Source organism: Myotis lucifugus, unplaced genomic scaffold (assembly GCF_000147115.1).
Source record: "Myotis lucifugus unplaced genomic scaffold, Myoluc2.0 scaffold_1, whole genome shotgun sequence".
Taxonomy (NCBI): Eukaryota; Metazoa; Chordata; class Mammalia; order Chiroptera; family Vespertilionidae; genus Myotis; species Myotis lucifugus.
In genome coordinates this window covers 22,124,982-22,197,070 of record NW_005871049.1, presented here as the reverse complement: position 1 = coordinate 22,197,070, position 72,089 = coordinate 22,124,982, and the positions used below count along the sequence as shown (strand labels likewise).

The following is a 72,089-nucleotide window of genomic DNA, read 5'->3' as shown; positions in this document are numbered from 1 at the left end:
GACTGCACCTGAAAAGGGATTCTGACAAACAGCAGCTTGGAGCAAGTGGCCACTGTGCACATTCCCCTGCACAAAATCTGACAAATCTAGGTGAAGAGGCTGTGCTTCTTGTTTTCTCCTTCCCATATACGTCAAATCAAAAGAAGCACAATGCATAACATTTCCTCCTGGCCTGACCTTAGACTACCCATGGGGTCTCTGCTCATTGCAGAGCAGGAAGATTTAAGGAGATGGCTGAGAAGATGAAGTTACTTGTGGCTGATTCCTATAGCACTGTGATGATTTGAGATTCATTTTATTATCATTACTAGCGGCCAGGTACATGGATTCATGCACATTAAAAGGAAACTAATTAGAAGAAATATTTTAATATTGCTATTTGCTCTTTCTCTATAATAGAAATGTCAGAGGTGAAAGAAAATTAGTAAAATGTATATGAAAATAATATATAAGTTGACTAATAAATAAACAATAAAATAACAACAAAGACATGATATAAAAAACATAATATAAAAACAAAAGCATGATATAAAAACATTGATAAAAACAATGACTGATAAATTAAACTTATTCTAATATCTCCCTGTATACCACGTTAAGAGTAAAAACACTTTCAGAGTGCTTGAATAATTTCCCTTGTGATGAAGTATTTACAACTTTAACGTCAAATGCTCTTCAAACTCAAGAGACAGCAACATATAACTGACCATATCCAAAAACAGGTTCAGGTAGAAATATGCCTACTCTGTCTAGAGTTTGTCCTTGTGATTTATTAATAGTCATCACAAATGCTTGCATCACGGGAAACTGTCGTCGAATTAATTTAAATGGGAGGCCAATGTCAGACGGGGACAAATCAATTCTTGGAATCAAAACCTCTTCTTCTGCAGAACCTGTTAATACTTCAGCTTCGATTATGTTAGGTCACAATCTTTTGATAATAAATCTAGTACCATTACAAAGACCTCATTTACTATTAAGATTTCTCCGTAGCATGATGATTGCACCTACATTCAATTTTATAATGTGGCATTCCCGAAGGAGTAATACTATTAAGAAATTCGATGGTAAAATTTTCCTTTTCTACATCATCCATTGAATCAATGGAATCATCACTCAAATAGGTGTGAAAATCTCCATCAAGTATATAAAAAATTTCTTCATTTAATTTATGAACATGCTCATTTTGGGGGGAAAGAATCACACATTTAGATATATTTTTATATTATCTATAGATATACTATTTCTAAAGGTAGCTTCAATAATAGATGTTACAAATCATTTCACGGGGCATTTCAATAATATCCATTCCTAAATGAAAACTATCAAGTTTGCCATCTCCAAGTTTTACTAACTATTCACTATAAGCAGAGTCCTCTGATTTCATATTTGTTTTAAGAGACAACTGTCTGAAACATCCCCAAACACGACAGTACTTTAAACTCATTTGTACTATGGCCGATCCCATAGCATGCGGCACAACACTGACATTGTTGGAAATCCCCTCTAAGAACTTTCCCACCAAATGCAACATTCAAATTCGTAATTTCTCTAGTAATCTATCTATGGCATTTATAGCATGACTGGATGCCATGGTGCATTCATCAATGAGAAATTAGGCTTTTTTAATGGTTTTAGCAACTTCACTCTCTATATCAAGTCTAGAAATTGAAATTTCATTTAATGGAGTTGGTAATTTATATTGGGAATGAAAGCTTCTTCCACTGAGAAGTAAATTTGCAGCAACTCCTGTAGACACTGTGGGTAAAACAGTACCACCACGACCTCTAATGTAATGTATTAAACTTTTATAAAGATGTTTTTCCACTACCACCTGGACCATCCAAGAAAAAGCATTTGAGGTGTATAGTTTTATCTTTGATGGCTGAAGTTATAGTCTGAAAGGCTGCCAACTGTTCATAGTTCAGAGAATTGATCAAAACCTCTGCCTGTTGTCACTCATATGATTCATCACGTTTTGTATTCGTTAATAAAGGCTAGTCCAGACGTTTGAGCTATGTTGTGCCAATAGCTGGTCTTCAGACATATTCTGTCGACGCTGCCACTTTCTTTCAACTTCAAAAACAACCAAATTCACAATCGACAATGACAGAGCAAAACACATGCGTGCGATTGGTGTTGGCATCAGCAAGAGCTTTATATGTATCGCGCATGTGCAAGTCAACGTTTATTTTTAAATTGCCAGTGGGTGTCATATGTACCAGCCGGTTGATCGGTTTGTCGGTCGGTCACTTAGCCTTTTATATGGATAGATAGATTCTCCCATCTCTGAGTGTACATGTTTATGCATTCAACTTTTAACATTTTATTTGTCATGCACTGGGTATTTTGTTTTGATGAGTCATATAAAGTAAAGGTCTAATGATATTTCTTTTCCAAAGTTTAAGCATATTTCCTAGATATATTTTGACATTTCATCTACACTGGCCTACACAGGTTTCAATCTGACAGCTAATTTCTTCAAAGATTAAACTGTCAAATATTCAGTGAGTAATGAATGTAACAGCTTAGTAGAGGTGGCTGCCCCATACCAAAGAAATGCTCTCCTACACTTGGTACAGAAAACAGAAATCATTCTGGATATTTCAAGCAGAAAGAGATTTAATACAGGAAAATCTCTACATGCTGTGTTGCTTCACAACATATATTATTTGCATATATTATTTTTCTAGCTGGAATAATATGTCCCCCCTTCTCTGCTTAAAGAACAATTTTTCCTAGTTCATACAGTTTATTATCCAGAATTACTCATGTGACACCCAAGATCATTAATCACTGTGTAGGACTTCAGTGATTGTAAAGAAAATTTAAAAGGACAGAGAACAGCTACTCAAGTGGAATTGGCATAGGACAACTAGCACCCAGTTTGAGTCAAAGCTCCTTTGATGAATAACAATTTGTTTTGCATTCCTCTCTCTAGTGTTCTCTGAATGTTGCCTCTTAAACAATAGCTATTGTAGAACATTCTAAAGAGCCCTTTTATAATAGAGTACATAGTTACATAATCAGAGTTGCGGTGCCTTACCTTAACATTTATGCTATGTAGGATTTGTGCAATCTTGAAGTTCATCTTATATAGTGAATTCTGGATACTGGTGTGGACATTTAGGGTTCTTAGTAAGATCTGTTATTAAGCAATCTAGAAGCTTTGACCTAGAGCAGTGATTTTCAACCCTTTTCATCTCATGGCACACATAAACTAAATACTAAAATTCTGCATCACACCAAATAATGTATTTTTTGCCAATCTGACCCAAAATAAGCATAATTTTGATTCATTCACAACAGACAGCTATTATTGTATTGGCTGTTGTCATTTTTAAAAAAATTTTACAATGTAAAGGAAAAGAGGTCAGTGACTCTAAGTAATCAGGTAGTGTATGTTTTTAAAATTCTTGCAGCACACCAGTTGAAAATCACTGACCTAGAGGAAGCTTTTATATAGTGGTCTGTCAGTACAGTCTACTTACTTACATCAGCTTACACAGAAGCTGTCTTACTTACATCTTATACACAGAAAAATACAGTATCTACATAAGAGACAGAAAAGAAAAACAATGTATACTCATCACTGTAAACCCAACATTAATTGTAAAAACAGGAACGAGCAGGAATAAGATAAACATCTGCAGAATGAATGAATATAAGGGGTCTACCCATTGACTACATAAGATCCTCAAATTATGAGTAAAAGGTGACTTGTAGCCTATTGTTCCTATTTTTCCTGAGAATAGCTTCTATTGCTTATTTTAATGTTGTCTCGTGGCATAAAAGGTGATTGTAAAGGTTTAAACATGCAGAGAGACACCAGACTAACCTGTTTTTTACTACATGACCCTGGAATTCTAGTTTCAGTAACATCTATCTATGTTTTCTAAAATTTTCTGGCTACACCATGTCATATTTTATTTTTTTATGTTAATTTCCTCTATAGTATTGTGATTTCCTTCAGAACCATATTCAGAGGCATCTTTCAAGAACCCAGCACAAAGGCTGTGTTCAACAAATACTTATTGATTTAACTGTAAGTAATTCTCTCTTTGGGTTATTATCCCTGGTGATCCACTTTCCAGCTAGTCATGAGTCCTCTACATCCCTGAAATAATGAAGCAACTGAGACTTTCACTGATGTTTTCTTTGTAAGAGCTTTTTTTTTTTTTGGTCTGAGAACTTGACACAGCCAGGAGATTACTTTGTAAGCTTGTTTCTTGGTATAATTCTTTCCAACTTTATGTAATACCAAGTCTTATCTAAGCAGGATCTAGGGCTGAGATCCTTACAAAAAGTGAATTCAGGTGTATAAATCACTGGTTCAAAGAGGGGCTATTTCTTTCTTCATCTATAACATGTAGCATATATTGTACTCTTATAATTTGGTTTTTCATTTAAACATATCCCAGACATTACTCTATATCAGTTATTAGAGTTTTTTCTAATTCTTTACAATTGCATAATACTCCATGATGTGGATGTGGCAATTTACTCGACTGGTTTTCTATGTATGAACATTTAGGTTGTTTTCCATATTTTACAATTACAAATTATGCTACAACAGAGTTGCACATAGGTGCTTTTATTTCCATTTGCCTGTTATACATTTGCCAGCCCCTTATATTTTGCCTTTATGAATTGCTTTATTTTGGGTCTGTCTCTTATGTAGATACTGTATTTTTCTGTGTATAAGATGCTATTTTTTTCTAAAATTGTTAGACTGAAAATCAAGGGGTCTTATACACTGGTCAGCTGAGGATGGAGCCCTGGAGGTGCATAGCTGCCCATATCTTGTCAAACAGGCTTCCTCCAATCACGAGCCTTATTGTTACAGACATCAGCTGATGCCTTAATTGGAGGTGGAGGTGGAGAGTGCGCAGATGCAAGAGGGACTGGAGTGTTTGAGCCCATACAGATGTCAAAAAATAAAAAAGATAAATACTGGTAAGTGATTGTCTTACTCTGAAAAACTCAAACTGAATGTAATCAGCTATGTAAAAGAGCATGGAAATAGAGTTGCAGAGAGACAATTTGGACCTCTTCCCACTGAGTGTATGATCAGACAGTAGAGAAAACAGAAAGAACAACATCTTAAGATGCCAAAAAAGAAGAAGGCCTTAAGAGGAAAACCAGCAAAATGGGCAAACTTGGAGCAGAGGCTTAAGATTTGGATTATGGAGCAGCGCCAGAGTGGCTTATTTGTGTCAACCAAGCTTATTCAATGTCAGGCAAGAATGTTTGCAAGCAAAATGAACATTGTTGATTTCACAGGAAAGGCAAAATGGTGCTTCAATTTCATGAGGAGGGAAGGGTTGGCCATGAGAACAGGAACAAAGTTAGCTCAGAAAATACCACCAGTTTATGAGGATGATCTCACATATATAGACAGTGACTAAGAAGACAGCAGTATTACAACAGAAGTTGAAGAAATTGATATATCTGTGATATATCTATATAATAGTGATGAAGAAGAGAGCAGTGATGCAACAGAGGCTAAATAAAGTGATATCCTGCATAATATCATAGTACTGGTATGTAAACATTACCTGCGGTAATTATTAAATAAAAATGTATTGTTTTATGTTTGAAATATTGATTTCTTAATTTTGGGTTGGAAAAATGGGGGGGTGTCTTATACATGGAAAATATGGTAATATAGTTGGAAGTGGTTTTGTGAGCCAATGTGAGATAAGGCCATTCACAACAATCTTACTATTTTAGGATATACTATAATTCCTATGTGCATTGTTATATTTATGGTTTTGCTTTTCTCTACAAAATGTGTTTTCTTTGTTCTTTTTCTTTTTATATTTTAGAAGGTTTGTAAGTCTTCTCTGATGGTTATCTTTTTACTTACATCTTTTATAAGCTTTTAGTCCCTGTTTTCTTGACACTTTACAATCTGGTTTAGCGTCAGTTATTAATGGCATCCTCTGAGTGCTACCTATAATTTACACTAAGAGCTTATTTTACCTTCCCCTTTCCCTTCTCCAAATTTTAGTATCATTTTTTCTACTTTGTTACAATATATAATATCTATATATATAAAAGCCAAGCGACCGGAACGACCAGTCACTATGATGCACACTGCGGCTGGCCAACTGGCCCGATGGGGGTGGGGCTGGCTGGCCAACCTCCTGCAGCCCCTCCCTGCATCCAGCCTGGCCCCCGATTGGCACCCCCCCACCCTGATCTAGGGTGGGGCCAGCCGGCCAAACTGTCGCAGCCCCTCTCCCCAGCTGGCTGGCCCCCATCGGCCATGATCGGGGTGGGCCAGCCAGACTCCACCGGTGCATGAATTCATACAATGGGCCTCTAGTAATATATATTATATTATATTATATTATATTATATTATATTATATTATATTATATATTATATTATATATTATATTATATCATATCATATTATATTAATTATATTATATTCTATTATTATATTATATTATATTATATTATGTATATTTATTATATTATATCATTATATTATATTATATTATACTAAAAGCCCGGTGCACAAAAATTTGTGCACTGGCATGGGGGCGGGAGGGTCCCTCAGCCCAACCTGTGCCCTCTCACAGTCTGGGACCCCTCGGGAGATAACCACCTGCTGGCTTGGGCCCACTCGCCTGGTGGCAGATGGCACACCCGATCCCGTGGTGCCTGCCCCATCTCCCAAGGTCACAAATAGCAGGCCCAGGTCCTGCGCTGGGTCGGGCGGCGGCTCGGTTTGTGCTGCCACCCACCCCACCCTGCACACGGCAGGCCTGAATCCTGCGCTGGGTCAGTTGGTGGCTCGGATTGTGCTGCCACTGCCCCCCCCCCCCCGCCCCGGGCCGCACATCGCAGGCCAGAATCCTGCACTGGGGCAGGTGGCAGCTAGGGATCACACTGCCGCCCACCCAGCCCATGGCAGGCCCGGATCCTGCACTGGGGCAGCCGTTGGCTGGGGATTGCATTGCAGCCAGCCCCGGGCAGGGCGGCACAGCGGGATCTGCCTGCAGTATGCAAATTTAACGGCCATCTTTGTTGGGTTAATTTGCATACTCTTCTGATTGGCTAATGAGCATAGCGAAGGTACGGTCAATTAGCATCTTTGTCTTTTATTAGTGTAGACTAGAGGCCCGGTGCACAAAAATTTGTGCACTCAGGGGGGGGGGCCCTCAGCCCGGCCTGTGCCCTCTCGCAGTCTGGGACCACTCAGGGGATGACCACCTGCTGGCTTAGGCCCGCTCCCCGAGGGATTGGGCCTAAGATGGCAATCAGACATCCCTCTGGCAGCCCTGCAGCCCTCGGGGAATGTCCACTTGCCAGCGGGGAGCAGGCCTAAACTGCAGTCAGACATCCTTAGCGTTGCTGAGGAGGCAGGAGAGGCTCCCACCACCACCGCTGTACTGGCAGCCATCAGCCTGGCTTGTGGCTGAGCAGAGCTCCTCCCATGTGAGAGCGCCCTGACCACCAGAGGGAAGCTCCTGCATTGAGCGTCTGCCCCCTGGTGGTCAGTGTGTGTCATAGTGACCAGTCATTCCCAGTCCTTCTGCTATTAGGGTCAGTTTGCATATTACCCTGTTACTATATAGGATAGAGGCCTGGTGCATGGGTGGTTTGCCCTGAAGGGTGTCCCGGATCAGGGTGGGGGTCCTGCTTGGGTGCCTGGCCAGCCTGGATGAGGGGATGATGGCTGTTTGCAGCTGGTCACACCCCCTTCAGGGTGGGGGTCCCCACTGGGGTGCCTGGCCAGTCTGGGTGAGGGGCTGAGGGCCGTTTTCAGGCTGGCGGGTGACTGAAGCTCCCAACCTCTCCCTTTTTTCTTTTTTTATTCTGGGATTTATTTACCTCCTATGGCTGTCACTGGAGCTGAGAGCCGGCTTTAGCTCTGAGGCTTGGCTCCAGCTCTGAGGCCTCACCTGCTGAAAGCAGGTATCTGGGCTTTGTTTAGCTTCTATAATTGAAACACTGTTGCAACTCCAGCTCTGAGGCCCGGTTGGCTGAAAGCAGGTTTCTGGGGATTGTTTAGCTTCTATAATTGTAACATAGTTGCTTAGAGTGCAGCTCAGAGCTGGGCAGCGGCAGGTTGGCTTCCTCCATCACTGGAGCAAGCAAGCCTCCTTTTCGCTTCAGCTGCCTGACTACTGGCCGCCATCTTGGTTGGCAGTTAATTTGCATATTGCCCTGATTAGCCAATGGGACGCGTGTCAGAGGTACGGTTAATTACCATGTTTGTCTATTATTAGATAGGATTAGCACTCTTAGCCTCACTTTTTAGCCTCAGATCTACAATTAAATAGATGAAACACTCACCATCATTGCTTTTGCTAGTTTCCTTGGTCATATAATGGGTAAAAACTCATCATGCAGAAAATGCCTCAAGAAGCTTCAGGAGGACATTCCCTGAGTTGTTACAAAGTGGCTTTTGATTTTCCTCGAAAATGCCAAATGCTTGAGGATATTTCAGTTTAGAGTGGGGGTCCTCAAACTATGGCCCGCAGGCCACATGCAAATACAAATATTGTATTTGTTCCTGTTTTTTTACTTCAAAATAAGGTATGTGCAGTGTGCATAGGAATTTGTTCATAGTTTTTTTTAAACCATAGTCCGGCCCTCCAACGGTCTGAGGGACAGTGAACTGGCCCCCCGTTTAAAAAGTTTGAGGACCCCTGGTTTAGAATATTGTGTAACTGTTTTCTGCTATTTAGTGTTTGGCTTTTTAAGAAAATTTTTATCAGCTGAGATATTTTTTCATTTTCTTATAGTGGCTTTGCAAAGAAGTAGATTGCTTGTGTCTATTCACTTCATAGATAGGGTTGGCACTTTTGAGTGGTTCATAAGATTCCAAGTTTAAGAAAGCCCTCTGATCTCAGTGTAATCAAGCACAATTTCTCTTAACACATTGTTTGCGGGTAGTTTTTATCGCGCGCTAACAGGTGGCTCTACTACTTAGAGTCAACGTAAAACGTATAAATACGTTTCCCCGCATACAATGTGTTAATGGATTGTTTTTGTCAGTGCTCCAGGTCAGATGCCTTTTCATTTTGTGGTTCTCATTTACCTCACAGGATTCTGAAATTCCCCTTTTGCTGTTTTTTTCTCTCTACCACACAGAATCCTTTTGGCCCTCCTATCCCAGAAGAGACTGCCTGTATATACCAAGTATTTCCCCCCCTCACTATTTCACAGTTAAGAGGGACCATTAGCTCACCCTTAAGCCTCCTACTCCTATTATTTTCTATGCAGTTTTCCAGACGCCTCAACACATCTCTTCCACTTCACCAAGGCATGCATCAAGAGCTCAAAAAATAGCTCTTCTGGAAGAACAAAATTGCAGGCATCATGCTTTCTGACTTCAAAATATATTACAAAGTTATAGTAATAAAAAATATGGAATTGTCATAAAAACAGATACATAGATCAATGAAAACAGAATAGAGAGCCCAGAAGTAAATCCATGAATATATGGTGAATTAATTTACAACAAAGGAGCTAAGAATAAGCAATGGGGAAAGGGCAGTTTCTTCATAAATGGTTTTGAGAAAACCAGACAGCCACATGCAAAAAATGAAACTGAACCAGTAACCTAATACAAGAAACTATTATCAGCAACAAGACAAGGATGCCCACTCTTACACTCTTATTAAAAACTAGAGGCCCGATGCATGAAGATTCATGCAAGAATGGGCCTTCCTTCCCCTGGCTGCCGGCACTGCCTTCGCTCAGGCTGGAGCCGCCTTTCCACCTTCCCACGCTGCCCAGAGGCCCGGAGCGGCTGGGGCGGTGTGGAAGCCTGAGTTGTCGCCATAGCAACAATGCAAGGGTCCCGCCCCTGGCTGCTTGGTGCCTGCGAATGCAAATTAAACTGCCATCTTTGTTGGGTTAATTTGTATACTCACTCCTGATTGGCTGGTGGGCGGCGCAAAGGTATGGTCAATTTGCATTTTCTCTTTTATTAGTGTAGATAGTACCAAAAGTCCTAGCCAGAGAAATTAGATAAGAAAAATAAGTCATTCAAATTGGAAAAAACAAAAAGACCATTTCTATTTGCGTATTACATGGTATTTTATATCTACACTAATAGAGAAATATGCAAATTGACCATCACTTCGCGGTGCCCACCAATCAGGAGTGGGTATGTAAATTAACCTCATCACCTCCATGGAGACTGACAGCAGGGAGGAGGCAGCTCCCAGCATGGCCTGCTTGGCCGTCGCCGTGGCGACCCGGGAGCAGGGAAGCAAGGCCCACCGCCAGCTCCCAGCACAGCTTGCTTGGCCATTGCTGCAGCGACCAGTGAGCAGGCAAGTGCGGCCCACAGGCAGTCCCAGCACAGCCTGCTTGGCTGTAGCCGTGGTGACCCAGGAGCAGGCAAGTGCGGCCCGTAGACAGCACCCAGCACGGCTTGCTTGGCAGTCAGCTGCAATGTGGAGCAGGCAGGCCCTGCAGAGAGCAGAGAACCACGGGGAGTGGGCCTACGCCATCAGTAGGACATCACCTGACGGCTCCCGGACTGGAGAGGGTGCAGGTCAGGATGAGGGACACACACACCCCCACTCCTGTGCACGAATTTCATGCACCAGGCCTCTAGTATGTATATAGTAGAGGCCCGGTGCATGGGATTCATGCACTGGTGTGGGGCGTGGCCTGTGGGGATGGCCTGCTGTGGGAGTGCCACTCATCCCGGTCAGCAGAGCAGTGCTCCCACTGTGGGAGCACACTGACCACCAGGGGGCAGTTCCTGCATTGAGTATCTGTCCCATGGTGGTCAGTGCATGTCACAGCGACTGGTAGAGCAGTTCTGGTCATTCTGCCATTTGGTTGCTGGGCTTTTATTATATAGGATAGGATAATTCTAAAGACTCCACCCAGAACTGTCAAAATAAATGAATTCAGAAAAGCTGCAAGATATAAAATCAATATACAAAAATCATTGCATTTAAATACACTAAAAATGAACTATTAGAAAGAATAATTAATAACACCAGTTACAATTGCATCAAAAAGAGTAAAATACTGAGGAATAAATTTAACCAAGAAAGTGAAAGACCTATACACTGAAAACTATACAAAGACATTTATTAAAGAATCTAAAGAAGACACAAATAAATGAAAAGATATTCTTTGTCATGGAAGAATTAATATTGTTAAAATGTCCATACTCCCCCAAAGCCATACACAGATTCAATGCAATCCCTAATCAAAACAGTATGGTACTGGCATACAAACAGACCCATAGATCAATGGAACAGAATAGAGAGCCCAGAAATACACCCATACATGTATGGCCTATTAATTTACGGCAAAGAAGCCAAAATTATACAATGAGTAAACGATAATGTCTCTAATGAATGTGTTTGAAAAACTGGACAGCCACATGAATAAGAGTGACATTGGATCATTATCTTACAACATACACAAAAATCAACGAAAATAAAGACTTGAATGTAAGAACTGAAACCATAAAGCTCTTAAAGAAAACCGTTAAGCTTCTAGACTTCAATCTTGGCAATATTTTGGATAGAAAGCCGGATGCAATGGCAGCAAAAGCACAAATACACAAGTGGGACTATTTCAAACTATAAAGTTCTGTACAGCAAAGAAAACAATCAACAAAATAAAAAGACAACCTATGGAAAAGGAGAAAATATTTGCAAATCATGTATCTTGATAAGGAGTTAATACTCCAAATACATACTCATATATTTTTATATAGACTTATACAACTCAATAGAAAAAAAACAAAGATGATTTTTAAAATGAGCACAGGATCTGAATAAATTTTTTACAAAGATATACAAATGACCAACAGATACCTGAAAAGTTGCTTAACAGCACTATTGATCAGAGAAATGCAAATCAAAACCATAAGATATCATATCACACTTTTTACAATGGCTATCATGAAAAAGACAACAGCTAACAAGTGTTGGTGAGGATGTAGAGAAAAGGAAACGATATACACTATTGGTGGAGATGTAAATTGGTGCACCCACTACAAAAACAGTATGGAGATTACCAAAAAATTAAAAACAGAACTACCATATCATCCAGAAATTCCACTTCTGGGTATTTATATGAAGGAAATGAAAACATTAACTTGAAAAGATATACGTACCCCTATTTCATTGCAGCAATATTTACAACAGCTAATACATGGAAGCAACTTAAGTGTCTACCAATGGATGAATGAATAAAGAAAATATTATTTATATAATATATACACATATTATAACATATAAATTATATAAAACATATATAATTTATGTTATAATATAAAGTGTTTATCACCATTTACAGATGTAAAAGTATGTCCAAGTTCAAAGAGCTGTTACTTGGCAGAAGTGGTGATCAAATCTGATATTAAAGTTTCCTATCACATTACCAAGGATCTCTAAATACACAAAGTGGTTGGTATGGTCTCTCAATTGTTTATTTTTCAAGGTGAAAAAGCGATGTGGGAACTTGTAATTATTATGATTTGGGCCATTCCAAACATTCCTATGAAAAATTAATGTCTTTTTCTTTCGATTTGGAATCTGAGTCACCTCTGTATCCTAAGGATATTACCATAGTAACTGACATTCATTGTATGTTTGTTGAAGGGTGATATGAACCTGAGCCATGATAACTGTAAAATTCATGCAATTCACACAGAAAAAAATTAATGTTGATTAAGTACAGCATATATGCTTATTTAAATTAGAAAACCTAAGGTAGTAATCTGGAAAGTTAAGTACTGCATTTGGTTATATGAAATGGACCTTCTTTAGAGGATAAAAAAATGAGACTAATTATTCTGCATAAAACTTCTGCTAGAAACTATTAAATTTCTCCTAAGGAGAAATATTTGTAACCATTCAATATTCTATGTATGCAAACCCTGTGTCATACAGCTACACAATGAGCTGATCAATGAAGTTAATGTCAGTTATCAAAGTGTATTTTTGTCTCTATTGATGATACAAACCATTAGAAATTCATTATAAATGTACATTACTAAAATATTAAACAATAAAATGACCTGATTCATTATTTATAAGTAAAAGAGGGAAACTTCACTGGGTTCATCAACAAAATATTTCCATTGGCCTTTGAAAAGGAATTTTATCACTGTATTTCATAAGACCAACAATTTTCTGCAATATCCTACTTTGGTTCGAGGAAGACACAGAGCCTATGACTGTATACCCAGTAAAAACTCTTCTCGAGAAAAAGTCAAGTTGATTGTGAGAGCTAATTTTTTGGACATACTAATGAAAAAATAAAACACATGCATATTCAAACATCACGTATTTAATGTCAAAGAATTTGAATTCAAGTACAAAAATTAAACAACACATGATTTCAACATTAAATAACCATAACACTTATTACTCAAACAACTATACAGTGAATATCAAAAACACAAGTGAAGTATAACTATAAAAACCTTAACTATATTAACAGCAAAATTATAATTTATTTCTAAACAAATAATTAACAAAAATATTAATAGTTCAAGGACCACAATGGTAAATTGCTTTTTTCTTTAGTACTGAGTAAAATTTGTATCTCTTTATCCCCTTCATTTCTTTCTACATAATAGTTAGATGCTTCTAGTTATATAACTGTTCTCATCTCTAAGACATATAGTGATCCTTGGTAATAAAATCCAATGTAACCATTGTCTGCAAGTGCTTTAATATTGCGAAATGCTATGTAGCAAAGTTATTATGCAAAAATTTAGCATAAACTAATGGGTTCTATTGCTTACTCATGAATTAGAAGTATTTAAAGTGGCAAAAGTTTACATTTTTATAAGTTCTACACAATGGTGGATTATTCTGAATTATGGCTCATGTTTGTTGAAATATATATTTATCATTTTAAAACCAAAAGTGCAAACCCAATTCTAAAATAAAACAGTATTTTAATTAGCATGCTTTACAAAGAAACTTTCATACTCATGTTTACAGTTTTTCTTCAGAAGAATGAGGCCTGATTGGAGATATACAGTCGCTGTCCAACATGGCTGCCATTAGCAAGTGATATTGTTGGTGATAAGGGATAGCTTGGATAAGAATAAGGCCTTGAAGTATAAGGAAGCACGCTGGGAGTCCCAGAAGAGAGGGTAGCACTAACAGGGGAAAGACTATTTATTGAGCTGCGACGGAAATTGTAGTCTGTAAATAAATACATGAACAATTATGCTGCACATCTTTATGGATACAAATTTAATTCAAAGAGATAAAGCATTAAAACTATAATCACCATTTAACATAATGTTCTAACCTTCAAAATCCTGGCAATACTATATTGCTGGTAAAGACTGTGTCAGTATCCACTGCATGGCAAATCCTGACTGTTTTATCAGTCAGTATTATGTTTCTTTCACTGACAGTGCTTCAGAGATCTTACTAAAATACATTCTCGGATATCTATTTCTTGGATATCTATTAATTGTTTTGTGTCTTTTTTATCACAAAAAAGCTCTGATTTCTTAAGATAAAAATAGCAAATTCATATTTGCTTCTCTTTTGGAAACTGTATTAGGCATCAAACCAGCAAAAACATTCACCCCTGGACTATAAAACTAACTGTCCAATATTTCATTATTTAAATACTAATATAAACATTTATATAACTCAACACATCAATTTAATATTAGCATCCTACTGGTACCATAAAACAGTAAAATGAATCATCTTTATAAAATAAACTTCAAAAAACCATTATCAACTTATAGTATAGAAAAATCCAAAAATTTAACCAAATTTTTTAAAAAACAATTACATTTGAAATATTACTGCTTCACAATAAACATTCATCTTATGCAGCAATAATTTCCTGCTTCATTAATTGTAATGTTTATAGATGTGTGTAAATATTAAAGACCAAATTTGTAAATCCCATATTTTCCAAAAACTCAACTATGTTCTTTAGTACAGAATAAGCCATAGGTGTGACAATATTATAAAATGATTATTTATAGAAGTTATGGTGTTTTTAAGAATGAACAAAAAGGAATTAGGTCATTTAATATACAGATAAAAGTTTGTTTCAATATTTCCTGGAACTATATATGAGGCCTAAAACAAATGAGCATTAACTTAATGTTGTCATGGGACTTAATATTTAGCCAACAGGAATGAGATCAACTGCAGAAGAATAAGCTCAAGCAACATCAGAAAGGACCTAGTTAAGAAAAAAAATGGAAAAATAAAAATCAATTAAACATTGGTTTGATTTCCAGCATTATAAAACACTAATTAGAATAATTTTATAACCTTCGTATTTTTATTAATGGTACAAGATTAATAAAAGCAGTTTGTTCCAAGAAGACATAAAGACATTAAAAGCATCCAGTTCAAAATATTCCTAGTATTTTAAAATTGGATAAAGAATTACTTGGATACCAAAGTAGGGTAATTGCAGGTATCACAGAATTCTTCTCTTAAAGCAGGGGTCCTCAAACTTTTTAAACAGGAGGCCAGTTCACTGTCCCTCAGACCGTTGGAGGGCAGGACTACAGTTTAAAAAAAAACTGAACAAATTCCTATGCACACAGCGGCGGCAAAAACACCCGGCGGGCCGGATAAATGTTTTCGGCGGGCCACATGTGGCCCGCGGGCCGTAGTTTGAGGACCCCTGTCTTAAAGGATCCACTTTGCCTGAAGGGTCATGGTATTAAGTATAAACAGAAAGTTAGTGCTCTTATAATTCAAATAAATTGCTTTAGAAAAAGTTCTGGTTCTCTCCTCCTAAAGATAATTACGCCAATACAATCAAATTCTTTTAAGCCATGTGGCTATGATACAACTAAAAGCTCTTTCAATTTCAATAGACAAGACTAAAGAAGAGCAGGTCTTTAGTAGGAAGGGAAATGTTTCCCAGAGAAATCACTTTCATTTTGGGTTTATATCCATTCAAGAGCTAATGCAGCCTATTATTCATGAAATGTGGACAGAAGAGATATCTTCAGAGGAAGACTTCACAAACATAGCCAGAAAACTGGCTAATGGCATAGTGCTTAGGTCTGAAAATGTGCATTTCTGATAGTACCATACTGTAAGCCTTTAATTTTAAAAATATTCTACTCAACTGTTTTATTCTCACATTTTTAAGGAGACTAAATCAAAATAAAAAATTAGAAATTGACACTGATGACTTTATTCATACAGGATAAATCCAGAGAGGAAAATCTTCCCCAAATACTACAAAGATTAGAAAACAAAAAGCTTCGGATGTTTATAAGATTTATAAGTATTTCATAAAGTTGTGCAACCCACACCAATATAGAGAATACTTTCATCACTCTAAACAGAAACCCAGTACCTATTAGCAGTCACTCCCCATTCCTTCTCCCCCAGCCCCAGCAACCACTAATTTTTTCTGTTTCTATAGATTTGCCTATTCTGGATTTTTCATATAAATTGAACCACACAATTATGTCATCCTTTTTAACTGGCTTCTTAGTATAAAATGTTTTCAAGGTTCATCCATGTTGTATTATGTACCAGAAGTTCTTTCCTTTTTATATTCATTGTATGTATACTATACATCATCTTATTTATCCATTAACTAGTCAATGGTCATTAAGTTTGTTTCTACCTTTTGGCTACTATAAATAATGCTGCTAAGAAATAATTTGTACAAGATTTTGCATGGACATGTTTTCAATTCGCTTGAGTGAATACCTAGGAATGGAATTGCTGATACATATGGTAACACTATATTTAACTTTTTGAGGTACCATCAAACACAGCTTATACCATTTTACACTCCCAACACCAATCTATAAGAGTGAAGCACCCGATATTTTGCTCTATGCAACATATTTCCCATACCTCATATTTTAATATTTATTTCCATTTTGATGGGACATTAAAATTATTTTAATGTTATTTCACCATTTTATTATTTCAATTGCTAATATTCAAATAACCATGATTGAAATAATTCAATAGTTTTTCTTCACTGGGCCACTGAATTTCATCTGAAAAACAAAGTGTTTTTTAAATAACACTGTACATACCTAGAAGGTGAAGTACAGCTGGATTCAAACACTGAGTTAAAAAAATTCATCTATATTATAAAATATAAATAACATTTATCATACTTTGTACTTTCCATCCTAGTACAGAAAATCAAAAGCTAAGTGTAAAATAGAAGCGAGATTTTTTAGAATTGCTAGTTATTAAGCAACTTAAACCTATGAAATATTTAAAAAGCATTAACTAGAAAATTTTAAGTGATACTTTTGGCTGAAATACATTAGTATGATCAAATTCACTGATTTTTTAAATATCATTTACTTTCCCTATTACAATTATATTTTGACAAAATTTAAAAAGATAATTTTTATCCTCTACTTAAGTTTTCCTATCAGACAACTGACAGCAAAGGACAAGAAGTAGATAAGAAATAGCCGATGTTTTTTTGTTTGTTTTTCTTCTAAGAAAAGCCCAGAGTAGTTTAGGTCAGTCTGTTTTAAGATGATTTAGAGGAGGCTTTGAGTATGCTAATCTTAGTAATGGATGGCTGGTTAAGAAAGGAAGTTACTGTCTCTGGTTTCTTATAACGTTCTAGTTGGTTAATTCTCTATTTTTACTAGAGTAATGATATTTTTCAGATTCAAATTCAGAAAAAATTTCATCTGCTTTTGATTTTAACTAAATGGTTTTTTAAGTTTACAATATACCATCCCATGTAAGCTTGAAACAGTGATATCTATAGGTTTATTTTTAAGAAACTGATTTTAAATTATCTGAAGATTATAATTTAAATCTTCAAAAACAAGGGTTTGAAATTCTAAAAAATGCAAACCAATCTATAGTGACAGCAAGCAGATCAGTGGTTGCCTGGGAAAGAGAGGAGGAATGAATTACATTAGGGGTGATGGAAATGTGTTTTACTGATTGTGGTGTCATTTAACAGATGAATATATGTCAAAACTGACCAAAGTGTACTTTTTTTTTTTACGATTTTTTTATTGATTTTTAGAAAGAAAAGGGAGAGGGAGAGTGAGAAACATCTGTGTGAGAGCAAAACACTGATGGGCTGCCTCCTGCAGGCTCCCTACCAGGGGTCGGGCCCACTCTCACTGGGAATTGAACTGGCCACCCTTCAGTGCAGGGGTCCTCAAACTACGGCCCGCGGGCCACATGCAAATACAAATATTGTATTTGTTCCCGTTTTGTTTTTTTACTTCAAAATAAGATATGTGCAGTCTGCATAGGAATTGGTTCATAGTTTTTTTTTAAACTATAGTCCGGCCCTCCAACGGTTTGAGGGACAGTGAACTGGCCCCTGTTTAAAAAGTTTGAGGACCCCTGCTTCAGTGCATAGGATAACACCCAACCAACTGAACAACACCAGCCAGGGAAAGTGTGGATATTAAATATGTGCATTTTTTGTATTTCAATTATACCTCAATAAAGTTATAAACAAACCCAAGTGTTTCTCTTGAGTTAATTCCAGCGTTTCCCAAACTACATTCCATACAGTTGAAGTACCTCAAAAGAAGAATCCCTTAGCAAAAAAAAAAACTTGGAAAAATTTAGGAAAGATAAGTTTGACAGTTAAACAGATTGCTACCACAATTATTCAATATGCTAATATGCATTATGATTTCCCCAGGGGAGTACACAGTACAGTTTTTCCCAAATTTGTTTGGCCTTAGAAACAGTTATTTCACGGAAGAACTTTATAAATCAGTTTGGCAAAAACTTTTAATAGGAATAATATATAGTACTTTAAAAGCAAAACAAAAATTCTTGAAATATAATAAAAACAAGTGATTACAAACTGAAATACCTTCAGAGGCCAAGATGTAACAAACAAACAAAACTCAAAAAGAACCAAATGGAAATCAGTAGGCATCTAGCTATTTGTACTGAAAATAAGCCTAGTTGCTTTCCTTTCAAAAAGCTGACGAGGCCAAACAAATCCTATCTAGAGCTTCTAGTTTGCTCCTTTGTATTAAGAGATTAATTATGTCAAATTTCTTTTAATGCTACTTTCTAAACCACTTGGAAAGACAGTAATAGAATGGCAGAGAAAAAATTATGATCTGAACTGCAACAATCTAGGCTTCAATAATAGCTCGAAAACTGTAGCTCACTAGAAATAATATCTGGGCAAAAGTGAAAAGAAGATAAAGCCCTTAAAAAAAGATAACTCTTTTCAAGTTTCATTTCTATAAGTAAAATTAGTCCTCATAATTCAAAATTTCAAATATAAAAACCTATAGGAAAAGGTAAAGCGTGTCCCAAAATTCACGCAAGAAGTAATTTTGATAGAAAAGACAGGTTTATAATTAAAAATTGTACATTTTTTATTGATTCATAAAGTATACAGTATAGGGTTATATATGGAATAGCATATCGGGTATATGGCCTCCACGGCCTTGCTGGCACATACGCACTCTTTTGTTGAAATTTTCCATGACTGTTTTGCATAAATGTGGCTGAATTTTGTTGATACAGCGCTCAATTTCCTCCTTCAAGGCGTGGGTGGTCATGGGCTTGTTGGCATAAACCTAGACTTCAACCCCCCACCCCAAAAAAAGTCCAACGGCGTTAAATCGCATGATCTGGGTGGCCAATTCTGATCACCAAAACGGGAAATTACAGGACCAAGAAAATGACTCATGCAGTAAATGAATTTTTTCTCGGGCTGTATGGCATGTGGCACCGTCTTGTTGAAACCACATGTCGTCCACATCCATATCTTGCAATTTAGGCACAAAAAACTGGATTATCATGTCACGATAGCGAGCACCATTAACTGTTATTGCCTGAGTAGCCGCATTTCAGTCATGGAAAATTTCAAAAAAAGAGTGCGTATGTGCCAGCAAAGCCGTGGAAGCCATTTACCCGATATGCTATTCCATACATAACCCTATACTGTATACTTTATGAATCAAAAAATTTACAATTTTTAAAATTATAAACCTGTATTTTCTATCAAAATTACTTCTTGCGTGAATTTTGGGACACCCTTTAGTTCTGGGAATAGCATATATTGGAATTTTTATGCTAATATCTATAAAAACAGTTATGTCTAAAGCGTAACAAATATCTTTCTTTGAATCTGCAGCATGATATTAATAAAAGCTATTATATGCTGAGCACTTACTATGTGCTAAAAATAACTATACATTATCAACACTAATCCTCACAAGGTAAGTACTATTATTTTACTCTTTAACAGGATTAATTGAGGCACAGAAGGGTAAAGTAACCTATTCAAGAACACAGAACTATGGTTTGCTACCCACACAACCACAACAGTTTTTGTTGTTGTTAATCCTCCCCCGATGAAATTTTCCCATTGATTTTTAGAAAGAATGGAAGGGAGGGAAAGAGACAAGAGAGAGAAACATCAGTGTGAGAGAGGCACATCAAATGGTTGCTCCCGTATGGGCCCCAACCAGGGCTGGGAATCAAGCCTGCAACCAAGGTATGTGCACTTGCCCGGAATCAAACCCAGGACCCTTCAGTCCAAAGGATGACGGTCTATCCACTGAGCCAAACCGGCTAGGGTCACAACATTCTTTTTGCCTCTACATGTAAAAAGGAGTTTAGATAGTAATAATCTTTACTCAAATTATAAACTACTTGTAATTTCCTATTAAAGCTTATCCTTCTCAGTTCCATGTTGAAAAAACTATACAGTGAATCCTCAAAAATATAACTTTTATTCTAAATCCTATCAACAATAATTTTAGATTACTAAACTTGAAAATAATTAAAGTTCTATTTTTGGGTAAGTTTGAGAAATGCTAGATAATCTATATACATAACATACCCATTTGCAACTACGACTTTAACATACAATTTACCATCTTGGTGATTTAAAATGTACACTAGGCATGTTAAAAGTTTTGAGAAGACCTGAAATACGGAAACCAGTTTAACTTTTTAAAACTTTGCTTAATGGGTTTATAATTAATAAAACTATAATAATAAAAATATTTCATAAGGTTTTATTGGAGAATTTTATTTCTCCTTATAAGAATAACTTAAAATTGGCTTTCTGAAAACTAAATATATCATTTAATATTCCTAAGAGACTTTCTCTTACCTGTTTATTTTCTCCAAATTCTTCTACATAGGTCCAGGCTGAAGAGATTGTGTTCCCTGTCTGTAAGCAGTGAAGACAGAAGAGAATTGAGTCTTTAGATTGATGTTATCCCTATCTTGGGAGTGCATGGAATCCTTGAGAATTTTAGTTAAAACCTTTTAATCAGTAAATAGGAAAATAAATTTAGAGAAAAGGCAACAGGTGACAAATAGTTATCATTTCTGAAGTTCTGTGAAGATGGAAAAAGACAACAGTATACTGCTATTTGAATGAAAATTATGAGTTAATACATTACCGGAAAAAAACCATATCTTTCTTTATAAATCAAGTTCTTCTTTGTTTGTTTTTCTAAGGACTACTATACTAATAAAATAAAGGATTTTAAAAACAAATGAAATTACCTAGTTTCTGTAAGCAGATAGCCAAAGAATCTAAATGAATTTGATAAATATCAGTACCTTTTCCTTCGGCCTTAAAAAGAGATGGATGGCCCTGACCGGTTTGGCTCAGTGGATAGAGCGTCGGTCTGCGGCCTCAAGGGTCCCGGGTTCGATTCCAGTCAAGGGCATGTACCTTGGTTGCAGGCACAAACCCAGTAGGGAGTGTGCAGGAGGCAGCTGATCGATGTTTCTCTCTCATCGATGTTTCTAACTCTCTATCCCTCTCCCTTCCTCTCTGTAAAAAATCAATAAAATATTAAAAAAAAAAAGAGATGGATGGATGGCAAAAGTAACACTAAACTTAAAAAGCATTTTTCTTTTTAACAGCTAAACTTTATTTACTTGAAGCCTAATTTAACAATATATAGTACAACTCTGGACAGTCATCCATTTTAGGCATTCATCTCTTTATGTGCCTTAAAGCTTTCTAGTAGAAATGTATATCCAAGTCTATACTGAGAAACTGTGCCTAAAAGTATGAACAAATGAAAAATATTTGATAATCCACAGAAAAGTGTAGATTTTTTAGACAGTCATCTTAAAATTATAACTCAGTAGAAAAAAGTCACAATATTCTTTTTTATTTTTACATGATCAAATAGGCAACTAACTAATCAATCCTCCCAGTGAGAACTTGAAAATGTAGACTATTATAAAAGCAAAAATATCTACATGAAAGCATTGAGAATGACCTAGGCAATAAAGAATTATGGGACTGAGGTCCTAAACAAAGAAGAAAACTCAGAGAAGTATGCACATCTTTTGAAGGAGTATTTATTTCCCCTAGAAGGACTGGCAAATTCTGAAGAGGGATCTTAGAAGCAAGAAAAGATGACAGTAAAAAGATTTAACATATGTGTAATTGGAGTACCATATAAAGGAGAATGGGACAAAAGTAATACCTGAAAACAGAATAACTTAGAACTTTCTAAAACAGGTGAAAAACATTGATCTATAGATTTTAGAAGTAGTGAAAAGTTCCAATTAAGATAAAAACTAAGAAAGTACACGGAAGTCCATCATAGTAACATTTCTGAAAATCACAGATAAAAAAATATTAAAAGTAACAGAGAGCAAAAAAAAAATAGTTTATGTTCAAAGGAATAATAAGTAAATATCAGCTGACTACTCAACAGAAATAAAGGAAGCCAGAAGAAAATTAGTGGAAGTATAACCTCAAAGGGCTAAAGGAAAATAACTGCTTATCAAGTAAAAATACCATTTCAAAAAGCAGGTAAATTAAAGAAATACTCAGGCAAATTATACTGAGGTTATTTGTCATAAACATATCCAAAGGAAAATAAAAATTAATGTCCTTTGGCCAGAATAAAGAAACAATCATAATGGAAGCTTGGAAGTGTAGGAGGAATAAAGAGCAAAGGAAATTATAAATATGTAAATGGTAAATGAGTATAAATGTGTATTAACTAAAAACTATTGTCATTCTATATAGTATCTGATGGAGAAAAACACGTATCACCTGCCATGTTGACACATATGCCTTCCAGTGGCAATGCTTATCCAAGCGCAAACCTAAAATCCCAAAGCTACCTTGTTAACAAGATTATGTTCATAAGATCTTTGTAACTTATAATGATTCATTTAGGATTCAATCAGATGTCCTATGTTCACATTATACTAGAATGGTCTGGTTTACAAGTTTGATGGGGACAAAACTGTTTCTGAAAAGGAGGTAAAACATTGGGGGGGTGGGAATCCCATCTCAGTGTATTTTAATTGTTAGAAAAATAACTTGCCAATAATGTCCCACATGTTCACCATGTGTTACCAAATGTTTAACATAAGACAAAGGTCAGTTTTTCATTGGAATTATGTGAAGGTAGAGAGAGTAGTAGTTAAGAGCACACCTCTTAGCTAACTGGGGTTCCTAGGCGAATTAATCTAGTGAAGTCTCAGTTTCTTTATTTGTTAAAAAAAAAGTATAGACATTAAAATAATATTCATCTCTGATATCATCAGGATAAAGTATTAGATAAAGGCATTTAGCACAATGCCTAACATATTAGTGCTCAAAGAATCTTAATTATTATAGTAGTAATAATATTTATTGTTAATTATTAGAAACTCCAATGTTTTGGCTTTGTTTTCTGAATACTATTCTTCAGTACTTATATGGCACATTTTAAAATAAAAAAGGCAGTGTTGTGGGCCTTTTACACAATTTTAACTAAGTACATGTAATTACCCTATGAAATAGTTAATATTCCCATTTTACAGATGAAGAATCTGAAGTACAGGAAGGTTAAAGTAACTTTTCCAAGTAAGTAATAAAGCTGAGATGTGAATCCAGGAATTCTGAGTCTATGTGCTGTACTAAATTTAAAGTACTAAATCTCCTTTTGCTGAAATTATTTCTAAAATGCAATATTCTAGTTCCTGACCTTCTCATCTCAAATTAGGTCAGATCATCTAATTATACATTTTCAAACACCCTGTACACTTCAGTGTTTATCTGAACTGTAACTGAATAATAGTCTTCCTCAATAGAATGTATACTCTATGAAAGTAGCAACTGTGTCTGATTCACTACAGCGATCCTCTGGACTGTATACAAAGTAATATTCAGTATTTGTTAACTAACTTATATAGAACATGGGGCAAAAGTAGATTTATCATTGTTCATATGGAAAATAATACAAAAATTAATAAATAATACAAGAATAAGCTCTGTGTTTTATGTACTGGAAACCTACTTTCGTTCCACTCTGCATTAACAAGGATTAACAATCAGCCAGCTGCCAGTTAATAACTAACAATGAGAACAGAAAGACTAAAGGAGTAAATAATAAACAAAAGAGTCATGAGAATAATGCCAAAAACAAACTTCCTTAAATAACATTTTCAAAAAGCAATTTTTCAGAGGACTTCAGAATAGCAAGACTAATACAATATACTCCAAAAGGTGTAAGGAAGATAATTCTGAATTTTAAGAGTCTAATACAAAACCTTTTCTTCTCCTATGTATTTATTTAACAACATAAACATATTTAAAATAAATCATAAAAAGTTAAAGTTTTGTTTAGTAGTAGTTTAAAAGCTTACATGGTCTGGGTTATATAAAAGCATAATCTACCTCCCTGAAACTTTCCTCAATTAGACTAAATTCCAAACCCTGGAGCTTCATATTAGTCTTTTTTCCATGTGCCAACTCTTCAAACATCTGAAGATAGCAATCATATTCCCCCTGTAAATATTAGTATGTACAGGTTAAACATCCCCAAATACTTCAGTTGTTCACTGTCCTACTTCATATTACAGTTTCCAAGTCCTCCATAGTTGTCAAGGTTTAATTAAACTCTGATGCCCAAAGCAAACATAATCTTAGACAACCTTGGCCAGGTAGCTCATCTGCTTGGAGCATCATCCCTTACACCAAAAAAGGTTGCACATTTAATTCCCAGTCAGGGCACATACCTGATACCCTGGTCAAAGCTCATACAGAGGCAACCGATCAATGTTTCTCTCTCACATCACTATCTGTGTCTGTCCCTCTCTCCCTTCTCTCTCTAAAAATAAAGTAAAAAAAAAAATTCCACAGATATATACTCTATGCAGAACAAAATTTAGTCTGAATACTACATAACTTTTTTTGCATTTAATTATTAAAATATGAGAATCTCTAGAGTAGAATGACTCAATCTGGCTTTGATATCCTAGATTCATTTCAATGCAAAAACTTAAAAATCTTGAGTCTGCTATTAAATAAATCATAAGAAATGAAAAAAAAAATCATGGCTACCCCATGTATTTGTAAATACCCCTCAGAAGCTAAGAGAATGCTTTCACAGGGTAATTCTACTCTTGTTTAGTATCTCCTCTTTCCCTCTAGTTCACAAGACAAAAGAAATAACTTTCCAATGCTCTGTCATTACTATTTCTATGTATGACATACCTATAGTTCATACCAAGGAATCCCTCAAGGGACTCTTGATCATTCAAGGAAACAATTTGTGATCTTTCAAGGAAACAAATGTAGAAACATAATATACACAGGTGAGACTCATTTAAATTAATTAACATTTACCTGCTTGAATTATTTAACTCTTGCTTTTGGTAAAAATTATAACTATATAGTTCAGAATACAATTTTAAACCTTTTTCCCAAAGATTCATAATGACTCACTTGGAGCCTTATAATTCTGTGCCCAAAATAATCCAATACTTTCATAAATCAACTACAGATCTGATCATCACTGGACCGAAAATTAATATAGCAGAGGCAAAAAAAAAAAAAGCCAAACACATATATGACACATATACTGCAAATTGATTTGTTTATCCCATATTATAACCAGCAAACAAGCAGATTAGTACAGACAGCCCTCGGGTTACATCGGACTCGACGTCGTTTCGTGGTTATCGCCATCTCCCATTTATTTATAAAAAAAAAAGTTCGTCATTTCGCCGTATATACATATGTGCTTTATGTTTTTTGTTATTTATTTGCCACAAGTAAAGATCAGGAATTGTTATCTTTCTTTTAATTTTTTTTTTTACTGTTTCACTTCATTATTGCTGTGTATGTGCTCCATGTGAGTGACATAGGTGCTTATGTAGGTGGGTTCCGACTTATAGCGAAAATTGCATTATGTCGCGCCGTACAAACGGATCTCCGACGTAACCCGAGGACCTACTGTATATTGCTGAAACAAAGGTAACAAGAAAAAAGTTAATGACCTTGCAGTCATAATTATAACAATCTATCTAGAAAATAGAATTATAAAGGTTTTAAAAAAGTGAAGTATCTCTAGTAATAATATCCTTAGAAAAACAGTAAAAGAAAATCAAAAGCTAAAGAAAAAGTGAAGGTCACCATGGCTGGGTGGCTCAAACTATTGGGGAATTATCCTGTACATCAAAAAGTTGTGGGTTCAATTCCAGTCAGGGCAAATACCTAGGTTGCGGTTTAATCCCAGTCAGGGCATATAGGGAGGCAACTGATTGATGTTTTTCCCCCTCTCTTTCCCCCTCTCTCTAAAGTTAATAAAAATATATCCTCAAGAGAGAATTAAAAAAAAGAGAGAAGAAAAAGTGAAGGTCAACATAGATATCTATTAAAGAAGCTGGAGTTGTACATAACAGTTTACATTTTTTATTTATTCAAGAGTCAGAGTGTCAATAGAATTCATTTTTTTGTATAAAAATCAAGCTATACTGTTTAAACACACAACAAAAGAGGGATTTCAGAGTAAATTCACCAAAATATCAGGCATTACAGATTGATGTTTCTAATGATTGCATTCCTATATACTTTTTAACCAAAGTCATAGATACAATTATAGTATAAACTAGAGGCCCAGTGCACGGGATTCATTCACTGGTGGAGGGTGTGGCCTGCAGGGATCAGCCTGCTGTGGGAGCGCTGCTCATCCCGGTTAGCTGAGCGGCACTCCCACTACTGCACTGAGTGTCTGCCCACTGGTTGACCAGTTGTTCTGGTCATTCCACCATTTGGTCACTGAGCTTTTATTATATAGGATCATTATCAGTGTTGTATACAGATTATATTTACTGAATCACAGCAATGCGAGAAGGTATATAGCTAGTCAAATAAACCATTTTCATAAAATATGTATTGTGCATATAAAAGTCTACATACAGGCCATTTTTAATAGCTCAAATATCACTTGCCATGAGATAATGGCACACAAATAACTAATATATGTTTAGCCAAATACTACAAATCTAAGGAACAAGAAAAACCAAGTAGTTATTAATATTCTGGTTATTTAAAGCTTCTAATTAGTTGAGGAAACTAACTTTTATTATTTTGTTTGTTTTAAATCACCAAGGGAAGTTCATCATTCTTGGAGGGACTGCACTACCAGGTCTTAGATAAAGGATGTATTACTCCAGGATATATAATGTAACTGAAATTAGCTAATAAAGAGTAGATTCTATATTTAATCTTAACCGAAAGGCATAGAAGCAACTGACATGGAGTAATTTTAAAGTGGTTAAAAGTACAGACAATCACTTGAATAAATTTCATCGCAGTAAAACCAATTTTTCAAAACGACTTCTGTCTCCATTTACTAGTTCATTCACTAAATTATACTGCTGTAGTATAAGCAATCACTGTCTACTAAAGTAGGAAGCAGAGATAAAGGCGTAATAGGCTGAAGGTTACGTGCAGCTTCTCACAGAGACTTTACTGATTCTAAACCCCCCAAAATAAGCAAACCAAAGGAGAGAAAAATCAATACAACACTGAAATTCTATTCATAGCCAGGCTAAAAAATATATTTAGGTGACACCATGTGGCAAAATTATGAATTGCTACTGATGTATAAGAATGGAACATACAAGGCAAATTTTATTGTGACATTAACTCAAAAGGGGAAATTTTACAAAGTATTATTTTCTAAAATATTAAATGACAAAATCAGATGTTATATTTGTAAATTAATAAAGCAGTAGCAACTGTTAAAACTGTTGTAAAACTGTTGTATTTTAGAAAAGTATTTTAGAAAAGTATTAGCTAAAGATGTTGAAAAAATTATAAGATAATAGAGAATCAAGCATGATTAAACAAATGCATGTAAGTAAATGAAATCACATGATCACTTTAGCCAGTTAATAACAGCTATGGAAAAATACTGGTCAGATGATATGTTTTAATATACATCATTTTCCTAGATTCTGTTATAAAAAGAAAATTAATTTCAAAACTTTTAAGTAATTAAGTTTTATAAAATCTTGGTTTTGATTACAATTAACAAATTCAGGTAAGAAAATAACCAAAAAGCAATTACATGTGCATACAAATAAAACAGGTGACTGACTGAACCTTTTATTTTTAATCCAGTTGTTCTGCTGTAAAGTAGACAAATATAAGCTTTGAATTGTATAAAGTAAGGAATATTAAATTGAGAGTTAATTCATGCAGAAGTAGCTCTTAATTTTCAACTATTTGAACGTAAGTATGTATCTTGGTAGACAAAAAAAATTCAAGTATTATTTTTGGTCCTTCATAAGATTTTTAACCATATTTTAAACAAAACCATTAATTGGGAGGATAAGAGAGTACTTAAGTTCACCAAATAAAACCCTCATATTTGAAGGCACTGAGGTCCACAAAGAGTAAATGATTCATTTGCCATTCCAAGGTCACAGTTTGTTGGTGGCTGAGACTGTAGGTTATTGTACTTCTACTTGATTACTCATTAATATCCTATATAATAAAAAGCTAGTATGCAAATCGACCGAATGGCGGAACAACCAGTTGCTATGATGTGCAATGATCATCAGGGAGCAGTTGCTCAAAGCAGGAGATGCCACCTGGTGGTCAGTGAGCTCCCACAGGGGGAGCACCGCTCAGCCAGAAGCCAGGCTCAGTGGCGGGAGCCTCCCCCACCTCCACGGCAGCGCTAAGGATGTCTAACTGCTGTGGGGAGTGGGCCTAAGCCATCAGTCGGACTTCGCCCAAGGGTTCCCAGACTGCAAGAGTGTGCAGGCCAGGCTGAGGGTCCCCCTCCCCCAAGCACACAAATTTCGTGCACCAGGTTTCTAGTATTAAATAAGCTGCTTCTCTCACAGTACTAATCTGTAATAATAAAAGGGTAATATGCTAATTAGACCGGACATCATTCCAGACATCCTGCTGGATAAAGCCGAGGCCAGAGGGAAGCCCAGGGAAGGAAGGCCTACTCTTGCACAAATTTTGTGCATCGGGCCTCTAGTTCCATAGTAACTATGGTCTGTTAATACAAGTGTTAGTAGGATAAAAATTATAAGGAATACCACATGATGGCCTGTTAGAAAAAATATTTAAATTTCAAGAGGAATAGAAGTATATTTTCACAAATATTGGGCCCTCATGGAGGGTCAAAGACACATAGTTGAGTTAATGGAAATTTCGTCTCACCACTTGATCATATGAAAACTAAAGTATAAAATGTTGATGCTGATGCTACTTTTTATTTATCTAAGTGAATTTTAAAGCAGACTTAGCAAATTTTGTTCTTTAATATATCAGTCTGAAATACTATCATGATAGTCAAATCTATAATTAAAACTGGAAAGGAAAGAATAACTTTCTAAAACTATCATTTTTCTTCTAATAATTTGTAATTAATTTTTTCATTATAATACAGTACCATATATGGTACCTAGCTTAAGAGTCTCCTAAATTTATTTCTTAAATTTAAAAAAAAACCAAACACTGAAAGTTTCTCTTTGTTTCAAAGCAATTTATTGGCAAATTTCTAAAATCAAAATTTGATTTTTTGTATTTCTGCCCATCAATCTGGAAATAATGACAGCTCATAAGAAAAAAGCACCTTATTTTTCACATTAAAACTTCTCAGAATATGATTCCTTCATTCTGCTGTCTTCTATTTTGTAACTTTCAACCAAGTTATAAGTGATAACAGAAATCAAAATCGAATTTAAATATTAAAAAATAGAACAAATAGTGATTATCATACTTGGTAAATACTTTACCACTCACTGTCCAGAAAAAAGTAAAGATTCTAATAATGTATGTAATTACAAGGTCAAATATGAGAAGCAATATGCACGTCAGCCATAAAATGAATATTGAAAAAATACAGGAAAATATTAAAAAGATGAATATTCACACATAAAATGGTCCACACAAACCAGAATAGATTAATCTAGAAAAAAAAGTACTTGCTCAGAGGAAAAGCAAGTAATATCAACATAGTTGTAATAAAAAAAATACAGTACTTGCAAAGTTTTAAAAAGCAGAACTGCTGAAATTTTAATTAACTAAAGTCTACTTACTTTCAATTTCCAATTATTAAAATCTAACTAAAATTACCAAAACAAACATTATATAGAACTCTGCCATTAACCCACCACCATGCTGTTTTTCTAAATGTTCGCTTATGTGGTGTCCCCCTCTGACCATAAACTCTTCTTACCATTTACAACACAGATCAGGTGTGAGGTGTGCCCTTTCTTTGTACTCCCAAGATACCCTATGCTTGCCTTCTTCAGTAGACTGTGACTCCGTAAGAGCAAAAACAATGTTTTATTTATCTTTAGCTACAGATTGCTTAAGAAGTACACTTAGCACAGGAAAGGCATTCAAAAAAGATTTGTTCTTTAATTAAACTTCATCAGTCATGGCCAAAGCAATAGAATACTCAGATTAAATTAAATCAATGGCATAAGCTGGTTTGTAACAAGAGGCTCTTCATCCCTGTCTTAAAACTTTAGGTGGTCATCCAAGTAAAAAAACAAAACAACAACAACAAAAAAAACCTCTTCATCAGCATTACAAACATAGAAACAAGAAAATAAATGCCTTGCCTGAATGAGATGTTAATAAATATCTCTCAAGGTGAATTATCAATACACACTGAGGTGACCTCCCTCCTTCCAGTAAGTATTCTCCAAGACTTTCTTCTTCAAAATTATAACTCTCCAGAGCTTTTCTTTACCTCCTTGATTTTGCTTATTCCAGTCCTAGATGATGAATAATCCTCCAGGAGAAAGTAGTGGCAATAATGGAAGGCCCCAATTCAAAACAGAGGCAAAATTTTAAGAATAGCAGAATTATTCACACTCATAGTCTGATCTATTATTAAAGATACAGTATTTTGAAACAGAAGTCTTATTTAAAAAGATGATATTAAATGACCTAAGAAGTCTCCATACATCAAATATTTGGTATAGAGCTATCTATCTCCTGTGCCCCAACTCTGTATTCCACCCATTAAATTCAATGAGTATCCCACTTATTACAAGTTCCTAAATATAACCAGGTAACACAACTTCTTATCCTATGGATTGAGGTTAGGGAGGTTATTCTCTGACATTATGAGGATGAAGACAGTCTCTAACTTTGAAGTAAAAGAAAAATGAGGGTTCAATTTTGGCATTAATTCCAGCTTTCCTCCTATTTAAGGGCATTTTGCTTAAAATAGAGCTCACTTTAAATGGGAACAAAAAAAACCCCAAAATATTTTAAAAATTAATGTTAAGGGACTATATAACAAGTGTTTCTGGGATTCTGGTAAAAGCACTAAATGGTCACTAAAAGTAAACTCTCAGATTTCTAGTACTCATTTAGATGCCTAGTGCCCCTTTAAAAAACTTCTATTTTCATGTTTCTCTCCCATCGATGTTTCTAACTCTCTATCTCTCTCCCTTCCTCTCTGTAAAAAATCAATAAAATATATTTAAAAAAAAAAAAAAAAGAAGTATAGTCTTAAAGAGCTCTGAAATAAAAAACTAAATTAACAAAGATCAAGGTAAGATTAAATAATAATGTTCAAAATAGCATCAAACTAGAAAAAATATCAAGTTGAAAGAATTAATAGAAGTATATTAAAGTAATTACTACACTCAAAGAGATCATCCTATATAATAAAAGGCTAATATGCAAATTGTCCCCTCGACCAGGAGTTTGACCGGAGTTCAACCAGGGGGTGGGGCTGGCCTGCCAACCGCCCATGGCTCCTCCCCCTGACCACCCTCCCCCGCCCCACTGGGGTGGCCGGCTGGACCCCACCCATGCACAAATTTGTGCACCAGGCCTCTAGTCTTAAAATAATAGTTAAATTCACTAATTAGAAAATTATATTCAAATTATTTAATAAAATAGAGCCAAAGGTTATTTAATACTTGACGAACTCTGTTTGAGGGACTCCACAACAAATCAATAACCTCTCAAGATCTTAGAAAAATCTAAGGCTTGAAACATGTAAATATTTAGCAGGATAGCAGTAACAAACACAACACCCTTTCCCCTCTAAGAACACAACACTACCACCATGATCTCAACCCTGAACCATCCAATTAAACCCTGCAAACTTTATCTAAAGGAAACTTCATGTAAAAACACATCAATTTTTTAAAAGTCCAGACACTCAATTAATAGAAGGTAAAATCACATCAGATCATCACCACAATGACATTAACTCTATCCTTAACCTGCCATGTGGCATCACATAATCTCCTGGCTGTCTACAGCACCTGACATGACTTAAATGACAACTGAAAGGCTGACATTTGTTTTTCGATCATAAATTCCTAGACCCCTGATTTCTGACTCTTCCACATCCTGAATTCCCTCTCTCCTTCTCCTAAGTTGCCTCTAACTCAACCTTCACTCATATTTCTAGACAATTACAATAAGGATTTTTCTGTTACTGTCTGTAGACAAGGCCTCAGGCCTTGTATACTGCATCCAAGCAAGCCCGTAGAGTTTAATTGAAAATTTTGGCTTATATTTGGCTTAGCTCTTTTTTCTGATGGTGAATAGAAACTGAAAAAATATATAAAACACAAATTGTTCCAGTTTTTATTGTAAGAAGCTTTAATATGAAGGTGATAAAATCTGAAATAGATGGCTATAAAGCAAACTGCCTGTGCCCTCTTAAGGATTTAATTTATTGAAGTTTATTTTATTCCTGATTAACATAATCAAGCAAGGAATACTGTACCTGAACAGGGGTTTTCTTCGGGAACTAAAAGCTATAACAAGTTAACTATGGCCCTAGTACTCAAGTAAAAAAAAATCATTTTAATATTAAATTAAAAGCTGATGAAAAACCTCCGGTTTCATTTAACATCTGATCTTCTTTATGGGAGAACCAGATGGAGAAACCATGTCTAAACAGAAAAATCTAACATAAAATAAACTAAGAAGACTATGTTTTAAGAATCATATTTAAGTTAAATTTGTAAGGGAAATAAGTGAGGATAGAAATAAATTATATTTCAGCATTACCATGTTGGATCAGATACAAGTATCCTGGGAAAATCTTGCTCAGCAACTAATTATCTATATTTACTCCAAAAGAATAATTTGATCCATTTTTCTCTAAAAACCCTAATTTGAATTATTTGCTACCCACCTAATTTTATATTTAACTTTGTCTTTATTAAAAGAAAAATGGAAGGTTTCTATTATGTACTTTGATGGAAACCATACCTAATAATTTATTAACTTAAATGACTAAAATTACCAAATATTTCCAAAATAATAACTAAGGACAGTACTGAAAAGTTTCTTTGAAGGGAACTCTACCTTCAGTCCTAAAGTTATGACCAGATCTCCAAATCAGAATCTCCTAAAAATATTCATAATACCATGGGAGTGGCTATAATGGATAAGCAAATCTAAATAACATGTAAAAATTACTTTCTCTTTTGGTAATGTTTTTCTTTTATTATCTTAACAATTTTAAGAATATCAATTTTAAATGGATATAAGCGTCAGTAGTACAATTCTGCAATCATATAACAAATCAATTTTAAGCTTAGCGAGTTTGACTACTGCAATAAAAAAACACAATTATAATCCTTAGTTTGTAATCTTTCCTTTTTATAGTTGATTTTCAAGAAACTACTATTCTTCTAATAAATATTATTTGGGGCACAAAGTCATCACCAACTGAAATATATAGCTGCAATTTAAAAAATGAGACAAACTGGTGGGAAGGGGGTAGCTAACAAAACACCAAAAAACAGAAAGTAGGAAAATACCAGAGCAGTATTACACCTCTTCCTTCACAATGTTTAGTTAGCATATGGCCCAAAGTCTTTCTTTTTTTTATGTCAGAGGGAAAGTGTGCTGAAGATGTAACAAGGTTTGTGGGAGGCACATCCCACATAAGAGTGTGAACACCCAATCATCACGCTTATGAACTACAAAAGGATCCAAAGCCTTTCTTAACTATCCCTCAAATGTTTTAGAGAAAGTTACTTTTTTCAAAGCCTGAAATTAATGGTCATAAACATCTTTTAATGCTTTTTGTCTTTCATGAGTAATTTCCAGATTGGTGAGCATAAGGCTGTGTCTACAAATGACCCATCTGAAATGCCTGATTTTACCAACTTCCTACCCCTACCCTCAAAAAAGATTACTGGGTAGGCTTTACCAAAGAAAGTGGTTTAAGTAACAAACCCTGTAACTTATATAGAAATTATTTCAAATTAGGATCAGTCATTGCAAAACAAACTAATGAAACAGAATCATAAACTCTAAAGTAAATACGTAATGTTTTAAAAAACTAAATAGCCCTGGCTGGTGTGGCTCACTCAGTTGGTTGAGCATCCTCCCATGCACCAACTGGTCTTCATTTCCATTCCAGGTCAGGGCACATGCCAGGGTTGCTGGCTTGATTCTCGGTAAGGGGTGTGCAGAAGACAACCAATGGATGTTTCTCTCTCACACCAATGTTTCTCTCTCTCCCTCTCACTTCCTCTCTCTCTAAAATCAATAAAAACATATTTTAAAAAATAAATAAGCTAAACATAGAAGTCTCTATAGGAGGAAAGTCTCAATGAAATTTACCACAAATTCATAAAACTGAGGTAAAATTTATGTTAAATACTCACCCCTAATGTTGAATTCAAAATAATTTATAAATAATCTATAATATTCCATATTCTACAATATTATTTAAAGTATTTTTAAACTTACCCAAATGAAGTAATGTAAACTGGGCTGCCAGTTCCTTTGCATCTTCTAACGTAGTACAGAGTTTGTCTGGCATGAAGTAACTCTGGGATCCATTTGCAATAGCAGGAATAACGATTTTATATACCAAGAGTACTTTGCCATCTTGACTTGTTGTTGAATATAAATAATATTCTGGTGGTGCCCAATTATTTTTGTTGCAGTAATAATCCAAATGCATTACTGCAGAATTGAAATGATTTGATTTTAAAGAATACATACTAATTGGAGTAAGCTTTGTTCCAGGAAAAAATGGGTAAGTGCATCTATCAATTTCAGAGGGGCCTGGGCTATGCTGACCATTGAGACGAGCTGGAAGAGCTGGTGGCTTGCCTAGAGTTTTTGGATGGTTCTCTTCTTTGTTAGCAAACACAATCAAGTTTTCAGAATTGGGGCTAATCTGACCATTAAGATGCTGTCTCCAAGTATTTTCTTTATTTACTGGTTTTGCCAGTGTTACCTCAATACTTGCTCCATCAATGCACTTCCCATTCATAACAGACATAGCAGCCACTGCATCTTCTCGGTTGAAAAAATGAACAAAAGCGTAATCTCTAAGTTTCTTTACTCTTTCAACTGCACCAGGTTTGAATTTATTGAATTCTGCTTTAATTGTTTCCTCTGCAGTTGAGATCATTAAATTTCTAACATAGAGAACTTTAACTCTCTGCATGGTTTCCTCATCAACCTCTTTCTCTGGGTCAGCCCAATCTACTTGAATGGTATGGCCCCATAGTTGGAATGTTCCTACAAAAAAGAATAAGTTAATCTGAAGACAATTAAAACACAAGTCAAATACTGTTAAGTAAATCTGTTTCTCCAAAGAAGCGGAAACTCAAATACATATCAATATATTTGGTTAAGTATTATAGTTTCCCACTCACATGAAAATTTACTAGGGCAAACCTAATCAGAACTTATGGTGAAATTAATTTTAAGACTAAACAAACAAATATACTTCAAAGAAAGATCATTAGAAGAATTAGACATTGTCTTTTGAATTTTTAATAAGCAACAATTAACTTATAAATATATCATCCATTAATCAGTAAATTATAAATAATTATTTCATATAAACAACTTCTTCATTTACTTACTAACTTAATCCTTATTCCTCTAAAGGCATTATGTATTTTCATAATATTGATCTATAAGGTACTGTCATTTTTAATATTTACAATAGAGGGAATATGGAAAAATAACCTTTAAAAAGATAGGCTTACCTGGAATTAGTTTTCTCCGGGCCATAGCAGCAGCTCTGTGAGATTCATACTCAACAAATGCAAAACCACGATTTTTAGTCTTATCAGTCGCACTTGGATAAACAATGACATCTACAACTCCTTCTGTAACTTTCTTCATTTCATCCAAAATTTCTTCTTTCTTCTTTTCCTTGGGAATAGCTCCAATAAATAATCTGCAATTATCCAAGCTTACACATACACCAATAAACTTCCCTGGTCGAATCTCATAATTATTAAGAATTCTGATGGCTAACTGGGCTTCTTCTTTTGTAGTGTACATCACAAAAGCGTAACCTCGATTTTCACCACTAAATTCCATCATAAGTCGAAATTCATATATCTTCCCAGCTCTTTCAAATACAGGGACTAACTCATCTTCATACATATCACGAGGTATTTTTCCTACAAAAACTTCACAGCCTCTAGGTGGAGGTGGACCTTCCCAACCTGAAAGACAAAAATAAATACAGATAAATTTTAATAAGATATTTATATTCACTATTCATTCATTCATTGCACGAATGCACAGAGAGCCTTCTTTGTATCAGGCACTATTCTAGGCGCTGGGGGATCCAAGACTGAAAAAAACCGAAACACCTTCCCTCGCGAAGCATATATTCAATACAGAAAGAAGACTGAGTAGTAAGTGCTATAAAAATACAGCCACAGAAGGGTTAGTTTTTGTAGTCAGGTAAATCTTGTCTGATAATATGAAGTCTGAGCAGACACCTCAATGAAATGAGGGGATGAGCTCTGAAGATATATCCGGAAGAAGAAAAAGCAAGTGCTTTGTATATTAGAACTCAGAACACACAAGCTATATGGCTAACATGTACTTGAGGGAGGAGTAAAGTGGTAAGTAATGTGGTCATCAATGTAACTAGAGGCCAAGATTTCATATTACGTCTGATAGGAAGTTAATTGGAGGGTTTTGAGCAAAGAAAATGCATTGGCTATTAGTAGAAAAACAAAACATTATATCTAACTAGAGGCTCAGTGCACAAAATTTGTTCACTGGGGGGAGGAGGGGTCTATCAGCCCAGCCTGCATCCTCTTGCAGTCCGTGAGCCCTCGGGGGATGTTTGACTGACAGCTTAGGCCCGCTCCCCACAGTCAGATATCCTTAGCGCTGCTGGGGAGGCCGGGAGAGGTTCCCACCACCGACACTGCACTCACCAGCCATAAACCCAGCTCTGGCTGAGCGGCACTCGCCCTGTGGGAGTGCACTGACCACCAGGGGGGCAGCTCATGCGTTGAGTATCTGCCCCCTGGTGGTCAGTGTGCATTATAGCAACCGGTCATTCCACTGTTCAGTCGATTTGCATATTAGCCTTTTATTATATAGGAGGATTATGTTTGCATCTGATTTGCATCTAGTGTAGACACCACTCCTCCCTCTACTCACTGGTCTTTCAAATTCCTCCCAAAGACCTCCCTTTTAATTTCTAGAGTATCCTTTTCTGCACTGACTCAATCCTGACTTCTTTCTAAACCAACCTATTCTTTCTCAACTGCTTCTTTTTATATATATATTATTGAATTTTTTCAGAGAGGAAGGGACAGGGATAGAGAGTTAGAAACATCAATGAGAGAGAAACATCGATCAGCTGCCTCCTGCACACTCCCCACTGGGGATGTGCCTGAAACCAAGGTACATGCCCTTGACTGGAATCGAACCTGGGTCCGCAGGCTGACGCTCTATCCACTGAGCCAAACCGGTTAGGGCCCAACTGCTTCTTAATCCAAAAGAATTGAAAACTGTAATGGTAAAACATGCCTAACATTATAAAATATACCTTTTCCCTAACATTAAAAATTATTGCTGCCCTAGCCAGTTTGGCTCAATGAATAGAGCAACAGCCCATGGACTGAAGGGTGAAGGGTGCATACCTTGATTGCAGGCTCTATCCCCAGCCCTGGTCAGGGCACATGCAGGAGTCAACCAATCGTCGTTTCTCTCTGTGTGTCTCTTCCCCTCCCTTCCACTCTCTCTAAAAAATCATTGGAAAAATATCCTCGGGTGAGGAGTAACAAAAAATTATTGCTAAAGTCTAAAAGCAGTTACAAAAAATAGAGCTACTGTTTGGGATACTTGTAAAGATAGATACATAATGAAAATGACTACCCTAAAGCTTCGACTTTTTTTAACGTAAACAAATCCACACCTGGAGGAGGACCACCAAATTTCCTTTGCCCATTTTCTTGAACCATGTTGTAACCAGTCTTTTCCATCAGAGCAAGTAATGCTGCTTCATTCTGCGTACCAGTTCGAACTTTACTGCATCCATTTGTTCCATCTATATTTTCTTCATTCATGGCTGCAGTTCCTAAAACAAAGTATTAAAAAGCAGTGATTATGACATGGAGCATCAGGAATCTATGAAGCATTACTTTGGGATGCAAGAAGTCAAGGATAGTTATGGCTGCTACATTTAGTGACCACTGTAGTCCTGCCCCCCAAAGTTCTCTACAATGGATACTGGAAACTTCTTTTAATGTCAATTAAGCAGTACCTTTACAAGGCCTATGCTACAAGAAAGGTAAGTGAAAGTGAAAAAGAGAACAATAAAAGGAGCAACAAAAACAACAATGGGGGAATAAGTGAGATTTGGAAAAGGAAAAAGAAAGCAGTAGGAGTAACAAAATAAAAATACTGCTGTCAATGAATATATGATCTATCTATACAGCGCAAGGTTTACGTCTTGTCCCATTATCTTAAGCTTCTACTACAAATCAAAACTAATGGGGGAAATCAGTAAATTTAGTTTTTAAATCTTAGAATCAAGAAGACTCTTCTAAAAAATAAACAGAAAAACTTCAAAGGAAAAGACCTGGAAGGCAAAAACAAACAAAAGAAAACACGCGCACACACACACACACACACAAAAAAAAACCCTCCCACAAATCTAAGAAAATTACAAACAGAGCAAAACGATCTGCAATACGTGTAATAGAAGGCTTATTTCTAAAAATTAAAAAAAGGAGGATATGGTATAATTAAGAGCAAACCCAGGTTACTAAATGATTGCTTAAATGTGAATCCTGGTTCTTCCCCTTACTAGCTGTGACTCTGGGCAAGTTTGCCTTAGTCTACTTGCCTCTAACAAGTGGATTATAATGGTTTCTATCTCACGGGATTGTTGTCAGGATTGCGCATAAAGGGCTTAAAATAGTATTTTGCACCTGGCCAATATTGCTCAGTGGCTGAGCATCAACCCATGAACCAAGAGGACACCAGTGCGATTCCCAGTCAGGGCACATGCCTGGGTTGCAGGCTCAATCCCCAGTAGGGAGCATTGATGTTTCTCTCACATAGATGTTTCTATCTCTCTATCCCTCCCCCTTCCTCTCTCTCTCAAAAATCAATAAAGACATATTTTCAAATAATAGTATTTTGCATACAAGCATTATAAATGTACTAATATATAATAAAACAATATATAATATTAACTTCTGATAAAATAATATTGTCCAATCCATAATAAAAGAGTAATATGCTAATTAGACCGGACGTCTTCTGGATGTCATTTCAGACTTCCTTCCTGACGAAGCCAGGGCCTGAGGGAACTCAAATTCATTCACTTGTTCAACAAATGTTTATTAAGCATCTACTGTATGCCAGGAACTATTCTTTTATCTAGGATACATCAGTAAATAAAAGACCAAAATTCCTCCCTTATATAACTTCTACTCCAGTGGAAAAAGCAAATGATAATAAAAGCAATAAATAATATATGTTAAAAGTAGTTAAATAGTAGGGAGGTTGGGGGAAGAACAGGGATAGCACACATAGGGTGAGAGGGGGAGGTTGGTAGGAAAAGAAAGGGTGCAATTTTAAAAAATATAACCAGTACAGGCTTCACTAAAAAAGTAACATTTGAGTAAAGAATTAGGGAACCTAGCCATACCATTATTTGGGGAAAGAATTCCACACAAATGGAAAAATGAGAATAAAATACCCAAAAATGGAAGTGTGCATTGCACATATAAAGTATAGCAAGGGGAACAGTATGATAGGCCAGGGGGAGAATAGTAAAAGACGAATTCAGTGAGGTAACAAGCTACCACATGACACAAACTTCAGCTTTTATTCTAAGTTAAATGAGGAGCCACTATAGATTTTGAGCACAGGAATAATATGATCTTTCATTTTAAAAGAATCATCTGGCTATTGTACTGAGAAATCAGTAGTAAAGTAAAGGTGGACGCAGAGATCAATTAGAAGACTATGACTAAAATTCAGGTGAGAGATGATGATGGCATGGACCAGGGATATTGTGGTGGGGGAAAAAGTAGTTTCTGATATGTGAGGTATTTTGAAGGTATACCCAATAGAATTTCCTGATAGATTGGATACGGATTTTGAGATAAACAGAATTAAGTCAAGGATAACACCAAAGTTCTGGCCTGAGCAATGAAAAGCAGAGAAGTGAGGAAGGTTGAAATGGGGCAGATTTTAGAGGTAAGATCAGAACTCAGTTTTGGACACATTAAGTTTGAGTATCCACAAAAAGATCATCTCAAATGCCTACAAGGCCCTGACAAGTAATGTTAAATGAGTGGAAAGGCAAAGTACAACACTCTACGATGTGCTATGGACTGTGCTTAATTAATTAGAAAGTCCATGTATCCTCAGAAAAGGGCCGTGGCTACTAAATTTTAGCAAACTGTTAGGGAGGAAATCCAGTTTGCCTAGTTATGCCAGTTTCCAATTTTATGAGAAGTCAGAAATCTGCATATTTTTATGTGAATTCTCTCTATTTTTAAAAAATTTGAGAGCCAAAGACCTGCATGTACATACTACAACTGCACAACTACATAAATGGCACTTACATGTTCACACTCACAGGCACAAAAATGGCATGACCAAAACTTAATCTGGTGGAAAATCATGTTCATACTTTAGTCCAGGATATATTTAGTTCCACATCTTAATTCAAACACTTAATGAGTCAAATTTCACAATTCAGTTCAATCCTATACAGATTTACTGAATGTTTCCCATGTCCAGTCATTTAACACATTGTATGCGGGAAACAGTCAATGTAAACGTATAAATATGTTTCCCGCATACAATGTGTTAACTGGATTTTCAGCCATATTGCTAACAATAAGGGATAGAACTACAACCACAAATGGAGAGCACCTGGAACAAAGTATGCCTCAATATAACTTTCTACTAAGCAGAGAGGACTGTACAATATCGGAAAGGGCTGCCACAGACGCAGCTTCCTGCCAAAATAAAAGCGTTCAAACATGGGCTGCACATGCTGCAGAGAGTAAAGCAAAGGATGCATTGCTAGACCATGTGGCATTTAGCATCCCTTCCAAAATTTAATACAAAGAGAGTTGAGCCATGAAGAACCTTTTTCTGCCAAGGGCCATTTGGATATTTATAACATCATTAGAGGCCCAGTGCACGAATTTGTGTGCCATTGGGATCCCTCAGCCTGGCCTGTGGGATTAAGCAGAAACTGGCTCTCCAACATCCCCCAAGGGGTCCTGGATTGGGAGGGCACAGGTCAGGCCGAGGGACCCCACCAGTACACAATCGGGGCCGGGAAGGGACCCCGAGAGGGCTCCAGAGCATGTCCAGCCCACTTAGCTCAGTCCGTATTGGCCAGACCCCAGCAGTAAGCTAACCTACCAGTTGGAGCATCTGCCCCCTGGTAGTCAGTGCACGTCATAGAGAGAGGTTGAGTGGCCTTAGCATATCATTAGCATATTACACTTTGATTGGTTGAACGGACGACTAGATGACCGGACACTTAGCATATTAGGCTTTTATTATATAGGATTTGCAGGCCATACAAAAGTATCAATTTAAAAATTAGCCTGTTATATTTGGTCAAACATTTAACTCACCCCTAATGCCAGACAAAATGATTTCACAGGCTGGATGTTTCCCACCCCTGCCGTAGAACCTGCCTTAAAAAGACTTACAATCCAGGAAATATTAATATCATCATCATCATCATCATCCAGTTAGATGCCTTCTATGCTTTAAGCCTGCATTTTGGAGAGCAGTATCTCTACAAGACATTCATGGTTCCCTGAAAACAGAGTACTGCAAGGTCAAAAATAAAAGGGAGAGAAACTAAAAATTAATACAATGAAGGAAAAAAAACAGTAACAAAAATTGTACAGACCAAGCAAAAACACCTGCAAACTTTCTATGGTTTAAAATCTGGGTTGCATGAGGGCAAAGGTTCCCATCTACCCAACCCACACCTACATTACCTTACAGACTTATCTTTTGGGTTAATCTATGTCTTTTATGTTATACTAGAGGCCTGGTGCACGAAATTCATGCACGGTGTGTGTGTGTGTGTGTGTGTGTGTGTGTGTGTGTGTGTAGGCCTGGCCTACACCCTCTCCAATCCGGGACCCCTTGGGGGGATGTCCGACTGCCGGTTTAGGCCCGATTCCGGGGATCGGGCCCAAACCAGCAGTCGGACATCCCTCTCACAATCCTGGACTGCTGGCTCCTAATCACTCACCTGTCTGCCTGCCTGGTTGCCCCCAACTGGCCCCCTCTGCCAGCCTGGTAGCCCCTAACTGCCCCCCGCACTGGCCTGGTCACCCCCAACTGCCACCCCCACGGACCTAGTCACCCCTCACTGCCCCCCCTGCCAGCCTAATCGCCCCCAACTGCCCCCCCTGCTGGCCTGGTCGCCCCCAACTGCCCCACCCCCCACCGGCCTGGTTGCCCCATGCAGCCTGCTTTTTCAGTCATTTGGTCATCCCTCACTAACCCCCCTGCTGGCCTGATCATAGGCAGCCATCTAGTGAGAGTGTGAGGGTTAATTTGCATATTACCTCTTTATCATATAGGATTTTTAAAGATATTATCCAGGGTCTATGTTGAAATAATAGACTGGTTCCCAGAGTAAAGACTCTTTTACTAAAGAATGTAAAAGACTAGGTATGCTAGACTAAGTATGTGACAAGAAATCTCAATCAAAATAGTATAAAAACTTTAAAAATCACATAAGTACAAAACACAATGGTGAGTCAACAATCTCATTTTCCCCCTTAAAAAGAATGTCTCCTTATCTTAAAATCTCTAAAACAAAAGTAATATATACACAAAGCCCTGACATGGTGGCTTAGTTGGTTGGGGTGTTGTCCAAACACCAGAAGATGTGTGTTCAATTCCCGGCCAGGGTAAATACCTAAGTTTCGGGTTTTATCCCTAGTTGGGGCGAGTATGGGAGGCAACTGATCAATGCTTTTCTCTCCCTTTCTCTCTTTCTCTCTCTTTTTCTCTTTGTCTCTTTCAAATTAATAAAGATATCAAGTGATTAACAGACACACAAACATATACACATATCTAATTAACAAAGTTTAAAGATATCAACTTTAATACCATACTTAGTCAAAATACATTTTTAAAAGAGCCAAAATTCAAGAACCTCAGAGAATTATAAATCAAATCTAAAAATGGCATACAATATCTTATATTCATTCTAAAATATTCTAGAATCAATCTGAGAATTACCAAAATTCCAATCCTATAAAAATCCTAGAAGAGCCCATAGGCAGAAAATCTTAGACATGTCTCATAGCAATATGTTTAGCGATACATCTCCTAGGGCAAAGAAAACTAAGGAGAAAATAAACAAATGGGACTACATCAAAATAAAAAAGCTTCTGCACAGCAAAAAAAACCATCAACAGAATGAAAAGGGAGCCCACTGTATGAGAGAACATATTTGGCAATGACACATCTGATAAAGAGTTAATATCTGAAATATATAAGGAACTCACACAACTTAACAAAAGAAAGACAAACAATCCAATTAAAAAAGTGGGCAAAGGACCTAAATAGATACTTTTCAGAAGTGGACATACAGATGGCCTAAAGACAATGAAAAAATGCTCAAAGTCACTGATCATCAGAGAGATGCAAATTAAAATAACAATGAAGTATCACCTCACACCTGTCAGAATGGCTACCATCAACAAATCAACAAATGACAAGTACTGGAGAGGATGTGGAGAAAAGGAACTACTAACATTGCTAGTGGGAACGGAGACTGGTACAGCCATTAGGGAAAACAGTATGGAGTTCCCTCAAAAAATTAAATATGGGCCTGCCATTTGACCCAGTGATCCCACTTCTAGGACTATATCCTAAGAAACCCGAAACCCAATCAGAAAAAAATGTGTGCACCCGTATGTTCATAGCAGCACAATTTACAATAGCTAAGATGTGGAAACAGCCCAAGTGCCTTTCAGTAGACAAGTGGATAAAAAAGCTGTGGTACATTTATATCATAGAATAGTATGCAGCAGTAAAAAAAAAGAAAAAGAAAAAAAAGAAAGATCTCTTACACCTTGAGACAGCATGGAGGGACCTGGAGAGTATTGTGCTAGGCATTAAAATAAGCCAATCAGAGAAAGACAAGTATCACATGATTTCACTCATGTGTAATCTAATGAACAAAATAAACTGATTAACAAAATAGATCCAGAGACATAGAAGCATAGAACAGACTGCAGAATTTCAGAGGGAAGGCAAGGGTGGGTGGGTGGTAAAAAATCAACCAAAGAACTTGTGTGCATATATGCATAACCCATATTAGACAATAGGACACAGACAATAGGATGGTGAAGGTCTGGAGCAGAGGGAATGGGGGGGGCTAGAAGGGGTCAATGGCGGGGGGGGAGGGGGGCCTATGTAATACTTTCAACAATAAAGATTTAATTTTTTAAAAAAGAAAAAATGCCCTAGCCAGTTTGGCTCAGTGGATAGAGCGTCCGCCTGCAGACTGAAGGGTCCTGGGTTCGATTCCGGTCAAGGACACATGCCTATGTTGCAGGCTCGATCCCCAGTAGGGGGAATGCAGGAGGCAGCCAATCAATGATTCTCTCTCATCATTGATGTTTCTATCTCTCCCTCTCCCTTCCTCTCTGAAATCAATAAAAATATATTTGGGGGGGAAAAGAAAAAGATACAATTTTGGCAAAATATAAATAAAAATAAAGGAATTTGTGTCAACTCATTCAAACTACTTAAATTGAAACTTCATCTTCTGAATGACTATAAAAATGTATGAAGTTGTGAATATAGACACAGGAAGTTTTACTATAATTTAAAAAAACGGAACACAATATTAAAAAACATTAATTTTTTAAGGTATCAGAACACTTTTATAGAAAGTACATTAAATCTTTATGGCATTCCTTAAATTACATGGCATTAAAATGCAGATTTGTTAGTTCAATTGTTATTGAGTATGGTACACGAGACCATGGTTGCCAGGTCAATGGAGATTTTTTTAGTGGCAACTCATTTTAATGACAGACTGCACTATAGCAACATGGTTGGAAAATGGAAAGATTTGGTTAAAAGTATAATGATGTGTAAGTCTAACACTTCAAAATAAGAGAGGTGTCGATGGATTAGTTCAATTCCATTTTAAATTATTTTTATTAAAGAATGAGAATATATTTTTATTCCTGTAAATTAAATATATATGTAATATATAAAAAGTTTTAGTACCAAATGGTTCACAACCTCTAGTAGTAATACTATGGAGGGAAGGTTTAAATTTTAAAGTATTTTTTAAAATGGAACTATTTTATAAAATAATTGTAACCAATATTTTTTTAAAATATTGCTTAGAAAACAAAAGTATAATGCTCTTTGAACTTGGGATAAAGATATACCCATAGAACCAAAAATTCTTGTATTCAACAGAATAGTGCACATAGTACTATCCCTTACATCATTTTCTATAGTCTGTCATCAGAAATCTGTTAAAATTTGAACATAGATATATTTTCTTCACTGTTTTTCTTGTTTAACCAACCATCAGGTAGTAAACTGCAATGAGAAACAATACCTGGCATTACTATGAAAATCTGAGCAGATTTTACACCAATTATATAATCTGTATCACAAGCCCTACTTAAACCCACATGTCTACGTTTCCTAACAACAAAAATGACACCATTAAAAATGAGGCTTAATATCAGCCCATACAGTCTTATGAATTCTTACCTCATATGTCCAGTAATACATATTTCAAGTGTTTATACTTATTATAATATTTGGCAATAATGCTGGAAGTCCAATATCCCACCTTCTTAAGTGAAGATTAGCAATTAAAGCAGTGTCCTTCACAGAAATGAAGGTACTGCTAATATTTAGTAATTGCACCACTAATAGTCATCTTCATATCTATAATGCCATATAGTTGCAAACAAACTCATTTTAAAATGGAATGTTTTAAATGTGTACCCTGGCAGGAATTTATTAGAGCCCGTAAGACGCTTTAATTCTGAAAGGCTCCAAATCTAAGTTTGTCCAACTCGTGATGCTTGAAATGAAAATATCTTCCGTTATTTAAATAAGCAAAATTCTACCGCCATGTATATGTTAGTGTTATACATGCAACATATCCCCGCTTCCTGGTTTTAATGCTATCCTCAAACACAAAGCGGGGGAAATTTGTAAGAAAAGCCAAGACTAAACGCTCCTGCTGCTATACCCTCTCCACTGGCCTTAGCAGAATCACCATAGATTACAAAAGCTATAGAGTATTGATCAAGAATGTGAGAGCTTCGCCCGATCCGGTTTGGCTCGGTGGACAGAGCGTCAGCCTGTGCACAGAAGGGTCCTGGGTCCGATTCCGGTCAAGGGCATATGCTCGGGTTGCGGGCTCGATCCCCAGTAGGGAGGGGGGTGCAGGAGGTAGCCAATCAATGGTTCTCTCATCGTTGATGTTTCTCTCTCTCTCCCTTCCCCTCTGAAATCAATAAAAGTATATTAAAAACAAAAACAAAACACGAATGTGAGAGCTTCAAGAAACTTCAACATTAGCTCAACTACGTTCACATAACTGGTGCCAAATAAATCAAGGGGCTTCACGAGCATCTTAAAAGGATCAATGCCAGGATGAAACTCGAGATCTCCTGACTCCAGGTTCAGTGGTCCTTTCGGTAGCACCCCAAAGAAAACATTCTACAAGTTAGTAACTCAAAACTGTCCGTCGTTAGCAAATAAAGATGGAACTACTGGCCGTACTGCAGACCAAGGGGGTCCGCTACCTTTCCGGTCCGCCCGCCCGCAGCCTTCCTCGGAGAAGCCGGATGAGAGTCCCGGGCAGAAGAAGTTCAAGGCTCACCCGCAGTCAGAACTCAGTAAAAACCCCGACGTGGCCGCCAGATCTCACCCAGCAGTCAGGACGCCCCGACCGGCCGTCGTCCCAGAGCCTCTGGAGGGAACGCGCGGGCGCGACAAGGGTCGTCTGTCCGTCTGGCGGGGCGGTCAGGCGGGTGGCCGGCCCTGCGGTGCACGAGGCGTGTTAGAACATGGAGGGCAGCAGGCGGGAAGAGGCCGGAAGGCGGCGGGGAGAGCGGAAATGAGGGAGAGGGCAGGGCGCCGTGGGGCGGAAGGACCGGCCGAGGGGCCCCGAGGAGAAGGGGTTGCTGGGGGTCAGACGGCCGGGGACACGCGGCGCGAGGGGTGATGGTGGGAGCCTTATGGCCCCAAGATGCCCTGTCGGGCTGGGAGGCCGCGCCTATGGCACTTGCCCTCCCGCGACTCGACGGGGTGAACGCCGCAGACGCCGCCTCCCGCGAGCGGGTCCTCACAGCGAGTTTGGCGTGAGGGACTCGGGCAAGGCTTTCTGCGGCCAGGCGACCGGGCCCCCAGCCATTACCCGCGGTGTGGCAGCGAGCTCATTGCCCCCATCCCCTTCTCACCCCTTTGGGTCTTCAAATGTTGGTCCTAAATCCCTGGGCCCAACGACCACAAACCGCCGCCACCGTTTCAGAGACGTGTCGGTCGGCGCGGGGGTCGGGGAGTCCACACGGCGTGGCTCGCGCGGGTCCTCGCGCCTAGACTCGGCTCCCAGTGGGCACCGCGCACCGTGGCATAAACAGCCCCACGCGGAGTGCGGCCTGGACCAATCAGTGGCCGGCCTCGGGGAGGAGCGAGGGCCATTGGACAAGACCACGGTTCAAATCCGAAAGCGGCTCTTGGGGGAGGAGCTTAAAAGTGCTCGGAGTGACAGGCACTTGAACCAACTGGAGCGAGGAATGCAAATTTTGGAGGTCGGATGGTCGCGAAATGATACTAAAAGAAGGTCCTGCTCGTCTTGTTAAGGCGCTTAAAAACAAGGGCTATGGTTTGAACTTCTTTTAGAAGAATATATAGATACTTTGTTGTAAAGATTCTTTTTCTCATTTGACGTTTTCAGGCGTTAAACTACTAGTTTGACCCCAAATAGCCATGTCATAACGATAGACCTTTTAAAATAAGGATCTGGGGGTTGGGGGCGGAAGAGGGGGCTGATGATAAGGCTAAAAGTATTTGCAAATAGTACTAGACGATAGAGAACGGTACTTTAATCATAGGCCGGCGCTACCTCCAAGCAGTGTATAGAGAGATCTGGCTGTGGCAGAGCTGAAGGACCAGTTTCTATGCTTGTGTAAAACCAGTTTTCACGGATATGGTTGTGTAAAATTTTGCTTTCTATAAAAATAGAGCTCACGATTAAATGGCAGTCAAAGAAAAAGACTTAGGAACCACGACAAAGAAAAAGGCTTTAGGAACCAACTTTAGACTCACAGACTTACAGAATATTAGAACGGGAAAGAACCTAGATCATGTAGTTTCTCCTTTAACAAATGAGGAATATGATGCTCAGAATAATCCACTGGGTTACACAGTAACACATTCCGTCTCCTAATTCCCAACCTCAAGGTGCTTTCTTTTACAATAACTCATGATTTTAGTTTGTTGCTACCATATATTAACTGCACTAATGTGGAAGTTAACTAATGTGGAGTATGTTTTATTTTTAACATACTCCAACAGTAAGGAATTAGTAAAGGCTTTGGAGTCAGACAGATCTGGACTCAAATCCCTATAGTATTACCATTTTGTGGTTGGGACACCTTGAGCAAATAACTGCTCTGAGCCCCAGTTTTAAAGGGGAATTGTAGGGATTAAATGATAAAAAATGCTAACAAAGAATGAGTACCTACTCTGTGCCATAAATAACTCTAAGGAATTTTCACCTATTAATTAATTTGAAGCTCACAGTGGCTTTGACAAAGGTCCTAGCCCAATGGCTCTCAACCTTCTGGCCCTTTAAATACAGGTCCTCATGTTGTGACCCAACCATAAAATTATTTTCGTTGCTACTTCATAACTGTAATGTTGCTACTGTTATGAATCGTAAATATCTGATATGCAGGATGGTCTTAGGTGACCCCTGTGAAAGGGTCGTTCGACCGCCAAAGGGGTCGAGACCCACAGGTTGAGAACCGCTGTCCTAGCCCCATGTAGCCCCATGTTACAGGTGGGGAAGCTGAGACACAGAGAACTTAAGTAGCTCAAGGTAATATAGCAGCCCCAGGTTGGCTTTAAAACCTGCAGACATCATCACTATGCTATACTATCTCAAAATGTGTCCAGAAACAAGTGGTATAATACCTAATGCATATATGGGGCTCAACAAATATTCTTTCCTAAACTCTCTGCCCTTCAGTCAATGAATACCATCACATTTATAGAGGCTGCATGCATTCAAAATAAAACCACTAGAAAACCTAGACTGATTATATACCTTAAATTTTTTTAATGTCTAATTTATCCACCTCAAGATCTGTCTTCTTGATTAACATGTGTGGCTGCTTGTTTATTTCCCCACAAAAAGATTCATGTTGGTGTCTTCTCAATTCCCAGGAATCAGTTATAAATACACATTTAAAGTTAAACTAACTGAAATTGTGTTAGACATATTAGTCTGAAAAGTTCAAAAAAAACATTTATTAAAACATTTATTTATTTATTTATTTATTTATTTTTAGGATTTGCTGTAGGATCCTTAAAACATCACTAGGTGGAGATATTATCTTGTGAGTTGCAAAAGATGTTCCTGAAGGGTTGTTTTCTATTTCCAGTTTCTTTGCCCCTCTCGACCTCCCCGTAAGTATAAAGAAAACCAAATAAACAAAGGCTTCTCAATAGGCATTAGAGTCAGGCCACAGAACCCTGCTTTAGAAAAGACAGTATTATTTAAAGACCATTCCCATTCCAGTACTTAACATTGTATGTACTTTGGGTCAGATTCCTTCTAAATCTTTTATTATCCATAGTCTATAAATAGATGTATTTTTCAAATGCTATAGAAACTATTTTCTACATGTAAAGTTAAACGAATGGCTTTTAATTTTATTTCTCAAGACTCCTAGAAAAGGGGATCTAAAATACTTACACCAACTAGAATTCTTTTTCAGGAATAAATCTCAAATTAGGGTTTGTTATAAGTTTATTTGCAAGTTTATGGGGAAAGGTGATCCAAATGACTAGAAAGAACGAAGGTAAGATCCACTTGTATGTGCAGTTTCTGGGACAACCCTTTTGCCAGCTTTTACTTATTTTATTTCAAATCTCATTCTTTAAAAATGAGATACATTTTCATCTCAACCTGTGTCTTAACATCACTGAATTACTAAGCCCTTATAACAAAAAAAAAAAGGAGTCTTGTTCTGTCATAATAACATATTAAAATGTAAACTGTGGAAACAATTTAAAAAATAGAGGTAGCTTATTTTTTTAACAAGTTTGAATGCTTTAAGTAGCCTCATAAAAGGAAAGTAATTTCTATATAATTTCCCAAATTACTAATATGTAGAAGGAGGGAGATGGAGGTAATGTAGTGTACTTACTTTCAAAATATGACTGCGATGACTTTCATAATGTCAGAGTTTAGAGAAGTTATCGCTAAAGTTATGAAACTGGTAAAAATTTGACTCCAAAGTTAGCTTTTGGACTATTTATGCTACTCTGTTTATTTATCCCTTCATTTAAAATTATGGTGAAGCTGAAATTCTTGCAGACCCTAAAGGAAATTTTATAGCCAACCTTCTCTTTCATCTCTAGGTGTGTACTTAACTGGCACAGTAGAGGACTCTATCCTTTCACTAACCCCAGAGTAGTTCAAGGGCATGGGCAATATTGTTAAACAAATATTTATCTAGCACCTACTGATTTCTAAGCATTTTAGGAGGTCTAATGAGTTGTATTTCAAAACATTTTTTTCTGCCAGAGGAACAAGGTGGATTGAATACAGTGGTCTTTGGAATGAGACAGTTTAAATGCCAGCAGTGTAATTTGGATACAAATTATTTAGCCACCCAAAGTCTCCATTTTCACATTAACTGTATTTATAACAATATTTCCTGCCTTGTATGTTAGTTGTCTAGATTAAATAAGGTACTGTATCCGTCGGGATAGGCTAGGTTATACTGCAATAATAAACAATCCCACAAATCTCAGCTTAAAATAATAAAGGTTTATTTCTCTCTTGGGATACAGTAGCTATGGCTCTGTTCCCATTCCTCAGCTCGTCACTCAGCAACCCAGAATGATGGAGCATCAGTAGCTGTTACAATGCAAGTGGCCAAGGCAGAGGGAAAGGAGAGCTCTAGGCCATCTCACAGGGACAATTACATACCAGATTCTAAACTGATACTGTCCTTTCCAATCACATTTCATTAGCTGGGACTGGTTACATGATGCCACCAGCAAAGGGGTCTAGGAGGTATAATCCTAGGTACCCTCAATGTGGCATTTTTGCTGAGCAGCATCAGTGACTACCATGAATATTAAATATAAAGCGTCTAGTAAGCATCCATCTCATATTCATCCCTTTCCTCTCTCCAAACTACTCCTTGTATGCCTTCTTGTTTATAAAGTAGAGACGCCTATATTTCAAAACCACTATCATTAAATTCTCAAACTGTGTTCAGTACAATGCTTGAACCAGAAAGTGTTCCTTGAAGTAAATAGTAATGTTATCAAATTAATTTAAAAAAACACCTCAGATCCCTTCTTGGTGATGCTCAGTGCACAATAGCTTATACAAGTTCAGAGATGTCCTAACTGTTTAACTCAAGGCTTAACGAACTTATTTAATGACCCAATGGGTTCATGCAGTGCCTATTTATAACCTGAGAAACACCTATTGAACACTTCCTGGAAAATGCTGCTCTAATGAATATAAGACTAGCCTCACTGAATTTCCAGATGACAATGAAAAAGGACCTAGCATTTAAAAACAAAATGTTACTCTGAAATTTATTACAGATGTTCTAGTATATTTAGTTATTTAAAAAATAGTCCTCTATCAATGTATAAATAAAAGAATATAAATTATTTAACAAATGTTTATTGAGAATATAATTCCATCACTAGTGCTACTACAACTAATACTGCTATTCATATTAATTAATTACCTTCTGGAAGACCAGACAGCAGGCCTGGTGGGGTATCAAGTGATAGAAGGCATAGAGTTGCCAGTGCCGGTCCATGCGTTCAGGCTTTGAGCTAGATGACAGAAGTGTAAGATTTATTTGCTCATCTAGTTTAAACACCAGATACAAGATTGAGGATAAAGTCTAGCTTGTAAAAAGGGTGTACAACTGTGTATGGTTGCTTTTGGGTTAAGAAAGTCTTTGGCCCATAGACAACAGTAGGGTGGTTACCAGAGGGAAGGTGTGGTGGGCAGATAGTAAAGGGTAAAGAGGGTCAAATATATGGTGATGGAAGATTTGACTTTGGGTGATGGGCACACTATGCAATATATAGATAATGTATCATAGAATTATACACTTGAAACTATATGATTTTATTAACCAATGTCACCCCAATACATTTAAAAATAAAAAGAGTCTTTGGGACTTCACGTTCATTGTAATGGCCACAGTAGCTAGCTATAGTTGGCTGGTTATGAATTTGGTCTTGTGATCAATAGACTCACTTGACAAACATAGGTCAAACATAGGCAATATCAGATTGCCATACTGTTATTAATTTGTGAGATATTAGAAGCAGGATCTGGCAAATGGCTAAATTTGAGGAAAGTGATTCTGTTTTTCTCCTTTATTAAATATGTCACAGCCCAGCAGGCATGGCTCAGGGGTTGAGCGTCAACCTATGAACCAGGAGGTCACGGTTTGATTCGTGGGCAGGGCATATGTCCAGATTGTGGGTTCGATCCCCAGTGTGGGGCATGCAGGAGGAAACTGATCAATGATTTTCTCTGATCATTGATGTTTCTCTCTCTCTTTCCCTCACCCTTTCTCTCTGAAATCAATAAAAAGTATTTTTTTAAATGTCACCGAATAGGTTTTAAAGAATGTATGTAATAGTTTCACAGATGTTTTATCATCTAGTCAGAAACACAGAATGAAGCTGAAATATTTAACAGAAGAAAGAATTACCAGTCACAGTAACATTTTTTAATCACTTTGTTTAGGCATTGTGCTCAAAACTTAAATGCTTTATTTTAACTATTCTGCACTGCAACTTGATTTCTTAAAAGTACTATTTTTATCTCCATTTTACAGGGAAGAAAACGAAATCTTAGAGCATTTAGGTTGTTTTGTCTTTCTAACTTCAATGTTGCTGCTGATATTATAGATTTGAATTTAGCAATCACTATACCATCTTCATTGACCTATGATACTAATTATAGAATCTCTGGCACACAGAACAAAAGGAAAAGATGATAACTATGATAACTTGGGTAAGACTGATAGGGAATCTAGAAATAGAGGTTCCAAGAGCTGGATTTCTTGTACCCTTTTAGAAAAGGTGAATAATCAATGTCTTGAAGCATGCAGGTGGGTCACTGAGAATATTAGATCATTAACATATATCATCCATGACTTCTGAGCACCACAACTTTTCATTCAAATCATTGGCATTTTATTAGCATAATTAGCATAATTATCACAATTATTAATTGACATAATGTTGGAGGACATAGAATGCCCAGGAACTTGGAAATTTACTTTGTTGTATGTCCATATTGTCTACACACATACACACACACACACACACACACACACACACACACACACATCATGAAGAAGCATTTAATTGCTGTGTGTTTAGAACTGATTTTACTCCCCATGAGGCTAGCAGCACCGAAGGACTGAGTAGGAATATGGGACTCATACTTCCCAGATAACAAAATCTGGAAGGGACTCTAGAGGCAGAACCACCACCACATTTGAGAAACTGTGGTGTCACAGCTCATGGTGTGGCGTGGTTTATTTAGGACTTTCAAAGCAGAAGAAAAAGATTTATCTTCCAACTACTTCTTAAGCCTCTCCACAAGAAACATCTTCTCTGATAGCTAAAGGAAGAAAATTAGGAGTAAAACTGTTGACTTTCCTTACCCACATATTATTCTGTAGACTTTAATGGACTGTCTCCTATTGTTGGTCATGGTATTAAACCCTGGGCAATACAAGCAAATGTATAAAGTACACAATCTACATCTCTGATTGGTCCAAGAAATAGTTGTAAAATAGTTCCTAAATTTGATTGTGTTATCTTAGGTGGTTAAAAATGCAAATTTTTAAAACCCCCACAGAAATTTTGAATTAATATATTTTTTAAGTGAGATTAGGTCAACTGCATAGAAAAGAACACTCTAAATTACTCCAATTGCCTGAAGAAATTAGCAGCTTATTTCCTGTGGAGGAAGACAGTCCAAATCTGATATGGTATCACCACAGGGACCCAAGGTTCCTTCTTCCTGCTTCGCCACCCTAGGTGCCTGTCTTCCATCCACAAGGTCACCTCATGATCCAGAATGGCTGCTGGCACTCTAGCCATTGTGTCTGCTTCCAGACTGGCAGCAAGAGAAATGGGAAAAGAAAAAGTGCACTTCTTCCCTTTCAAGGGGCATTCCTAGAATTCCTACACAACACTTCCGCTTTCATTAGATTGGTCAGAACATTGTCACGTGGAAAAGAAGGCCAGGAAATGTAGTATTCTAGTAGGTGTATTGCTAACTCCAACTAAATAAAGATCAGGTTACTAAAGAGGAAAGGAACAATAATGTTTTGATATTCAACTATGGAGTAACCACTGCTCCATTGCATGTGGAATGTGGCCCAGGAGCCTGCAATTTTAACAGATTTCCTGAATGATTCTGATGCAGGTGGCCAATACAGTGCTCATTAAAGAACAGTGCTATAGGATATCAGAATAAGGGGAAACATAATTGCCTGATATTAAGATTTTTAAAAAGCACTTTATTTGATGAAGGCAATTAAACCTAATGAAATGCATACTGTGAAAAGAATATTCTCATTTATTGAGAATGCAAGAAAATGGGGGGGGGGGTAATAAAAAAATTTAGTTAGCTAATATTGTCATACCATTCATTATATATGGATTATTTTTTCTAAATATTTAGAATAATCACCGAATGCACATGCATACATTCCATGGGGGGTGGGGGGGGAGGAGGGGGTATGAGGCCTGGCAGAAACCAAGTAAAGGGCCATATTCAGAGAATCACTGCTCTAAAAGAGTCTTTGTTTCTCTGCCTATCACTCAGTTATAGGTGGAGAACACATGCAAAAAGTGCATTTTCTCTAAATCTCTTTTGAAAAAATATCTCACTTGGTTCCAGAGAGCTTAAGAGAAAGAGCACTAACAAAGAGGAGACATCTGAGCTACAGAAGGAGGCATAGCAGCCACTGCAGCAGCAGCAGCAACAGAAAGGGAAGCAGGTATTGGGGAGCTGTTCACCTAAGGAAAACCTCATCCTTCAGACTGCTGTGGTGCTCTAAATCCATCTCCTTCATTTTCTTCATTTTCAGATTTTCTTCCAGCTTGTCTTTGTCTGAAATTCCTTTATAGTTTTTAGAATAATCATCTCCAATGGTATTGTCCCTTTAAGTCCTCATCCTGGGAAGATTAATTGTGATAGGAAGTGAAAGTATTTTCTGTTGTTAAATTCCCTGGCAGTCATTCGCATGTGGCTTGTCAGAAGTAAAGCACAGAGAGATGTGTGTGGAGAGGTGGATGGAGAGAAGAGTTAGGGGGTCTTAGAGAGGAAGTAAGTCTTCATGTCGCTCAAGCTTTTAGCAATTGCTAACTTGTTGGTTTCCACCAGCAGTAAGACCCCTGGTCAGATCAGGTGTCTGGACCAATATGGAGCTTTAAGCTCTGATTTTTCTCCCTGAGCAGATCCTTTGGGGCAACGACGGGCAGAGCCAGGCTTAACAGGCAAGAGCTGTTTATCTGTTAAATTTTGGAATTTAGGCTCTTGGTTTGACTCCATACATACAAGGAGATTTTCTCAGAAATACTAACATTCTTCTTCAAAGGATAGGTGATTATGTCAAATAGCAGTTAAAATGGTTTCAAACTTTTACATATGTTGGGGTTAATATAGGACAAAGGGCACATTATATGATATTATTTTGTGCAATTTTCATTGGACATGTTAGCTACTTGGATTGTTAATTGAGGTTATGCTACTGAAAAGGGTCCCAAAGCATTTGAATCTGTGTCTTGCATTGTGTCTTGATCTCTCCACTCCATCATTCTATGAAGGGAAGAAATGGTCATTTCTCAACAGGTTGTTTGAATGAGAGCCCAAGACTCTAGGCCAGTGATGGTGAACCTATGACACGCGAACTCATTTTTTGGGTTGATTTTTCTTTGTTAAATGGCATTTAAATATATAAAATAAATATCAAAAATATAAGTCTTTGTTTTACTATGGTTGCAAATATCAAAAAATTTCTATATGTGACACGGCACCAGAGTTAAGTTGGGTTTTTCAAAATGCTGACACGCAAGCTCAAAAGGTTCACCATCACTGGTCTAGGCAGTGGTTCTCAACCTTCTGGCCCTTTAAAACAGTTCCACATGTTGTGACCCAACCATAAAATTATTTTCGTTGCTACTTCATAACTGTAATGTTGTTACTGTTATGAATCGTAATGTAAATATCTGATATGCAGGATGGTCTTAGGCGACCCCTGTGAAAGGGTCATTCAACCGCCAAAGGGGCCTCGACCCACAGGTTGAGAACCGCTGCTCTAGAGTCTATGCAGTAGGGTTGTTTCTTATTTTCTACCCCTTCTCACTTCCCCTGGACCTATTCGAATTTCCATGTGAATAAGTGTTCTTTTTAAAGAAGCCAACAGAAATGGGAATTGAATCGGTCATTGATTTGATGACCCTCTGAAAGGAGTCACTTTTTTGAAAGTGCAGTTCTGATATCAGTGTTTTTTCCTCAGAAAAGAACTGTGAAAATTAAATTATGATTTATGCTTCTTAAAATGAGGCATAAAACAGTTGACAGTATGGTCCATTCCAAAGAATGCTGAAGTGAAAACAGAGATGTTAGATAAATACTCTTTTCTGAGTCTTTTGTGTTTTCTTTTCCCCACCAAACTTTGTAAAGAGGCCCACACTCATTTACATTTCAACCCACAATCTGCCTTCTTCTCCCAACCTTTTTAACATCTCCTATTTAGTATTAGTGGGGTGCTTATTAATCAAGGTCACTGGCAGTCTTTTTATTTGTCAAATCCAATAGAAAAATTATTCAGTTCTTATCTCTTCTATATCTTGATATTATTTGTACTCTTATCTTCAAAACTCACTCCTCGGCTTTCTCACAGTGTCTGCTTTAAACTTTTGTACTATTATTCTTCATTCTTTTTCTGAAACTGTTCTTGGTCTTTCTTCCTCCCTCTTGTGACCTTAGTTTTCCATCTTTATATTTAAAAACTAATCTTCATAGACCTCTCAAAAATGCTCTAATTCATATCCTTGGCTTCAACCACCACTATTATAATTCCCAAATATATTCCCATCTCTGAGCTCTGTCTTAGGAGTGAGACTCCATGTATTTCTGTATTTCTACCTGTGGGACCCTAGGCTACTCAAACTTTATAAACCCCAAACCAGGTTCATCCTACATCTCCCACGGCCCACTCCCCTAAGTTCACCAGTATTACTCAATACAATCAGCACACTTATCCTGGTGCCAAGTCTTGGCCTATTCTCCCTGAGGTACAGTTCTGCCTTTCCGAGAAGGCTATTTCCCAGGCTCTCCTGTCAACTGGTTTCTGGCTCAATTGGCCAGTGTGAAGCCCTCACATATTGGAGGGTGAGAGGAAAGGAGAAACTAAGGCATTAACAGACATACACCCTGCCAGACTCTATGAAACAGCCTCCCTCTTTCTCACCTCTCCTCTCCATCCCCCCTGCCTCCTCTCCATCCCCCCTGCCATTGACTTATATCTAGTCCTCATTTTTCTCTTACATTTTGGTAATAGAACTTATGTCCTTGAAGCATTGTTGCAAAATGAGCTAAGGTGATAATCAGATATTTATCTGCCATTTAAGCTAACACTGATAGCCATTTTAATCAGATGAAGGAGCTCTGTAGAGTACTTCACCATGCCTTGCATGTCCTTGTGCGAGTTAGCCACAACTGATTGGCCCAAGGATGCCACCTAATCTGAATGTACATTGACCTAATATGTGACCTTTCATTGTTTTGAAATCTATTTACTTGCCATTTTTTTCTCATTATACTAAGCAACCACAGGACTAAGATTCTAAGTAGTTCATTCTTGTGTGGTCCTGCTTGGAGTACACAGAAGGTCTGCAAGAAATTAATACATTCACTGTAGGAAACTTTGTCCAATTTGTGGGAGACTTCAGGGAGCCAATGCTGAGTGATGGAAAGAAAGGTGGAGTTAAGTTCTGGCTCTGGCTCTGATTATTTGCATAATCACAAGACATCTCAACCTCTGTGCCTAATTTTTCACATCTGAAATGTAGTTAGGTGTTTAAGGGTTCAGCCCAGTAACTTCTGTGTTCCTTTGCAATGCTGTTAGTGCCCATCAAGTCTGGCCCTGGGACTTGCTTCTATTCATACCTCATCTCTACCTCACTCATGGCCAGGGTAAAGCAACAGGCTGCCTTGGCGGCATTTCACATCTGGCCAGAAGATCCAGGTCCAGGGCTCTACTTGTTTCTTGTTGCTTGATTTTGTGGAATGGAGAAGAGGTTTTTCATAAAATGTTGTATAGAACACTTTTTGCATAATCAAGGTAGGCTTCAAGATGTAGGTAACATAGGCCATATCAGTCTGAAAGCAGATCCACGTAAAGTTTTAATTTCAAATATAGAGGACAGTATGTAAAATTGATTTAAAATACATGTACATATACCAAATATAAAACCAGTTGAACTGATAGGTTTAGGCTGGGTAAAACTTTCTCAATAGAGCATATAAAACAGAAAATTGGCAACTATCATTTCTTATATGCTTCTCACCTATAACAAGAGTTTGCCTTTGGTATGTGATATTGCAGGAAAATATTTTTTTTCTATTTGACAGTAGTAGTATGAAATAGAAAATGGAAAAATAAGAAATATATCCATATTCTGAAAAGCTAAATTTTTAAATGACAAATCCTTATATATTTGCTTGTCCTTAGAACTATATCTAGCAGAACAAATATCTGGAATATCCAGTATACACACAGCCACCATATTTATTTTTCAGGAACCAACTTTCTGATGGAAATGATACATGACTCCTCCCTGACACCCCACCAAGAGTTACTCAAACACAAGGATTTGGCTGAAGTCTGTTGATACTTCCCTGACATGTTTGCTCTCCACCCTCACAATTACAGGCCTTTATTTGAAAGATTTAGGACCATCGCTAGTATCCTAATAGATGCTCTTGTCCTGTCTTGGCTCATGTTCCCATCTTTCCTTCATACTTTTGGGAGTTACTTTTCTGAACCCCAAATCTCTATTGCCTCTTCATAAAGTCCACATTTTTTGGTCTACACACAAGACTTGTACCACCTGATTACTTTTTTTCTTTCCCACATCTCGCATCAGCCTTGCTCTGCTCTAGCCTCTGAACCACTTGCATTTGCCCAAATGCACCATGCAGTTCCATGCTTTCAGAACTTTTATGCATACATACTTAAAATAAGAGTAGAGTACCTCACACTTATGTGCCAGGCATGTTGTGGACAGTTTCCATGCATTTGCTCTTGTGTAAAATGTTCTGCCCAAATCTATCTCTTGAAAAACACCTGTTTTTCATCTCAATACACAGTCCCTATAATTTTGGCCTTATTGTTAAAACTAACCACTTCTTTTTCTATGCTTTCAATCAGCTCTATTGTGTCATCTATACCCATTTGGCCATAAACTTTAAGGAAAATTTCCATGTCTCATTGACCTTTTTATCCCTAACACCTGCCCAGTACCGACTCATGCATTATTTCATCTTAGTCCCAGTAGTCCTATTTGGCCTTCATCTGGATATGGCAAAGAACAAAATAAGCAATAAGAAGCCACATTAGATACTACTTGATTACCATTCCACAAGTGAGAAGTTTAGAAATATATGGGCTCATATATGGCAGGATCACAAGGATCAATCTTAACGGATGATGCCATCTTGAAATTCATTACAAGACACATTAATAGTGCAGGATTTTTTCCATAACCACAATCAGGGATATTTGCATCTTTTTCTACCTAGTTAAGCAACTAATCAAGCTGAGCCAACTAAATAAAAACTCTCCTTTTCTCCTAAGTTCAACAAAGTAAATAAAACCTCCCTCCAGATCCCTCTCCCCCTAAGTAGTGAAACAACACATCAGTGTGATAAGATCACCTCTTATTATTTCTCACCTTAATGTTAGCACTGCCTCCTTCAGAGAGATTTATCTGACAATTTAATGTCTTCATCCCCTGTGTTCCCATAGCACTGTATACACTTCAATATGGTTAGTTAGAATGATTAAATCTAGACCATGAAATTGAAACAGGTCAGTCCCTGGCATATACTGAGCACTTAAGTGAATGATGAATTGAATCTTGCTTTAAGGATATGAAGTGAGTCAAGACTAATTATGTTAATTCCAACCTTATGTACTTCCCTTGGCATTTAATCAGGGATTGTTATCTTTGAACACAGATTTAACACCAGACAGTGGCTTTTGTGACTTACAATACTAAAGTCTGCAAAAAGGTGTTAATTACTTATGAGGACACCATATTTTTTAAAAATGACTTTAAACAATTGCTACAAGGGTAATATACAGTAAGTGAAAAAACACTAATACAATGGATTTCTCATTGTAGTTGCTTTTTTTTTTTTAAAGAATAGTTTATTGATTTTTAGAGAGAGGAAGGGAGAGAAACACTGATGTTAGAGCGCAACATCCATCAGCATAAGTCAGCTGCCTCTTGCATGCCTGTACTGAGGATCGAGACCACAACTGGGGCAACCAGCATGGGATGACTCCCAACCAACTTGTGCCACACCAGCCAGGGCTGGTGGTTGCTCTTATGTATACATACATACAATAACTTTTTAAGTGGTCAGACAGGCCCATGAACAACTTTATTATGTGGTATTGCCATTTCATGTTTTAATTATTTAAAATATTTAAATGATTAAACACAAAATTAAACTCCAACTGAATTTATTGTGGGTAAATTTAGTGGTGATAAAGTATCAGTTGCTAAAATCTGCTCTGAAATTTGTTCTGGTTGGATTATTGAGTGACTGATCCCACCTCCTCATACCACTCATTATGTGACTTATTTTGTGATTCTTGGTAGTTTGTAAAGTCACTTTAATACTTGAAATACAAGTCTAGCTTTTGGCTTAATTGTAGAATTTGTTAATTTTGGTTAAAGTACTTGAATGCTTGCTTTAACACCACACATCGCAACTCAAATATTAAAACAGCCTTGGTATAATCAATTTACATGCCTGGAAGTACTAAGACACAAATTATCCCTAACAGTTATTTCCTTGGGTCCTACTTGTTTGGGGCTTATATGCTGCTATGGCATTCTTCTTTTAAGGATGCGAGCTATACTTGCCAATGAAATTGGAAAAAATGGACTAGAAAACAAATCTGAGGGCTTTTAAAAATTATACAGTACATTAGTAAGTGCTCTAAAAGCTAAACCATCCAAAGTCATATATGCAAGTTACACCACAGGCAAAGGCATAAGAAAATGGACTAAATTTGTTGTAACATTCACCTCTACAAATGCTCTATAGTAACCACACTGGTATGATAATAAAGCAGTCAAGAACAAACCTAATTTCTCATCAGTTTGAGTGAATGTGGATATCCGCATATTTAATTGGTACATATACATTACAAGTATCCAAATTATTGCAATCCTATATCCATTTACCTCTTAGAGTCCTTTAAAGTAATCACAGTGACACGTAAAAGGGGGGAGGGGGAAGAGTGCTAGGCTTCCTATTAAGTAAAGCTACATCAAATTGTTCAACTGATGCTATAGTAGCTATTTCTGCAGGAAAACACCGATTTCTATAGTTCTGGTCAGTTATTTTATCAGTAAACCTTAATTTTGCTAATACGGTTTCAAGTAATGAAATATTCTTGACTCATCGGGAATTATAATACATAAAAAAAGATTGAGAATTTCTTTTTAGGCCAATCATCAAAAAGGTTTTCATCTGAACAAGGGAAATTCTTTCAGTTTAATATAAGTTTTTCAATGAATAAAGTTGATGACCTCATTCAATAAGTCTTCTGATCTTCAGATTCTGGCCTAACGGAGAAGAGCAGTGATTACAGGAGAGAAAAAAAAAAACCATCTTCTGTGGCCATCATCTTAGAGGCTGGTTTTCTTGTAATGATGAAGTCTATCACAGTTGTCAGGTTTCCAAGATTTGCACAGAGCTTTAAAATGTAACTGCCTGAGGAAGATTCAGAAAGCCTTGTTCTTGGGCTTACACAGTAAGCACTTTGTGTGATTCTTAATCACATTTTTATCCAGAACACAATGTTTCAGGTCACATTTTTCTCGACGATGCTTATACTGATTTGTGCTCTATAAATATAAACATATTTACACACAAAATACACACACTGACATGAGGATGTGAAGTTAGCCAGCCATCCATAAGCAGAATGGAATAAAAATAGCAGGAAGAGTAGTATATGATGCCATGCCCAGGCAGATTATAGCCGCCAATCCCAAGAGTGCCGAAGCAAGAACACTTCTTTGATCACGAATAATTATCTTCAAATTCTCACAAAACTAGAAAATAAAATTTAAGAATGTCAGAAAAGGTGGCTAAGCCTAAGAAGAATCATATATACAAAATAATAAACACAATTTTCCAGGCTATTTTCTGTCTACCAGAAAAACTAGAATTTCTCTTACGACTTATGAAAGAATTTAGATGTTAAGAGTTCAGTTTCTTGATTCCACATCCTGTAACAGCCCGCTGAAATAACACCTCTGGCAAATAGGTTACCAATGGCAGCTGCCTATATAAATACAGAACTTTTACAGAAAACTACAGAGAATGTACCCCATAAAAGTTCAGGATTAAATGTTAAAAGCATTAAACTGTTTATCAATAACAATATATTCTAAAATTAGATAAGCAAAGTGATCTCTAATCTCAAATAAATAAGTTGTCCATTATTATTGGTGAATTCAATTCATTCAATGAACCATTCTAAAATTGGTGATAGAACTTTTAACTTTCTAACTCAAAATTAAGAGACAACTTTGCAATTCTCATGTTAGTCGGGTAATAGTTATATATATACAGAGAATTCAAAAATGAGATTCAGAACCAAATAATTCCTCATTGTTTCTGGAAAGTAGAAATCAGTCCTTCTTCAGCATTAATGACCGAATTCTTACAGAGCATGTCCAACAGGCAGTTCTGAGAACTGGAAAATTTGGGATGGGGATTTTTTCCCCCTGGGAAGTCTATTCTGTGGCCAGATTGTTAGACCATTCACAGTGAAGACAAAAACTCAAGTTTCACAAGAAGTGCTATGCAGCAACAGCAGTTAAAACCCTTCTCTACTTCTGTAAAACCCTACAAAGTTTCCAAAGATGAAAAACTACTCCAACTACTTATGTATGCAGATTAAATATTTTACTACTTTAAAAAAGTACTTACACTGTTTGTTGTTGTTGTTTTTTTTTGTAGAAATATATAATACAGAGTTATATGTGTCCCATCAAAGTATTACCCGATAGAAATACTGTTTTCCTTGGAGAAATAATTTGCTTGGTCCTAAGTAAATCTGATGTGTTTTCTTTTGTGTTCTTTGGAGCCCATGTTTGTAAATGTGGTGAAGTTCATTTCTCAACAAGCCTAGAGCTGTGATTCTTTAAAAAAGCATTCCTACAAAAGCATTCCTAGATTGAGTCTTTGTGGCTCTATAAATAATCACAAGGAGTTTGATGCACCCATATATATATATATAAAAGCATAATATTTTCATGCTCTGCCACAGAGGAAAGATTTTCCCACATGGGTCAAAAATTAATCAAAATATGGAGCAATAAAAATATTGGTTACATAGACTCAGATTCTTTTGGTCCAAAAAATACATAAATGTGAAGAAGAGTCAACCATGAAGGTCATTTTGTGATTACCTAGGCTTCTATTGTTAAGATTGAACTTTAACAACTTCGGGACAGGCTGAGAAAGCTTTTAATTGCAAATGAAGTTGCAGGCATTTTTTTTTTAATGTTAGCTATTTTTAAAATTTAAGAGATTTGGGCAAAGGAGCTAAAAATTCATCCCCACCCCTTTGGTTTTGTGGCTAATTTAACCATCTTAAATTCTGATAGTTTTGTTTGTTTGTTTTACTTCACACATTAAAATTACCTTCCAACAGCCAATGGCTCTTCTAGAAAACCAAGTGTTTTGATCTCTAGGGAATCCATAAACCTAACCCACCTTTGGGACTAATGGGTAAAGGATGCTTAACAATCAGGGAGTCTTAGATAGGGATTAAAGCCAACACAAAAATTTCAAAGTACCCTGGAAAAGACCCGTCTAAAGCCCACACAGGAGTAAGATATACCAGGGAGGTCTTCTTACTGGGAATTTTGTTAGTTGATATTGAGCAAGGGGAATTCATTCTGCTTACAGAGGGAGAATGCTGCAAGCCTCCTTAGTTTAAATGCACAACACTCTGTACACAGTGTTACGGATTAAATATAAACTCTGGACACCTTCCTGCCAATTGAAATTCTTGGGAAAAGTTGCAAGCACACGGCGGACTTTGTCATTTCAACTACGCTGGGTGGACACCCTGATGACTTCTGTAGCAATAGCCCGGCGGCTCTCTCGTAGTGGGCAGCGGTGCTGCACTGCCAAACTCCACTGCGCCTTTGGGGAGGTCCTGCAAGACACATGGCCATTTACTTACATTGTCTCCCTGGGGAACACCAGAGCCTTTGTTCATCTAAACTCAATGCCTGATCCCAGGGGAGAGACACGGTTAGGGATGGGAGTGGGGGCGGCCCCGCCCAGCCCACCGGTGAGTCAGTCACAAGTGGTACCTTGTCTGCCTGGGGGCTGACCGCGGTGCCGAATCTGCAGTAAGTCACAAAGTGCTCGCAGTTGTTCCACAGCAGGCTGTAGGGGGTGGTGCCCAGCATCTTCTCCGCTCTCTGAGCCACCTCTTCGTTGAGGAGGGCCTTCTTCTTGAGGGACTTATCCAGGCGATTGACCAGGATTTCGGCTCCGTAGGCGAAGTCATCCACAGTGTCCACGCGGATGCTAGCCACCCTGCCAATAACGCCCAGGATGAGACGCTGGTTGGAGACCACCTTCTGCGTGAGCCTCCTGTCCTTGGTCAGAGCCAAGAGGATGTCGGGCATCATGTGGGGCGACACGGTTGTCCGCCGTCGCCCAGGTAGATGCCAGGTGGGTCCCGGGGCACCTTCGGGGCACTCCAGGACGTCGCGCAGGAGGTGATGTCCTGGAAACTGCTCCTTGCCTTGTCTTCGCCCGGGGCGCCCGAACTGAAGAGCTTGAAGTTGGAGATGAGGAGCAATTTCTCCAGCAGCAGGGACGCCGCCTCGAGCATTGGGTTCTTCATCCTGCAGGGAAACGAGAGTCTTGGGGGGCTGCCGCCGCTCAGGCAAGGTGAGCTGGCCAGACTGGGGCGCTGCGCTGCAACTCACCTGCGGCCAGCGGACCAATGCCGCGGGGGGAGGCGACAGCGACGGCCTGGGAGGGAGGGAGAGGAAAAAGGAAAGGGGGAGACGCCTAGGGGTGGCACTGCTCTGGGACTGAGGCGAGTGAGGAGCTGGCGGCGGCTGGCGGAGGGGACAGTGAGACCCGTGCGGCGAGCAGCCAGCAGGGAAGCGCACCTGGACTCCCGGGCGCGCCCGGCGCGGGCCACACACCAATCTCCGCACCGCCGGCTGCGCAGAGGCCTTTTATCACCGCCCAGGGGGCGGGGCGAACGCCGTCACAGACCCGGCGAGAGCGCTGATTGGGCGCCGGTGGCCCACGCCGCTGGGAGTGGGGCGCGTGGGACCCTCATTCTTTGGAAGGGGGCAGGCCGCCTCGGGATTCCGGGCTTTTGCACCGCGATTCGTTTTAGACAGGCTCCCTCTTGCACTCACGGCCTCAGTCTTTCGGCTTTGAAGCGGGCAGTTTTGAACTGTAGAGGCGCAGGCGTGGCCGCGCGAAACGGTCTGCACCTGTCTGGACCCGGGCACGTTCTGGGTACTTAGGGGAGGTTTTCGGTGGAAGGTCCCTTCGGGCGATATTTTTCTCTTCCTCACGGGTTGGATGCCCCGAAACATCGGCTGAAGTGTTTGCATTGACTCTACGAAAGGTGCGCGCCTCAGAAGCCTGCGTGCTCCTTCCTAAACTCCGTAGAACCATAGCCCCTCCCACACGCCACGATCCTCCTCACCTTTAAGTGCCGCGCATCCCCCTTGTCTTCTGCGGGCGGGTGGGGCGGCGACCAGCGCGTCCAGGTTCCGCGCGCCCCGATCAGAACTTCAGGCGCCTCCGCGCTCCGAGGCACCAGTGACAGTTGAGCGCGCGGCTCCAACGGTCAGTGTGCAAAACGGCGAAGCCCTTAACGTTTTCCTGGAGAGCCGGGGTCACGCCAAGTTTATTTCTCCGGCTGCAAGGTTGCAAAGACCTAGCTTCGGTTCACGCACTCCAACTTTGCCGCTTTCTTTTCAAGTGCAGCCGCCCAGAGGTGGCCAAGGGAGGACGAGGCGCTGAGCTCCTTGCTGAGGTCTGCAGGGTGACCCAGGTGCATGGGGAGGATGGTCCCCGAGCAGCGGTGAGGGAGCTGCTGACCCGCCCTGCACGCCAGGCCTGGCAGGCAGGGGTCCCCACTCTGCGCAGAGGTCATGCCAGCGACTTTCAACCTTTTTCATCCCCTGGCACATATAAACTAGTTACTAAAATTCTGCAACACACCACAAAAATATATTTTGCCCATCTGACAAAAAAAGGTATACTTTATATTCACTCGTGCTGGACAGCTATTGTTGTTAGCTGTTGTCATTTTTAAATTTGACAACCTATGAAAAAATAAGTCAGTGCCCCTGACTAAATAGTCAGGTATTGCATATTTTTGGTTTGTTGTTTTTTAAAGTGCGGTATAATCAATGCAAAAACACCCACGTCAGAAGTTTTGATTAAAAATCCGGAATGTACCCAGTGTACATATATGTACATATATATGTACATATATGTGTACATATGTATATATAATGTGTATGTATGGAATTAAGTACACACATTGTTTTTCATCACTGGTACAGAGAGATGGACACTCACTCTGCCAGCTCATGAATCATGGCAGAACAGACATGTGCTGAGTATGGTTATCATATAGGAGGCATGATGAAGGTACTGTAAGCAAAATCATCATGTTCTATATTATAGCCAAGTTCCAGTGGACCAGGTATCCACATAAGGCCAAGAACATCTGTGCAAGATTTCATTAACCACAGTGTTTGAGTGCAAGGTTATACCCTAATACGGAAGGACTGATTCCAAGCCCATCAGAGCTAGAAGTCAGAGCCAAAGTCAGTGGCTTTGGATTTCAGGTTCATGAGTTTCACCCATCATTTTTTTCTTGGAAAGAGCTGATGTACAGAACACCCTGTTGTAAGCGCCACCATGCTTTCCAAGAAACAGGCACCACCAGGAATGATGTTTCATTACTTCATCCTCGCTCTGGCTACGCTGGTGGGCAGCAAAGCCTCTTGTCTGCTTTGACCTTCCATTCACATGTATCCCCATTTCCAGCCATGGCTCCCCACACCTTCACATTTGATTTGAATAATTTCCCCTGAACCTCTTTCTACAACGGAATAGCACAAGTGCTTATACTGTTTCTGATGGAGTGGCTGTGGGAGAATAAAAGAAAATGCTAATAGATTGTACCCCTGCTGGTTGGAAATCATCTTCATTTCTGTTTGGGCTGGGTTGTTTAGAAAAATGTCAATGCCTTACAATTCTGGGAATTTATAGTGTGGCTGTGGGGTGGATTCTGTGGTTTGAAAACAGAATTTTAAACTGATTCCCACATGTTATTTTAATGGTGTGACTATGTACTAATTGAAATAAGATTGTGGATATGCTCTTAGAAAGGTATGTTTTATTAAATGATATTGCATGTTTTAACAATTCTTGCTTCGCATCGACGGACCCCTTGCTGCACACAGGTTGAGAATCTCTGCGTTATGCAAATGCCCAAATTCCGAGACCAAGGCCGCGATGGAGAACCTCGCTAGGCTCCACTAAGCCGGGCAGTAAGGGGCTCATTGGTTTCACCAGCGAGCAGATCCTCCGCCCTCCTGGGGAGGGGGCTTGCTGCGGTGGATGGACAGAGGGCCACACATCTTACCTGGAACTGCGGGGAGGAGGCCCCGCCTTGGCTCCCACCCCAGGTCTGCCATCAGCGCTGGGTCCCAGTCATCCGCTTGCCTGTGACTTTTGTTATTTTCGCAGACGACCCTGAATCACATTATAATCCCAGCAAAGAGAAGAAAATTCCATTTCCCACAAACGAAACGAAAGAAAAAGGTGGAAGAAGGGGAGAGAGGCAGTGGATGTGGAAATTTAAAATAACCTTTTTACCCCAGGATTCCCCTTAAATTTTTTTTTTTTTTTTTTAAATCAAGCGCCGAACTGTGGAGCTGCTGAAACAAATCAAATCTTTCTGCACCGGGGCGCTTGTTAGCTTCTAGCTGCAGCACACGAGCTCCGCTGCAGGATTTAAAATCTAAGCACATTTTCACAAGTCTGGTCAAGACCTCGCGGACCCGGCACTGCAGACCCCACGTCGGACTCTTGGACTCTGGACAGGGCAGTGGGCTCCAGCTCTGAGAGAGCGCCCAGATCGGAGCCCTTTAATGTCAAGAGCCAAACGAGCTTGGGAGATTAAAAAACAAAAAACAACAACACACAACGGATTTGGTAATTAGCCATTTCCGTCTCTGGGGGTCACTACTGGTTTAGAACTGGAACACTATCTCGGGAACTTGGGGAGACTAAAGCATAGAGAACTGCCTGCCTCATGGCTCCACAGAGGGCTCTGCTCTTTTAGGACAAAAGTATATTAAGGAGAAATCACTTGAAGACCCTCAATAGCCGCATCCCCAGGGCATTTTGTGAGAGGCAGGCAGGGCCAAGGTGATTTGCCTTTGGTTTTTCTTTCTTTCCCGGCGGGAGCCTCTGCTTTAAGGGAGTCACTTAAAGAAAAAAAGAGGTGAGGTCATTAGATGAGGCATGAATCCGTGTAGGTTGCTCAAGATAGAGGCATTCTGCTGTCTTTGGAAATGAATCAGGATGGGGAGTGTTTATAGTTTCTTGAAAGTTATTTTTGTCTTTGATGACTCCCAATTCTTAAGTCAAAATGTTATGCCATTATTATTATTTCTCACTGAAGCTGCCCCAAAACAGCCATTTCCCCCGCCCCGCCTGCCCAGAGTTCGGTTGGGGTAACCCTGAGGAGGCAGCAGAACGTCCTTTGTCTTCTTTGGAACCTCTTAAGCAGGGAGGAGTCAGTGAGGATTAGGCTACTTTTCAATTGAAAATAGAACCTCAAAGGAGCGCTTGTCGGCTCAACTGGTTGTCCTCTCCTCCCCTGTTCTTCAACAATTTGTGTAACCTTGCAAAAGGCAAGTTCTCAACGTCCTCAGAGTCCATGTATTTCTGTGGCTGGGGGTCAGGTTTTGATTGCTCCCTAGGGGAAGCCTTCATAAAAATACGTTTACTCACTAAGAGGCTCCCACTTTCACTAATACTTGCCGGCCTGCATCGACTTTAACTAAACTATGGGAAGACAACTGCTGTTAGAAGGAAGTGCCTAAGAGAAATCTAACATTAGAAAGTTCTCCTTCCTGAACCAGAACTGGTCATTTGGGCAGAGGAGAATCCCCCTGGTTGCTAAGAAGACCTCTTGTTTCCCAGACCGTATGAAGGGCCTTGTTCAAGTTTCAATGTGCAAACGTCTTAAATGGACATGAACGGGTCTCTGGGTCTGGTGATTCTAAAAGAACAGAGGCTTTCCTGGTCAACACACACATACCCTGCACTGAAAAGCCGACTCTCACCTGGACCACCGCTTCTCCAGGGCCCTGCGGAAAACCAGGGGCAGCAGCAACATCCTGACCTGTGCTTGGGGCCCTGGCCCTGGGCCCTCCCAGCGGCGGTTCTCAGGCCCAGGTCCATTTCTCCCAGCTGCACAGGCCAAGACTCCGCTGGGTCTCTGTGGTAAGCAGGCTGAAATCAGGACTCACAAAACCCACTTACCTTCCCGGCTTCACCATGGAAGGGTGGCGGGGGGCGGGGCGGCAGGTACTTCCAGGAGAAAGAGGTCTCTGCTCGCTCGCAGGGACAAGATACGGACGGAGTCCAGCAGAAGGCTGGAAGGCTAATGGATTTCCCACCGACAGACTCTTTACCTCTGCAGCCTCTGTGTTCCTCGGAGAAGGCTTTGAAATGGAGGATACGATCACAATATTATGTGTTTCCTGCGTGCTTACGAGGCACAGAACAAATCCTCTTAACTCTGTAAAGTGTCCTCTCTATTTACACGGGAAGAAAATGAGGCTTATAACTTTGTTTCTGCCCCCGTGTTAGTGTGGATCAGGACTCAGCCACAGGTTTCCTATCCCAGGTCCATTACCACTGGGGAGGGCCTGACCTTCCATCGGTTCAGACACGTCATCCGCTCGTTAATATTGAGTACCTGCTGCTTGCCAGGTGCTGTGCCCAACCGGGAAATTCAAACTTGAGTCCCACACCTTTTAATTTAGACTTCGTTTCCCTGCTTCTCAAATACCCTCGGGTCCAGTTTTTAACATCAGTGATTTTACTACAATAGGACGGTCTAGTTAAGACGCCCTCATCAGGAAGTTCCCAGCACTTGAGTGGCCAGTAGTCCTACACCAGTGATGGCGAACCTTTTGAGCTCGGCGTGTCAGCATTTTGAAAAACCCTAACTTTGGTGCCATGTCATATATAGAAACTTTTTGATATTTGCAACCATAGTAAAACAAAGATGTATATTTTTGATATTTATTTTATATATTTAAATGCCATTTAACGAAGAAAAATCAACCAAAAAAATGAGTTTGTGTGTCAGAGGTTCACCATCACTGTCCTACACTGTCCTTAGACACAGGAACCTGGGGCAGTTCAACTGCCCAAGGGCACAGAGTCAGAAGCAAAACCAGGGCTGTGTCCCAGACTTCTTACTTACCTGTTAGACCTTCTTCCCCCTGGGTCCTAAGCCTGACACATTTGATTTCCTAAACTTACGTTTTTACATTATTGTCCTCCCTTAAGATGATGGTTGTTGTTCTTAGATCATTTTTAGACTATTAAATCCTTGAGCACATAAAAATGATAATCTTAACAATGGTGTTTCTTCTGTTTGTTTACATATACCAGGGTCTGGCCCCAGGGCACAAACAGAGGCCCAAACTAGCTAGCTCTAAGGAGGTAAGGGGAAAAGACTCCGTGAACTTCCCTCAGGAAGCAGAGGAAAAAGCGCAGACTCCTTTCCCTGTAGCCTCCTAGCTCAGTGCTGCCTGGAATGCGAGGCTAACGGGAATCAATTACCTCCTGGGAGGAAGATTTCCCCAGCTTCCTGGTTGGCTAGCACCTTATTTTGAGGGCTTCAATCCTGCCTATTGTCTTTGGAAAGATTAAAGGCTGCAGCTCCAGCCAGACAGGAATCAGTT

At 38.2% G+C, this 72,089-nt stretch overlaps 2 protein-coding genes and 1 non-coding gene across 4 annotated transcripts; all 3 read right to left on the bottom strand.

Moving 5' to 3' along the window:
• Positions 1 to 13,964: 13,964 nt before the first annotated feature.
• On the bottom strand, positions 13,965 to 48,023 carry RBM46 (RNA binding motif protein 46). Of its 2 annotated transcripts, XM_006081818.2 has the most exons (6): positions 47,927 to 48,023; positions 38,377 to 38,538; positions 36,191 to 36,658; positions 34,932 to 35,714; positions 21,069 to 21,128; positions 15,024 to 15,176 (listed from the first exon to the last, which is right to left on the bottom strand). In XM_006081818.2, the coding sequence occupies exons 2-5, from the start codon at positions 38,525 to 38,527 to the stop codon at positions 21,073 to 21,075; spliced, it is 1,458 nt and encodes a 485-aa protein (XP_006081880.1). In that variant the 5' UTR covers positions 38,528 to 38,538; positions 47,927 to 48,023; the 3' UTR covers positions 15,024 to 15,176; positions 21,069 to 21,072. The 2 variants fall into 2 exon arrangements, with proteins under 2 accessions (XP_006081879.1, XP_006081880.1); XM_006081817.3 differs by lacking the exons at positions 15,024 to 15,176; positions 21,069 to 21,128; positions 47,927 to 48,023 and adding an exon at positions 13,965 to 14,164 and having other exon boundaries at positions 38,377 to 38,527.
• On the bottom strand, positions 34,062 to 34,165 carry LOC111826563. Its single transcript, XR_002829916.1, has one exon. It is a non-coding gene; the product is annotated as a small nucleolar RNA U13 (small nucleolar RNA).
• A 14,500-nt stretch (positions 48,024 to 62,523) lies between the features above and the next one.
• On the bottom strand, positions 62,524 to 65,956 carry LRAT (lecithin retinol acyltransferase). The gene is given in 3 exon segments (XM_023753327.1): positions 62,524 to 63,134; positions 65,415 to 65,753; positions 65,756 to 65,956. Coding segments are annotated over 3 exon segments (693 nt in total). The 3' UTR covers positions 62,524 to 62,981.
• Between the last annotated feature and the right edge of the window lie 6,133 nt (positions 65,957 to 72,089).

Coding starts and splice junctions, on each gene's coding strand:
- RBM46 (XM_006081817.3), bottom strand. CDS start 38,527: ATGAATGAAGAAAATATAGATGGAACAAATGGATGCAGTAAAGTTCGA. Junction 35,715..36,190: donor CCGGAGAAAACTAATTCCAG/GTAAGCCTATCT, acceptor TCTTTTTTGTAG/GAACATTCCAACTATGGGGC. Junction 14,165..34,931: donor GTTTACATTACTTCATTTGG/GTAAGTTTAAAA, acceptor ATTTATTTACAG/ACTACAATTTCCGTCGCAGC.